Consider the following 72,089-nt stretch of genomic DNA (forward strand, 5'->3'; position numbering starts at 1 on the left):
GTCTCACTAAAATCCGTGGTGGAATTCTCCGCCATCCCTACTTCTTATACAGTTCAGAGAAAGGCAGTGACATAACAACTCAGACACTGCTCATAGGCACTGGAAATGGTGTGGGAGAAAGACTGGATTGGCTTTCCATCCTGTATAACAAAAGAGGGTGCTTGAGGATGATGCATGTACTTGCCAGAAACAAAAGTCCTACTTACTATCTCATATTCACTTAACAAAAATGACCTTGCATCTTAATGACTGCCTTAAAGAAAGGTGTCAAGGCTGGAGTTCAACAATAGGAGCGTATTGCAGGTGGTTAACTAGGTAACTTACCAGATATCACTCTTGCTCTCCAGAACATTCATGTTGTGCTGAATTTTTACCTTTGCCTTTGTGGAATGCATTTTTGGAAGTCCATTAGAAACTGAATTGCTTGATCTAGTCTTGCATGTTGCTCTCAACCCCATTCCTGTGCCTTTCTCCCACCTTTGCTGAGGCTGGGGATTAGACACCTGCTTTGTGGCTGTGTCTCAAAATGGAGTCAGTAGTGTTCACTCAAAAGAGAGCTACTTTGTAACACTTTAAAATGCAGTGGCAACTGCAAAAAAAAATCAGTGCCCCACTTCCAATTATTGCCAGTCTTTACACACAACTTGACAGGTTGGCTTGGGCTGAAATCCTAAGTATATTTACTAGGGAGCATTCTGTTTTATGGTTTTAAGTCTTGTCTTGTGAATTGCCCATGCTCCAGCAAGTGGGCAGTATAGAAATGTAATAAATAAATAAATAAATAGGAAGTGCCCATGGGGTGAGTCAGATTGGTATGTCATGTACGTGTACCATAGTGGTGGTGGGGTGATTCCTTTTAAGGTTATGATGTAAACACCATTAAATAAAGTATTTATTTGCAATGCATTATCACTAATAAAAACTTTCATATTAAGTATACATGATCTGACTCGTATGTTGAGCAAGGTCATGTCTTTTTAATTATATCAAATCATAATTAAAATTGCTTTGCAGGGGTAAGGGTGGTTTTCTTTTGGTGGAGAGGAGCTAATCTTTAAATGTGTCATTTGCAGAACAGGAAGCCAAGTTTGGGTTGATACCTTCATTAGAATAAATCCAGTGAACTTCTCAAATAAAAGAAAACAAAAATCAATTTTAACACCTCTCTGCAAACAATTTATTTCCTGTTGGAATCATTTTCATTTTCATTTTCATAATTATAAACAGAATGTATCAGTGTAGCAAGGCTCGGCTGCAGATTAGAAAGAGTATATGCATTTTATATATACACACACATACACACACACACATATTGAATAATTGAAAATTACAGTATTTGAATAATAATGGAGTTGAATAATTTATTATTTTATTAAGCAAGCAAATTATAAAGTGCTTGTCTCAGCAATAGCTTGTACCCAGTGGCTCTAAGAGCTGGATGTGGGAAAATCCTGATCCTCGAGTACATGCTCATACCTAGGAGTTTCTGTTACCTTTTTGGCATGGAGATAAAGAGAATTTCAATCAAAGAAATCACATCCAATCAAAATTCAGGAGTTGAGATTAGAGCTCTATACCAGCCACAAGATCCTGATTCAGACCCTGATTTGGCAATTCGGAAAACAGCCCAGTTCACCTTGGACTGATTCAGAGGCTGCATTTCCGAAGCACATCCCTAATTGAGATTTATGAATCTTCCAAGAATGTTAAATCTGGTCTTCCAATGAACTATATGGAACTGTAGGGTTGGATCCAGTGTTTGCTTCCATCAGTGTGAGTGCTCCCGGAGCAGAGTTCTGCTCAGGATGCCCCAGCCAGCAGGTGAGGGAGAGGTGATTTTTGTTGATATCTCCTCCCCTTGCAGCCCCAGCACCACTCCCAGGCTGTTCCAGAGTATCCCTCAACCCTCTGGAGCAGATTGGGGGTGGGATGGACGTAAGGGGCTGCAGGAGGGATTGGCAAAAATTACCTCCTCCCCATTCTGCTAGTAGAAATGCTCTGCTGGATCAAAACCTTTCCATGGATGGAAGGAGCCCTTCCTTTTGTGGAAGGCAATGTCTGGATCCAAGCCTAGAGCCCTGTCCAGAAAGCCCTTTGCCCAAGTGGAAGGCAGTTCCATTCACGTGAGGAGGACCTCTCCAATTCCCACTGATTTTTTCTTCCAGCTGCAGCTCTCTGTGCCAAATCCCATCTTCTTCCAAAGGGTTCCCTGACTTCAGTGCCTAATATTGGCTGGTTGGGGAACAAAGACTCCATCTACCCCAGAATCCTTTCCCTTCCTGGTTTGTGGCACCCTCACCTACCCAAGATATAATCCCACAATTTGAGAACCTGTGCACTAAACAAATACCTAATTTACTTTACGTTCCCCATTATTAATATGGTCTTTCCAAAACACGGGTAAGAAAAGTGATCCGACATAAAAGAATGAACAAATGAAGCTTCCTTATATGGTGTCAGAGCATTAGTCTAACTGGCCCAGTACTTTTCCATCACTTGCGACTTCATTGAAACTGGAGATGTTAGGGACTAATCTGGGATTATTCTGTGGTTCCTATCCCTGAACATTTTTAATTTGGAAATCTGTAGTGATTTCTTCTTAAAAAAACATAAACAAAACTACAGTGATTTCTTAAAACAACAGCAACAACCCTGGATCACAGTGATTTTTAAAAGCTTATAGCAGCCTTCCCCAACCTGTGCCCTCCTGACGTTTTGGACTACAACTCCCATCAGCCTCAGCCAGCATGACCAATGGTCAGGGATGATGGGAGTTGAAGAAGGCTGGTTTATAGCATGGTATAGGTGATCCAATAGTATAGCCATGTGATTCAAAAGAAAGAGAGGCACTAGAAATAAATAAAATAATGATAGATAAGTTATATGTTAAGCAAAGGTATTATGAGATTGTGAGAATAGTTCAAAATTGTTGGTGAACAGACTCCAGAAAAAGAGAACTAAGAACAGAGTTTTAGCTTTGAATGCAAAAGCAGGAATTAAAACATATGAATACAAAAGCAGGAATTAAAACAGATGATCAAAAGGAAATGGGAGAAATATTACACAGTTAAAGATCTTTATGAAGGGAAACAGATAGAAATAAAGCAGATTCAGGAATACCAAGACAAAACAAAAATGAAGAACACTAAAGAAGAACAGAAAGAGTTCTTAGAAGATGAGATATGAGAAGATGAGATTAAAGAAACTATAAAAGAATTTTTAAAAATAATAAATCACCTGACCGTGACAGATTTACAGGTGCATTTTACAGCGCATTTGTGGATGTGTTGGCACCACAAATGAGGAAACTATATCAGGAAGTACAAGACGGGGGCCAACTCCTGAAAACATGGACACAAAGTATAATAACATTGATACCTACATTAAACAAAGATAAATGTAATTTGGACTCCTACAGACCAGTATCTCTACTGAATGTGGAATATAAGATATTTACTAAAATATTAGGGATGTCAGAGAATTCCGCCACGGATCTCGGTGAGGCCAAATGCCAGTGCATTCGGCCCCCCGAAATCCGTGGCAGAACGAAGCCCTCCTGCCCCCCGCCCCCCGAAAGGCACGCAAAACGGGACACCTACCTGCTGCCGTTCGCCCTGCTTTGCGAATGGTGGCCACAGCCGCCATTCGCTTCTTCATTTTAGCCGTGATAGGCTACGTAAATACTTACATAGCCTATCACGGCTAATGCAGGGACACCACTTGCGTCCCTGCGGAAGCCGTGATAGGCTGCGTAAGTATTTACGTAGCCTATCACAGCAAAAAAAAGGGAACGCAAATGGCGGCAGCTATGGTGGCCGCCATTTGCGTTCCCTTTTTTTTGGCCATGATAGGCTACGTAAATATTTACATAGCCTATTACAGCAAAAGGGAAGGGCATAAATGGAGTAGTGGCCGCCATTTGTGCCCATCTCTTTTGCCGTAATAGGCTACGTAAATATTTACATAGCCTATCAAAGCAAAAAAAAAGGGAACGCAAATGGCGGCAGCTATGGTGGCTGCCATTTGCGTTCCCTTTTTTTTGGCCATGATAGGCTACGTAAATATTTACATAGCCTATTACAGCAAAAGGGAGGGGCGTAAATGGAGTAGTGGCCGCCATTTGTGCCCATCTCTTTTGCCGTAATAGGCTACGTAAATATTTACGTAGCCTATCAAAGCAAAAAAAAAAGGGAACGCAAATGGCGGCCGCCGTAGCCGCTGCCATTTGCGTTGGATGTTTGGGGGGGGGTTGCCGTGATAGGCTACATAAATATTTACGTAATGGCAGCCGCCATTTGCGTCCCTGTGCAGGCTGCCCAGCAGCCAGATGCCCGGCTGTGGGCAGCCCCGTCCGGCGGCTCCACAGAATCACCACAGAGTGGAGCCGGCTGGAGAGAATTTTGGGGGGAGGGACGGAGCACTTTCCCCCCACCGCGAATGTCACCCTTCGAAAAGTTAAGTGATTTTTGTACATCCCTATAAAATATGGGCAAAACGCCTGAAAGAAGTTATTAATGATTGTATAGGTTTGGATCAATATGGCTTTTTAAGAAATAGGTTTATAGCCAATCCAGTTAGGAAAGTTGATTAATATTTGTAAGATAAGAAAAATCCCGGTTGTAATAATGACACTTGATCTCTCCAAAGCATTCGATATGGTTAATCCAAAATTTATATTAAGTCTGCTAAATAAGTATAATCTGGGGAATAAGTTTAAACATATAATAGAGGCAATATATGTACAAACAACAGCAAAAATAAGATACAACAGATTACAGACAGAAGAAATAAGGCTTAATTCTGGAACAAGGCAGGGGTGTCCCCTTTCACCATTCTTGTTTACACTGGTAATTGAGTTTCTGGCTGACAGAATCAGAGGAAATAAGGATATCAAAGGGATACTTGTAGGCAAGAGAGAATTTAAATTGAACCTATATGCAGATGACATTTTATGTATATTAGAAAATTCAGAAAAGGGAATAAAGGAACTGATAAGAGAATTAACAGAATTCCAACAGGTGGCAGGACTAAAGTTAAATGTTAAGAAATCTGATTTGATGAGTCTGAATATAGGACCACAAGAACAAAAACAAATATCAAAAATGACAGGTATCCCTTTAGTCACAAAAGCATTTAGATATTAAAGAGTCCAAGTCACGGAAGGAGCAATCCTACTGGGATAGGTGGCTGCCTCCAAACTATCCAAAGCAGAGCAGGAAAAGCATGGAGGGGATTGTCCCCTCCATGCTTCAGCCCCCCTGCATTTGTGGCTAGGCAGCCAATTTCGTCTGTCTAGCTTCATGAAGTTGGAGCAGGGGAAGCGGCGGCCAGACAACATGCTGGATGTGTCCTGAGTGCCCTCTCTGGCACTGTGGAGCCCATTCTGCTCCCTGGTATACTGGGGAGCTGCGGTCAATGAAACAGGCTGGACGTTGGCTAGAGCGCAAATGGTGCAAGACTCGAAGTGAAGATGACCAAGCAAACTCTAGAGTGCATGTTCATGCCTACTGCGTGGCAATGCGGACAGCAAAGCAGGTTTATTTTGCTGCCTCAAGAACCCATCCAGCGGAGGTCTTCCAGGTGGTCCGGCGGTTGTTAACATCTTCCCCAGTAAATTGGGCCCTGGCCCCGTCAAGGACCCGCTGTGACCTTTTTGCATTGCACTTTGAGGACAAAATTGCTTATCTCGGCAGTGAACTTGATACTGTTGTTAGTGCAGTACCAGTTGAGGTGTCTGATACCACGATCTGCCCGATTTTGTGGGATCAGTTCCAGTTGTTACGGCTTGATGATGTGGACAAGATGCTTGCAATAATGCGACCAACCACATGAACTCTTGATCCCTGTCCCTCCTGGCTAATAAAAGCTAGCTGGGGGGGTATGACTGGGTGGGTCCAGGGAGTGATAAACACTTCCATACAGGAAGGGGTGGTCTCTGCTGTCCTTAAGGAGGCAGTAGTGCAGCCACTCCTGAAGAAGCCCACTCTGGACCCAATGGTATTAGACAACTACTGCCCAGTCACAAATACCTAGGGGTGTACGAACCCCACTCACCGTTCCGCCTGGGGATCCGCAGCGGGGGAGGCGATCTGTCCCTCCCCCTGGAATCCTCCCTGGCCAGCTCCACTCTGCGGCAAGTCCACAGAGCCACCAGCCAGGCCCATCTGCAGCCGGACTTCCATCCACTGCCGGTCTGCAGACAGAAATGGCGTCCGGCATAGCGGACGCCATTTGCGTCCCTGATCTGTTTGTGATAGGCTACATAAATATTTACGTAGCCTATCATGGCAAAGGGCAGGGATGCAAATGACATAGCGGACACCATTTGCATCCCTGCTCTTTGCCGTTATAGCTACGTAAATATTTATGTAGCCTATCACGAACAGAGCAGGGACGCAAATGGCGTCCACTACGCCAGATGCCATTTGTGTCCGCAGACCAGCAGCGGACATGGCTGCAGACTCAGCGGATGGACCCGGACCCGGCCAGCAGCAGGTAGGGTCCATCTGCATCAAACTTCGTGGGGTGGCGGAGGTAAGGGGTCTGTTCCACCACAGACTCCACGGGGCCGGATTCTAAAGAATTAGGCCTCATTGAAGTCCGTTTAGGAATTCTCTGCCATCCCTACAAATACCCCTTTTCTAGGGAAGGTACTTGAGAGGGTCGTGATGGACCAACTGCAGGCACTCTTGGAGGATATTGATTATCTAGACCCATTTCAATCTGGGTTTCGTCCTGGTTACAGGACTGAATCAGCCTTGGTCACCCTGATGGATGACCTTTATCAAGAGAGGGACAGGGGAAGTGCAACCCTGTTAATTCTGCTCATTCTCTCATCAGCTTTTGATACCATCAACCATGGTATCCTCCTGGATCAACTCGTGGAATGGGTATTGGAGGCACTGTGTTACAGTGGTTCCGGTCCTACCTACGGGGCTGATTTCAGAGAGTAACATTGGGTAACTATTCCTCGGCCCTTTGGCAATTGAGCTATGGAGTGCTGCAGGGTACCATCTTGTCCCCAATATTGTTTAACATCTATATGAAGCTGCTGGGAGCAGTCATTAGGGGATTTGGAGCTAAATGCCATCAGTATGCTGATGACACGCAGCTCTATCTCCCTGTGACATTTGAATCAGGAGAGGCTGTGCAAGTCCTGAATCAGTGCCTAGACTCAGTAATGGGCTGGATGAGGGCCAGTAAACTGAAGTGGAATCCTGGCAAGGCAGAAGCCCTGTGGGTGAGTGGTTCCCAGGTCTGGGAGATAGGCTCATTGCCTGTTCTGGATGGGGTTGCACTCCCTCTGAAAGATCAGGTCCGTAGTCTGGGGTACTCCTAGATCCATCATTGTTGCTGGAGGCCCAAAGTGGTTGCAGCAGCTTGGAGTGCTTTTTACCAGCTTTGGCTGGTTTGCCAGCTACGGCCTCCCCTGGACAGGGATAGCTTGACCACAGTGATACTGGCATTAGTAACCTCAAGACTGGACTACTGCAATGCGTTCTATGTGGGGCTGCCCTTAAGGCTGGTCCGGAAGCTGAAGCTAGTGCAGAATGCAGCAGCTCAGCTGTTGTCAGGAGCTGCCCCCTTTCAGCATATAACACCTCTGCTGAGGGAACTGCTGCCTATTCGCTACCAGGCCAGGTTTAAGGTATTAGTACCAGTGTACAGAGCCCTAAACAACTTGGGACCAGGATACCTGAAAGAGTGCCTCCTTCTTTACCAACTGCCCAGTCACTGGGGTCATCAGAGGGCATGTTCCTGGTGATTCCACATGGACCTATGGCCCAGCTGGAGTCCACTAGGAAAAGAGCCTTCAGTGTGGTGGCCCCCTTCCTGTGGAATTCCCTGCCTTTAGAGGTCAGGCAGGTGCCAACATTGTGTTCCTTCCAGCACCTCCTGAGGACATTGTTATTTCAAGAGGCCTTCCTTGCATGACCAGTTGTGGTTTGTTAAATTCCACTTTGTTGGGGTTTGTCTTTTTAAAAAATGTTTTAACTCTTTTAACCTGCTGTTTTATTCTTTTACCATGTTGTTCACCATTCTGAAATCTTCTGATGTGGAGCGGTATATAAATATTGTAAATAAATAAATAAAATAAATGTGTCATACCAGCATTTCCAAGTTCCCCGCCCCGTTACACCCCCAGGAACAGCCCATTTTCGCCACTCCGTGCTCCTCTTCCAACCGCCAAGCACAGGGCCAATCCACACTGCCTACGAGGCGGCGCAGGAGCGGGTGAAGGTCAGTTCTCAGGGAACTGACCTTGGAGTGCAGGCCCTGAGGTCAGTTCCCAGGAACCAACCTATCCTATGGCCATCTAGCCACTGACTGGTGGCCATAGGATTGAGCCCTAAAAGACAGAAGAATGTGCTGAAACTAAATTATGGGAAGTTATGGAAGGAAATAAAGAATGACATAGCCAGATGGGAAAAGATACATTTAACACTTTCTGATTGGAATATGACTATAAAAATGATGTTATTACCTTTTTAATGTGCTTCCACAAGAAACTCTATTTAAAAGGTTAAAAACATGGCAAAACAGCATAGAAAAAAATATTTTAAAGTCTAAAAGGCCACAAACAGCAAAGGCTTTCAGGTACAGATTTATGCAAGAAGGAGGATGGGGTGTACCACATTTAAAAACATATTATGATGCTACCAACTAAGACATATGTTAACAATAATAAAGGAAGGGGCAAGGGTAAATTGGATAGAAATAGAAAGGGAACTGATGGGGTTAAAGGAAGAGGAATTACAGAATATGTTTTATATTAAAAAGTATATAAAATAAATAAGAAACAATGGAAGTACAATAAAAGGATTATTAAAAGCATGGAACTTTAGGAAAGAGAAACTAATGCCAGGGGTTTCTCCATTAATACTGATTTGGGAGCACCTGGAGTTTGATATAAATGGGAAAGCAGTGGGAAAAAATAAGTTGAAAGAAATAAGATTGACCCAAATGAGAATTTTTTATGCACAGCAGAACCCTATAACACAAGAAGTATGGAATAATCGTGTACAAACTATGGGAATGTCAGGGTTAGTATGGATGCAAATCAGTAAATTTAAAAGAATTAGAAAGATAATAAGGTAAAATACAAGAGATTTAACAGAATGGGAAAACTTGTAGATAATCACCAATTAGGAGATAAGGGTATAATAACCCAAATATATAAAATTTTGATAAAGCAGGAGATAAGGGGGAATGTAACAATGAAGTAGATATGGGAAAGAAATGTTGAAGAGGAGACAGAGGAAGAAGATTGGAAACAACTTTTAGATAGGTTTCCCTTTCAAGCAATTACCACCAAAATAAAAGAAGGTGAACACTAAAGTTGGTTCAGAAGTGGTATTTGACACCAGTGAAGTTAGCAAAAATGAATAAGAATCTATCACCTTTGTGTTGGAGAGGATGTGGGATTAACGGTACTCAAATACATATGTGGTGGGAATGTAGGAGGGTTAGAAAATTCTGGGACAAGATATTTCAAGAGAAAGAAAGAACTATTGATCAATGTAAAACACCAGAATTAGCTTTATTGAATATGTTTGAAAAAGAAAATAGAGAGATTGGAGAAAAAAACATTAATTGGCTTCTAGTTGATAGCTGCGAGGCAATGAACTGGAAGTAATTGGAAGACAACCTGGATGCTGACAGTACCTTTGTGGAAAAAGAAAATCTGGACATAACAATAAATGAAAAGTTGACACAGACGTTTAGAGTGCACAGAGGAATAAAGAAAAGAGATACTTTCAAGAAGGACTGGTAAAAAATATATAGACTTTATGGAAAAAGATTTGAATAGAATAACCTTGGTAGAAACTTATAGAAATTTCTGGGACTCATGAAAAGAAGAAGGTAATAAAGGAATGAAACAGGATGAATTAATGTATTACCTTGGAATAGGAAAAGAAAATACAGGAAGGGAGAAGAACAATTCTGAAAGCTGGGGGAGGGATTGAGGAGGGACTCTGAATCAATATTAATGTGGTTTTGTAATTTCTTTTGAATAATAAAATAAAAAAGTAAACCCATGGGATTAAGTTGTCTGACTCCAGTGATGGCAAACGTATCCTTTGCTAAAGGGATAGGAGATCACAGGGAACCACTTTTCAGCATTCTTGATGAGATATTATGCATATTATCACTTGAAAGGTTAATAGTGGTGGTGCTTTGATATCATGTAAGATGGCACTTGTACCAGGGAGTGCCTGTTTGATTCTGTTCCTTCATACCCCTTTCTACCCTTGAAGGCTTACTCAGAAGGTCATTGTAAACTAATTTAATTTAAGCATTTTACAGCCCAAAACTTGCGTAAGCTGAGCAGGTTATTAAAATCCAGTTTTCAGCCCATAGATCAGGGGTAAACAACCTGGTGTCCTCCAGATATTTTGGACTACAACACCCACAATCCCTGACTATTGGTCATGCTGGCTGGGGCTTATGGTAGTTGTAATCCAAAACATCTGGAGGGCTCCAAGTTTCCCATTCCTTCCATAGACCCTGTCAAAACAGTAACAGACACTGCAATCCTGTACATGTCTACTCAGAAGTAAACCCCATTATGTGTAATGGGAACTATTGAACCTTGACACCATTATTGATACCACTCCTGCAGAGGTGTCCAGAGTGCTGTCTGGTCCAGTTTTATGGATCAGTTTCAATTGATGCAGCCTGAGGATGTTGTCCAACCGCCTTTGCCCATCTTCGCTAGGTGCATCAAGTATCCATTCTAGTAACTTCCAGGCAGGATTACTGTAATGCATTATACCTGTAAAATGGTACTTCAACTAGTACAGGGTTCAGCTACTAGATTTCAGACTGGCTTGCCTAAGTGGAAACTTAGTACATCGGTTTTGAAGGAGCTTCATTGTCTGCCTATTCAGTAAAAGCCCAATTCAAAGAGAAATCTGCAACAGAACCAAATGAGCTCAGTTTTTTTATGAATCCAGCCCATGGATTCCGCAACAGGCTGGCATTTCCCCTGTTGGGCGGATTCCAGTTTTCCAACTTTCCCAACTCACTAACCATTTTTCCAGCTTTCCCAAATTTTGCACAAATTTCATCTGTAGAAAAATCCGCAAAATGAAAAAACCCAGCCAAAAATGTGCATTTTCCCCATAAGCTAAAGTGTGAAAATGTGCACTTGGGGGGAATTTGAGCATTGGTGGGTTTGTGCATTTTTGCACATGCAAATTTGTGCAAATTTGGAAACAAAAAAATTGGATTCCGTGGATGGGCAGCTGGTGGAACAAAAGGCACTTGACAAACGGCCTAGGTTTTACACAATCCGTGCATCCCTAGCACCAACGGAAGCTTTTTTCCAAGGGCTAATAGCAGCATGGGAGGGTGAATTTCATCAGGATTGCGGTTGCAGAGGCAATGGTTAAACCTCCCCTCCTCGCAAACCGAGGTCCTGATAAAAATCTCCCCACCCTCGTGCCCCCTATTAAGTATTTTAAAAATAGACATCCATTCTAGTGACGCATTTGGTGTCATGTCCAGCTTTGCTAGGCTGGCCATGTGTCCTCATTTATGTAGGGCAGTCCTCTGTTTGAAGGGCTTGCAGAGGACTGTCCTCTCTTCATGAGCATCAGCTATTTCAAGGGCTGTCCTGTCTAGTTCTGGTTTAAAGATAAAGAACCAGAAAAACTGTTGCCCATCAACAGTTAGCCACTGGACAACAGACTGAAAGTGTCAGGCACACTGGTCACAGCCTTCCACACTATGATGTATTAGATTTCGATTTAAATTGCAATAATCATTTCTATATTTGCATCCATGTGTGTGAATTAGCATATGCAGATTTCATGTAAATTCCTGTCCTCTTTGGGGGTGATGCATTTCTCCCTTTTTGGCGATTCATGAGTGGCCACCCTAGATGGGGACAAGGAGGAACAAGGGCAAAGAGTGCAGCTCCTGCTGTCTGCTCACTCACTTGGCCTTTTTCATTAACAGCGGTGGGAACTCAGCCCAGAGGGGGAGTGCGTGGGTGAACATGAGGAGAAGCTGAGGGCACGCTGAAGTATCTTGGGTGAGGGCTTCTAAATCCTGAAGCCAGCACTGACTGTTGACAGTTTCATTCTCCAATCAGGCAGAAAGAGAAATGAGTGCATGACAGGAACCTGAAGGCCAAGGGAAGATGGAGGAGCCCTTTGCAGAAGGAGTGGGCTGTATGATGTGAGATCCTCAAATGGTTAAATCTCCAGGGATAGGTTTGAAGGTCACCTGGAAGTCTTACTAGGAGTACTTCCAGATGAGGCATTTATGATGCCATCACCCTGCCTCATTCATGGAATTTTACAGGGGGTCTAGGGGCTTTTCTTTAGCACTTTAGCACTTTGGGAAAGGAGTACGACAAGGCTGCGTATTGTCACCCTGCTTATTTAACTTATATGCAGAGTACATCATGAGAAATGCCGGGTTGGATGAATCAGAGGTCGGAATTAAGATTGCTGGGAGAATTATCAACAACCTCCGATATGCAGACGATACCACCCTAATGGCAGAAAGCGAAGAGGATCTAAAGAGCCTCTTGTTGAGGGTGAAAGAGGAGAGTGCAAAAGCTGGTTTGAAACTCAACATTAAAAAAACGAAGATCATGGCATCTGGCCCCATCACTTCCTGGCATATAGAAGGGGAAGAAATGGAAGCAGTGACAGATTTTACTTTCTTGGGCTCCAAGATCACCGCAGACGGTGACTGTAGCCATGAAATTAAAAGACGCTTGCTCCTGGGGAGGAAAGCTATGGCCAACCTAGAAAGCATAGTAAGAAGCAGAGACATCACCTTGCCGACAAAGGTCCGTCTAATCAAAGCTATGGTTTTCCCAGTAGTAATGTATGGCTGTGAGAGCTGGACTATAAGGAAGGCTGAACGCCGAAGAATTGATGCTTTCGAACTGTGGTGCTGGAGAAGACTCTTACGAGTCCCCTGGACTGCAAGGAGGTCAAATCAGTCCATCCTAAAGGAAATCAACCCTGACTGCTCATTGGAAGGACAGATAATGAAGCTGAAGCTCAAATATTTTGGCCACCTAATGCGAAGAGAGAACTCTCTGGAAAAGACCCTGATGCTGGGAAAGACTGAAGGCAAAAGGAGAAGGGGATGGCAGAGGATGAGATGGCTAGATAGCATCACGGATGCAATGAATATGAACTTGAGCACGCTCCGGGAGAGAGCGCAGGACAGGAAGGCCTGGCGTGCTATGGTCCATGGGGTCACGAAGAGTCGGACACGACTGAACGACTGAACAACAACAACAAGGGGCTTTTCTACATGAAGCATTTGTTGTGCACTCATCATTTCCTACTCACAGATGTTTATGGGTATTTTAAACAATGACGTGACCCTCCAGTTTTGCTTCTGTAGCTAACTAGCACTTTCGGCTAGTTTTTTTTTTACATCTGGGAAAATGCGGCATTTAATTTTGAAGGCAAAAGAAACTGCTTTTTTTGCTTCTGTATTTGCACTATTACACTGTGCCACCTAGAGGTTATGTAGCAGAAGAGCAGGAAAGGAAACGCTCTTCGTGTAGTGCTCAGATCTCAACTCTGTGATGAAACCAAAAGTAAATACAGTGGATTAACAGTCAATTAACAGCCTTGTGTAGAAAAACTCTTAATGACAACATCTTCCACTCATAACATTCCTCCCATGTTTTCCCACTACTTTCTCCCTCTTTTTTTCTTTTCACCAAAAAATCTGTTAAGGAGAGAAAAACGGAAAAGCTGCACAAGCTATTTTGATTGGGAGTGCTAAGAGCCCTCTGCTGGGAAGCACCCTACTGATGTCCTTCATATCTGTCTCCAGCTGGGTAAAGGAAGTGGGTCTGTAGGTCAACTTCAGGCACTTCAGTTCAATCTATGTCCTTTTATAGTGTCCACTTGTGTAAGATTTACCCCTTTCTTTAGTTTCTAAAGTCATAAGTACCCACTTACTGCTATTATACTGCTGGGGTGGGGGGATATGTGGATCATTTCTTCATACTGCCAATTCATCCTTCCTTCTCCTCTTTTTTATATCAAGAGGGGGGACTGTCTCAAAAGAGAACACTTTCTCCTGATAATCCTTAAACTCCTTGTGATGTACACGTTTTCCCAAGCCACTCTTTCTGTTTGCTGCCTTCTTAACAAGTGCAGGTAATTGGATTTGACCCACATTGAGGTCTTCAGTGCAATGATTGATGGGCTTCGGCTTGGACCTCATCATTCTCTCACAACCTGTGTAACCAACATTTATTTGACCTTATGTGTCCATTCTGTGACAAACTCCTACAGCCTAGGACTGTCCCAGTTTCTGCCGACCAAGGCATTTACTAAGACATGAATGGCTTCTTATGTCAGTGTAAAACTGGCGCCACCCTCAGTTTATGATGGAAAAAGCCAAAAGTTCCTACTTATACCAGTCGTTGGCTTACATCCTCCAAGATTCCTTACCTTTGGGCACAATAGAATTGAACCTCCCCCCAACCCCTCTCCTTCTCTCCCGTCTGACATCTATTACTGCATATATTTTGTTCCATGTCAAATAAACATTGTCATTCCTGCAGGTTATAATCCCTTACAACAGGAGCAGTTGCTCATCAGGTTCCTGGGGGCACAGGAATGTTCCTTGCATCACAAAGTGCTGCACAATACCAGCCATTCTAGGAGTGCCAGCACTGACGTTTTTCAGAAATCCCTGAGATGGTTCTAAGGGACTGCAGTGCTCAGCTAAGGGTGCCCTGAAGACTCAGAGTTTGCTATGGAACTTTCAGTGTGCTCAGTTTAACTGCAGATGAAATAGACCAGTTTTCATGAATGCTCCCTATCTGTCTCCATCTCTTATCGCATAAAGCAGGGGCCCTCTTTCAGCCCAAGGGCTCAATTCCATTTTGGAGAACCTCTCAGGGGCTGCATTCCAGTGGTGGGTGGGGGCAAAGCAAAAGGGGGCAGGGCCAAAAACCCAGCATGTTTTAGCTTAAAGCTCTTACTGCCAGCAAGCAAGTTTTAGGAGAGGCATTTCAACCTATTAGAACGGGGGGGGGGGGAGGGGACTCGTAAAGGCCTGGAAACCATCAAACGATTTGGGCCCCAGGCCTGAAGTTCAACAACCCTGGTGTACAGGAACAGCATTAACCAAGAAAATGGAATTAGGAAGGTGTTTCACCCTCCTTGTGTGACCCAGGGTGATTCCAAGTGATAGGTAGCAGTAATGGGCACTCCCTCAAATATTACCATTATCCCATTTGCCCCCCCAGCTTTCAGTCACAGCATATATAGGGGTGTACGAAATCCCACTTACCTGCGTCCGCAGGGAGTCCACCGGGGGGGAGGAAATCCTTCCCCCCCCCCCGGAATCCTCCCCGGCCGGCTCCGCTCCACTCCACGGCGAGTTCACGGAGCCACCGGCCAGGGCCTCCGGCAGCCGGACTTCCGTCCACTGCCAGGCTGAGGCTGCAAATGGCGTCCTGTGTAGGGCAAAGAGCAGGGACGCAAAGAGCAGGGTGTAGTGGATGCCATTTGCGTCCCCGCTTTAGCCATGATAGGCTACGTAAGTATTTATGTAGTCTATCATGGCTAAAGCGGGGACGCAAATGGTGTCCACTGCGCAGGACACTATTCACGGCTGCAGACCGGACAGCGGACAGCAGACAGCAGCAGCCAGATCCAAACCCGCCGGAGGCAGGTAGAAGCTGGTCCGCCAAGACTTCGCAGGTGGGGGGGGGGATTGCTCCGTTCCGCCACGGATTCCGGGGGGCCAAATTCACTTGAATTCGGCCTCACTGGAGTCCATGGCAGAATTCTCCGCCATTCCTAAGCATATATTAAGGTCCTATATAGCATGGATTAAATCCTTGCTTTCTAAAAACAGTCTTTGCCATCCCTTTGCTCCGGTGAAATTGCGTTTGCTGGGGCCACCCCTCTTATAAGATCTTAGTTCCTCTGACTTCTACAGGGCACTGCCACAAATAGGGAAGTCAGAAATCCTCAATGGAACCAATTGAGTTCAGATTTTTATGAATCCACCCCACAGATTTCGCAGTAGACTGGCTTTTCCTCTGTTGGGAGGATTCTGCAGACTTGCGGACCATTTTTCTAACCTTTGGGAATTTTGTGCAAATTGTAGCATAGAAAAATATGCCTTTTTTTAAGTCCAAAAATGTGCATTTTCTCCCATAGGTTAAAGTATGAAAATGAACATGGGGGGGGGGGGATTTGCACATTTCTGCATGTATGAATTTGCGCAAACTCAGAAACACCCCCCCTCCAATTCTGTCGATGGGCGGATGATGGAATGAACGGCACCTGACAACCTGCAAAACACAGATTCTACACAAGTAGTACATCCCTAGCCACAAATGGTTAACACAAACGGCCATGGTCACAGCCCTCATCTGACTCATTTTTGCATGAGAATTCTTAAACCAACAAACAAACAAACAATAACTTTTCTTCAGATCTGATTGGCTAGTGACCCTCAGAGGATCTTGACTACCCCTGCAACATGTTGCTTGTTTCACACTTCTTTTGAACTGTATAAAGCTTTTTTTGCCTGTTAACAGTGCACTTGCTCTCTGCTTGTGCACTACCTAAACAGCATAGCTTGGCCACAGGATCCAATAGGAAGCTCTTGGGTGCCTTCTACCCAAAGGCTGGGCATGGGAAGGGGGTAGAGCTAAATGGTGGAGCATGTGCTTTACATAGGTTCAATCCCTGGCATCTCTAGGTGGAGCTGGGAAATATCCCTATCCATAAGTGTGGAGAGCTGCTGCCAGTCCGTGTAGACAATACTGAGTGAGATCTGACTCTCTGTATTGTCTACATGGCTCTGACTCGGTATAAGGCAAATTACCATGGTCCTAGGCTAGACGGTGTCTCAGTCACCTCCAGCTCTATATCTCTGTTATTAAAACAACTTATTTGTTGTGTTATTTTCAGTCCTTTACAGATCCTGCTTGCAAGCAATTTTTGCAAATTGATATTCAAATTATGTAGGCAAGTGTGGGAGTATAGAGAGTTATTTCTCTAAGTGGTGCGCTAGAGTTTAACAGAAAGTTAGACTATGTGGGAAAATTGTTGGAATGGTGTATCTTTGAGTCGTGGTTTAAAACTCTTGAGATGATGGTGCGTGCAAGGAGGATTTGCTTGAGTGTGACCTTCCCAATTAAGATTACTCATATGGAATTCATGAGTAATGACTAAATCACTTACCATAAGAATATAAGAGCTGTGCTGTGCTGGATCAGACCAAGGGTCCATCTAGTCCAGCATTCTGTTCACACAGTGGCCAACCAGCTGTCATCCAGGAACCCACAAGCCAGACACGAGTTCAAAAGCACCCTCCCACCCATGTTCCCCAGCAACTGGTATACATAGGCCCACCGCCTCTGGTCCTGGAGGTACCGAAAGCCTTAGGCCACAACCCAAAGAGCTACTTTAGGCATACCTAGCGAAGGGGGGGAGGGGGCTTTAGTCTTTCTTTAGGCCAGCAGACTGACAACAGGCCAGGTCCCAGACTGCTTTCTAAACTCCCCCAAGTTTCAAATGTGGTCCACCAAACATGCATGTTGGGGGCTATGGTTTGAGAAGCAACACTTCAAAATTCCAGCATAGCATTAGTTCTGTGGTTCTTTGTATTGAGGATACAGGATGCTATCCTGAACACTGCTCTTCATTTAGATCTCACAGGAATCTTTCATTTAAATCTTTACAGGAAGGGAGATTTCGGCTGAACATCAGAGCAGTCAGACCATGGAACCAAGGGAGGTAGTGGGCTTGCCACTGCTGGAGGTATGCAAGCAGAGACTGACTGGACAGCCATCTGCCCGGGGTGCTTCATACTGGGTTCCTGGGCTGAACAGGGGGTGGGACTCGATGGCCTAAATGGCCCCTTCCAAATCTATGATTTTATGATTCTTTGTAATGTGTAACATTAGCAGCACTATATTGTGGCTTGGTCTTTCAGAGTTGGTCTGTATGTTATAATAAACTGAAATCTTAAATGGCTGTGCACATGAATCTTCTGTTTGGCTTGGCAGTGTAATGTTGGAGGATGGTCTGAGATCACCATTCAACATCTATGATTATAAACCTTGCATATTGTGATTTTCCTGTTCATAGAAGAGGGCTGTATGCCTGGTCAAGTCCCCTCATTCTACTGGTCATGTAAGTAGATGACCTCACATGAGAATGTATTTGCATGTTTAAATGTCTTTATTAAAAGCATTATACCCTGCCTTTCCATTGCATTCAACATTGACCAAAGCAGCTCACAATCAACAATTAAACATGCAATTTATAAAAATGATAAACTAGAACTGCAGCAGACAACAGTTTGAGAGATCACCTCCAAAAAGAACCTTTCAGCCAAGGTTGCAATCCTATACCCATTTACCTGGAAGCAAACCCCATTGAACTCAAGAGGACTTACTTATGAGTAGATATGCATAGGATTGCGCCATAAGCCTATAGGTATGTTGGAGGTAAAATGGCTTTCTGGCAGGGTGACAAGATGCCCTCAGGGAGGATGGCAGGTGAATCTCCTAAGGGAGAGAGTTCCAAAGGGTGCCACTACGAAGGCCCCCTTCTATGTGCCCAGAAACTAAATTTCCAACAGTAGCGGGATGCTTAAAAGACCATCCCCTGATAATCTAAGTAGGTGGAAGGTTCATGTGGGAGGAGCTGGGGCTTTAGATAGCCTAGACCTAAACTGTGTGTAGCCTTTCTGGCCCCGAGGACCGGATGTGATGCTCATTTGGGAGTTGGGGGCCACACACACACACACACGCACACACGCACACACATACAGCATCAATCAAATGCACATGACATTATGAGGATGCCCCCACTGAATAAGGTGAGGCAGGTAGCTACTAAGGAGAGGGCCTTTTTAGTGGTAGCACCCCATTTGTGGAATGCCATCCCTAGGGAGCTTGCCTGATTCCTACATTTTGCCAGGTGAAGATCTTTATACTGTCCCAAGCATTTTAATCCTTGTAGTGTTTTGTTTTGTTTTGTTTTTTTAATTGTTCATTTTTATATCTTTGCACTGCTGCTGGCTTTTATCTTGGATTTTACTTGGGTTTTTTTTTTCTGTTTTAGGGCATTTCTACATGAGGCTTTTATCCCACACCTTTACCAAGGCTTCTGCTTCCAGATTCTTTGCAGGATTAAGATCAGCTCCTTTACACGTGTTTTTTTTTCAGGGGGTTTCTTTCTCTGCCTTTCTATATGTTTCATTATACAACTACTAGATGCCACTGGGGTATAGCAGAATTGCACGATTACATAAGAGTCTCATTCTGCCATTTCTAAGTAATACCAGACTTGCCTCACTAAGGGGGAAAAACCTTGATTATGGTTGCAAAGCACAGGAGATGCCCTGGAGGAGGAGGATGTCGTGTAAAGGACCCACAAACTACCGTGAGTGAGCAGTCATAAGTGCACAATAAAAACCTCATGTAGAAAGGCTCTTAAACTTAAGGTTTTTATATTATAGATTACTGTGTTCTATTGTATGGTTTTAAGTTTTGCCTTGTGGAGTGCCCATAGAGCTTCAGCTGATGGGTAGTACAGAAATGGAAGGAAGGAAGGAAGGAAGGAAGGAAGGAAGGAAGGAAGGAAGGAAGGAAGGACACACACAATGCAACATACCTAGGCGTGCTCACACCAGCAACCCTGATACAGATTCCGCTTCCTTGCTGCTGGCAGTGGCAGCGAAAGAGTGATCTGTATGAGGCTTTCTGGGGGACTAAGTGGGAAGCACAGGCACGGTGGAATTTGGTGGCAAGGGTGGGGCCAGGGGGCCCCATGGGGGGCTGCAGTAAGGGCAGGTTGTGCCACAGGTTGTGCACTCCTGGTTTAGGGCTCTAAAGGTAATGACCAACTCTGTAACGTATGTTCCAGCTCTCAGGCCACTATCAGCTCTGCTTCAGGCTTGTAGCTCTTCAGAGGATCTCTTGATTTGACTCCAGTGTTCAGAGTCTAGCTTTCACGCATGTGCTGTCAAAGGCCAAATGCATTTCTGGTTGGTAATTCATAATAATTGCTGTAATAACAATTGCTGTCATAATTACTGCAAATTCTCTTCGTAACCCCCAAGTGCTGTTGCCAAGCTAAGCTGTTGCCTCGTACCCTGGGTCATACGGCTCATGCCCTATTTTGTTAAACAGGCACAAAGGCCTCTGTGCTGACAGTCTAGTTGGTGCCGTCTCTGTTACTGGTCATGGGGCGCCCATAATGAAAATAACTCTTGCAAGACTTATCCTCTTCCATGTGGAACAAGGTAAGACAACCCTGACAGTGATATATGCAGCCCCATTGCTAAACTGACATTTATACAATAGAGTTCCAGGCTGCAACAAGTGCCAATCCATTTTTATCGGTGTAAAGGGGAAGTCTGTTTGCAGTACAACACCTGTAGAAGAACACATTAGCAATCCTGCCATTCCAACCACTTGCTTGAATCCCATGCTTCCCATCTTTAGGTCTTTTTCCCCCCTCTTGAGCTGGGCAAGCAATGATGATCTGTTAACCAACATGACAGAAGTGCTAAATGGGCTCCCATGTTATCAAAATGTGAGCAAGCTTTCAAAGCTTTTGTGATGAAATTGGTGGTCTGAAAAAATAGAAGGAAAAAGTGCAAGGCATAATTGAGTGTGTAAAAAAATGGTTCACTGTGGCTGCCCAAATGATTGCATGCCAGAGACAAAGAGGTGGCACCATCCAGGAGTCATTTCCTACTATACGGTCCTTTTTTCTTTCTTTCCTTGTTTGCATGATCTTCTGTCAAATTAGTTCTGCAGGTTTTCATAGTGCTTCAAGGTGCAACCCAGAGAAGCTGAAACTAGGCCCCAGGCATCAGCACTGGCCAAGCATTAACCAGGCATCAGTAGGAAGGGCCAGCCCTACCATTAGGCAAAGTGAAGCCATCACCTCAGATAGCAGATGCTGAGAGGGAGCAGCAAGGTGCTGGAGGAGAGACTTCTGGGCCATGCAGCCTCCCCTGCTGCCTTCAGATACAGGGGAGGATGCTGTCAGTCTTGAAGATAGATTCATCTGCCAGTCCAGTCAGCCTTTGTACATGGAATGGGAGGGGGCGCCATCTTGTTCTTCACCTCAGGAAGCAAAGTGTCATGGGCTGGCCCTCTCAGCAGTTTTCAGCACTGGCCATGTTGTCAGCACTGGTCATGCCATCTGCATAACTAATGTTCCAACTGCAAACACTCACGCCTTTCACAAAGGGCTCTCCCCATATGCGTTCCTGCTTCCGGTTTAGCATTTTATGGTTGGGTTATTCCACTGACAGAAGCAGTGCTATCACTGGAACCAGGAAGGGGGCAATCCCCCACCCCTTGCAGTCCCCCACATGCCCTCAAAATCTGCTCTGGAGGGCTTAGAACCCTCTAGAGCAGGTTTTTGGGTGGCACAGAGGAGAGAGGAGAGAGGGAGAAAGTCCCATCACAGGACTTCTGCTACCATGATGTTGGATTTAACTCTTAGGTGTTTTTTTTTTATTTGTTTGTTTGTTTATTAAATTTCTTAATCGCCCATCTGGCCGGTCACCCGACCACTTTGGGCAATGTACAATAGTACAACAGTTTGAAACAATAAAATTCCACATTAAAACATCGTATTTCTAAAAATACCCTAAGCCACCACAAATGCCTGCCTGAACAACCACATTTTTAATGCATGGCAGAAGCTCATTAAAGAGGGGGCATGGTGGAGTTCCCTAGGGAGGGAGTTCCACAGAGAGGGGGCCACCACAGAGAAGGCCCTGTCCCTTGTCCTCACCAGCCTAGCTGTCCTGGCTGATGAGACAGAGAGAAGGCCATCTGAGCCTGATCTTGTTGAGCAGCCTGTCTGGTGTTGCTGGAGGCGCTTCTTGAGATAGGCTGGGAAAGCCATCAGAAAGCTGATTCTATCAGCTATCAGAAAGCTATCAGACAAATGTGCATATTTAGGTTGTTCTGGTGCAAAATTAACTCTGGCTAGGAGAATACGAAATGGAAAGATACATATTGTGTATTGGTTTTATCGGAAAAGTAGATATTGTCTTGTCTTAGGTTTGTTTCAAGACAGGGTTTTTCCACAAGAATCCCCTTTTTGATTGTGGTTAGGCAGTATCTGTACTGGGTTTTGTTGCCTGAGGTTTTGCAACCCACAATCCACATCTAGGGACGGATGAACTCACCGGGGTCCGGGTCGTGCGCCGCTCACCAGACCCCCGCCAGCCAGCCACCCGTGTGCTGTGCCATGTGCCCAGCCAGGTGGTGAGCGAGCGCCCGGTGAGTGGTGAGCGGCTGCCCGCTTCCTCACCGAGCCACTGCCCACTTCCTTGCTGAGCCATCTTGCAGAAAAATGATGGATTGTCCTTGATGTAAATGGTCCATCCAAAATGGTCCATTTATGCCTGTAATCTTCCATAAATGGCCCTTTTACAGCCACCATTTGTGCAGATGGACAAGCACAAGGACGAGCCATAATTTTTCCTCAAAATGGTGGCTCAGCAAGGAAGTGGGCGGCAACACACTTGCCTGGCTCAGCACACACCAAGCCAGACAAGCAGAGGGATTTGTGGACTGGCATCCAGGAGGCTGAGCTGGCAGTTTCTTGCCAGGCTTCAAGCCTCAGCTGGATGCCCGCAACATCCCTATCCACACCAACCCCTTTTTTCTCAGTGGGCATACTGAGATGTTGTACCCATGCAAAGGAGCAGCCCACAACAGTATGTATCCAAGTGTTCTATACCCCTTCCACAGTATCTTTTCTCCATTCTGGGCTTGCTCATTGTAACTTGCCTGCACACACCACTTTTCTAAAAAAAAAAAAACCCTTTTTATTTTACATGTTAAAGGACTGAGCAGATTCCTGCCCCCCTGTCGGCAGCACATCACAGCTATGTAAAAAGAAAGCCTTGCCATTGCCCCCGCACACACACATTCTATCACCACCGTCACAAAGCTGTCTCACACATTTTATTTTATTTTATTTATTTATTTAAACATTTGTATCCCTCCCTATATCATTAAGATGTCAGGGTGGCATACAGATAAAATCAATTTAAGCAGTATAATACAATAAATTATTTAAACAGCTAAAAACATATTAAACCATTAAACAAGCTAAAACCAGTTAAAATCTAAAACAATAAAACAGTTAAAACAATGTGCTAGGGAATGCATTTAGCTCTCAAAGGTTTTGGTAAAAAGCCATGTTTTTACTTGGCACCAAAACAAGACCAATATTTGCGCGAACCAGGCCTCCAAGGGAAGGGCATTCCACAACCGGGGTGCCACAGCAGAGAAGGCCCTCTCCCATGTCCCACCATAGTGTATGTCTTGTCTTGGTTGGATGCAGAGGACAGCCCCTCCAACAGATCTCAGTTCTCGGGCAGGCATATATTGGGAGAGGTGCTCCCACAAATATTGAGGTCCCAAGCCGCTTGGGGCTTTAAATGTCATCACCAAAACCTTGAATTCTGACCAGAAGCATATTGGCAGCCAGTGCAATTCCTTTAAAACTGGTGTTATATGTTTTTTATGAGGTGTTCCAGTCAGCAGTCTAGCTGCTGCATTTTGCACTAGCTGCAACTTCCTAGTTGTCTTTAAGGGCACCCCCACGTAAAGTGCATTGCAATAGTTTAATCGGGAAGTTGCCAGTGCATGTACTACTGTGGCTAGGTTATCCCTGTCCAGGAAAGACCGTAGCTGGCAGATCCAGCGAAGCTGGCCCCAAGTACTCTCGGCCATGGAGTCCACCTGGGGCTCCAGTGACAGGGACGGATCTAGGAGTACTCCCAAGCTACGCACTTGCTCCTTCAGGGGGAGTGCAACCCTGTCCAGGACGGGTCGCTTACCCAATTCCCGGACTTGGGAACCACCAAACCACAGAGCTTCCATCTTGTCAGGATTTAGCTTCAGTTTATTGGCCCTCATCCAGCCCATTATAGCCTCCAGGCACCGGTCCAGCACCTTCACCACCTCAGCCGGCTCCGACGACAAGGAGAAATAGAGCTGAATATCATCAGCGTACCGGTGACACCCCACCCCAAAACTCCTAATGACCTGTCCCAATGGCTTCATATAGATGTTGAACAGCATGGGGGATAGAATAGAACCCTGTGGCACCCCACAGCTTCATAGCCATGGGGTAGAACAGGAATCCCCCAATACCATTCACTGGAATCGGCCCTGCAGGTAGGAGCAGAACCACTGTAGCACAGTGCCCCCAACCCCCATCCTGCAGAGCCGCTCCAGTAAGACACCATGATCAATGGTGTCAAAAGCTGCTGAGAGATCCAGGAAGATCAACAGGGTAGCACTCCCCCTGTCGTTCACCCGGAGGAGGTTGTCAGTCAGAGCAGCCAAGGCCGTTTCAGTGCCATACCCTGGCCTGAAACCAGACTGAAACGGGTCCAGATAATCAGTTTCCTCCAAGAACGTCTGAAGCTGCCCCGCCACCACACGCTCAAGCCCCTTGCCCCAAAGGGGGATATTAGCAATTAGGGGATAGTTCTCATACACCTCTGGGTCCAGGGAGGGCCTCTTCAGGAAAGGGCACGCTACAGCCTCTTTCAAGGCAGCAGGAACCACCCCATGACAGAGCAAAGCATTTACCACTCCCTGGACCCACCCAGACAATCCACCCCACTAGATCGTATAAGCCAAGATGGGCAAGGGTCAAGCTTACATGTGGTGGGCCGGAGTGATTCAGGCGTCTTGTCCACATCATCAGGCTGCAACAACTGAAACTGATCCCAGGAAACACAGCCAGATGGGGCACTGGACACCTCCCCAGACTCTTCGATAACTGTGGCGACAAGTTCTGAGCAAATACGAGAGACTTTCTCCTTGAAGTGCCTAGCAAATTTATTACAGCAGATGACCGAGGGTTCCAATCCCAATTTCTTGAGACTAAGCCAGATCCCAACAGGCTCTTTACCACTCTCGGAACAATTCTGCTGGGTGACATTTTGAGGATGATAGACGTGAAATAAGATTTTTTTGCTATCCTCACTGCCGCATAATAGGCACAACGAAGAGTCTTTGCTAATCTTCGATCGTACTCACTCTGAGACCTGAATTTAAAACGTTCTAATTTTTATTTATAGTCCTCGCACAAGCCCATTCTTCCAGAACACCACTAACGTACATTTTTTAAAAAGCTCCAAACCAAGCCAGAAAGTTAAGCAGGCGATTTCAGTTCTGGTGCTAAACACAGTGCATTCCGTGAGTAAAGCAGCAAAAGTAACAATTAAGTACTGCTAATGCCTTATTATTATTATTATTATTATTATTATTATTATTATTATTATTAGGACATGGCTCTGCAGCAGGAAATACACAAGCAGTCAAGAAAGGAGGAGCATCTCCAATACATCATCCACCTTCCCTAGGGACAACTCTTCCCATCCTGCCTCCATTCCACATTTTACTGTCCACACATCAAAGAAAATGTGCAGCTGTTCTGCTCTTTCCCTTCTTAACAGATTTTCTGTTTGCTTACCACAGAAAGTCAGGAGAATCCTGGGAAAACATGGGCAGATTACAAAAGGACAATGTTGTTTGGATCACCGGTGAAATGTGAATAAACAAGCCACAGTGATTCTTCAATAAATTCTCATCTGGAAAAGCCCTTAACCAGCAAAAATACAGTCCTTAGCTGTGAGTGTGTTACAGCTTCAAGAATATAGAGCTTTTCTACACAAGGCATTTACTGTGTGCTTGGGATTCCTTACTCATGGTTATTTATGGGTTCTTTAGAACAACGTCATGATCCTCCAGTTTCACTTCTGTTTTGAAGAGCACTTTCCTGGGGGGTTGAGTGCAGAAAATGGGGTATAATTTCTGAAAACTAACTACTTGTATATTTGCACTATTCTGCTATAGCACAGCACCACCTAGAGGTTATGTAGCAGAAAACCAGGAAAGGAAATGTTCTTGTGTAGAGCTCTGATCTCAATTCTGCGACGAAGCTGAAAGTAGATACAGTGGATTAACAGCCTCGTGTAGAAAAGCTCAGTCCACTTCAGATCTCCATTAAGTTCTTTGAAAGAACTATAGAATTTCAGTAGGTTTCAGAAGCAATGCATCCTAGACTAAAAGTGATCCTTAGCATTATTGTTTTTAAACTAACTCATATCAATTAACCAGTCTTGTATATAACAAATTAGCTGCAGAGGTTGTTTCTGTTTTCTATGGATACAAATGAGCTGTTCATAGGTGAGGATAATTACTATGACTCTCCCAGAACAAACCTCTGAAAGAAAGACCTTGCCTGGGTAACTTGGTCAAATACAGATGTTTTGTTCCAGCCTGAATGCATGGGCAAAAGCATATTTCTGGTGGGAAAGGGATGTCCACACACATATGTAGGTACAGCTGTTGTGACTGAAAAGCAAGAGACTTCTGAAAATACACATGAGACTGATGAGATTGGTGGAGTGGAAGCCCTTGTGTGTTACTGGAGTTGGGTATACACTCCCAGGGAGTGATAGGATCCTGGGGCAGGTGGTGCCACAAGCCAAGACCTGGGTAGGATTGAATGCCCCCTCACAGCTGACCCTGATTAGATTGGGGGGGCAGACAGCTTCTTTACTGCCTGGTCTTGATCTTGTCCAAACCCTAAACTGTAGTTAATCTAAACTATGGTTTGCTGGAATAAGCCAGCATCATAGCCCATAACCTATGTTCTAGTAAAAACAAAGGTAGCTTTGTCAGCCATAAGCGCAATTCCAAAATCCATATTAGTGTAATACCTTTATTAGACCAACCAAAAGATTGCACAAAAAATGTGTAAGTGTTTAAGATCTCCAGATCTCTTCACTGGGCAAGAAGTTACAAAAACAGGTTGTTTGGAGCAAGGTGGGAGGGGCAGGCCAGGGTAAGGAAGGGAATGGAGGGAAGAAAAACTGACTTGATGCTGAAGTCATAGTCTCTGTATGATCACAATCTTGAGATGGAATAGGGGAGGAAGTGGATGTAGACATTCAAATAAGGCTCTAGCAGGTGATGGATTCAGGTTTCACCTGATGCTACACCTTGGGCTGCTGGGAAGAAGACAGATGTTTGATCTTCCAATTTTGAAAATATAAAGTCCTTCTGTTTACTCAGAAATGTCTCCATCTTGTTCTATGTTCTTCTGTGTCTATGGCTTCATTAGATGGCTGGAAGGCAATATGAAGGAAACCTAGACCTTTAAGAAACTAGAAAACCACTGTATGTATCCAGTTCTTCTTGGTTTTTAAAAAAACTGTTCTGGTGGTGAATACCCTGGTCCAACCTCCAGCCTGAACAGCTATGAACATTTGGGAGAACTGTACTCATCATGGGGTGCTGCTCAACTACAAATCTTCTAGATTCCATGCAAATTTTTGAAAATAATGAATTTTGGTGTAAACCTGAATGTATGGAAATCTCCAGAGGTAACGTACAAAAGTATTTGCCAACATTTAGTGGGAGGGGACAGTAAATTCAAATTCTGTATTCGTCTCTGAGATTTAATATAAAGATGATGATGCGGAGTTGTTTATCTCAAGACAGAATTTTTAATGGCCTTGGTAATGTCTTAATAGATGTCTTATTTTTAATTTCGCATCCATTCAGACATCTTGGCTCTTTCTTGAATAGCAGCAGCATAGACAGATGTTGATATTTTTTACTTCATCATTAAACTGAAATGAATTAAATTATTTTTGCTAATGTACCCTAATATAAATGGTGTCACTTCCCTAATCCAATAATACAGGCTGTTTGGAAAATATGTACCATCAATTAGAGACTTTTTTTTTTTTAATAACAGAAATGATAAAAAGAATCATTAATGACAACATTGTTTGCCTCCCTCTATACTGGCTTCAGTTAATCAGAGGGGCTTTGAAAATGAAATCATTAATTAACTTTGCTTGGTTTTGTACTGATCAAATGGTTGGAGAGTTTCTGAAAATCTGTGGAATTGAGTTATTCTAAAAGTGAAAACAACATCGAACAGACTTTGTTTTTCTAAATGATAAATTATATATTGCCCTATGGGTAGTCAAGGCAATGTGTTCTTGTACTCCTTTTTCCAGTCAACAGAAAGAAAGTTATGTATTTTGGAAAGTTTATATTAAGGGCAGTATCCAAGTTAACACAAGCACTAACGCCAATAGCATTAGCTGGTGCAGCGGGTTTTCCAAAACTATTTTCAGCTTGGATACTGCCCTAAGTATTTGTGTGGAGATATCCAAGTGAAGTGGCCAGGTGTCCTACATTGTTTGTGTTTGTTACATTTATCCTACCTTTTCCTTCAAGGAGCCCAAGACAACATACATGATCCTCCCCTTCTCCATTTTACCCTCACAACAAATCAGTGACTGGTCTGAAATCACCCAGTGAGCTTCATGGCCGAGTGAGGACTAGAATCTGTCTCTCCCAAGTCTCACACTGGCTCTTTACAGGGAACAGTTCTCTAACTGAAGGACAGTCTGGTCCAAGTCAAGTTTAAAGATAAAGAATCGTAAGAAGAGAGAGCTGAGCCTTGAAGTTGCCCATCAACAGTTAGCACCTGGACAGTAGACTGAGGGGACACCACACAGGGCAACTGGTCACAGTCTTCCCCACTGTAGTGTATTGTATTTCTATTTAAATTACAGCCATTGGTTCTAAATTTGCATCTATACATAGAAAATTAGTACATGCAAACTGTATTTCTTTAGAGTCAGGACTCTAAAGGAGCTATCCAAGGTGTTGAACCCATTTGGGGGATAGGGTTCAGCACTCTGGATAGCTCCTTTAGAGTTCTGACTGAATCCCAGAGTGGATTCACTGCCCCACTGAAATAGGAGCCACCAGCCTCCACTGCTATACATTTCTGCCTTACAGAAGATGGGAAATCATAGACATGTATCATATTGGGGAAGAGAGCTGATACTCCCCAGTCTGTTCTAATACTTGGCTCCCTATTCTTGAATCTACTCACATTTAGAGGAACCCAGCATGAGAAGAAAAAGCATACCAAGAAAATGAAACAAGTGTGTGGAATAGATCAGCTCTATTAGAAATGTGAAACCCTCTACTAAAAGAGAACGGTAATGGCTAAACACAAGTAAAATAATAAACCAGGCTAGAACATTAAATAAAACATCAAAGACAACAAAGAAACCAAGAAGAAATTGTTTAGACATATAGGAAATGCGTAATCTGCCATGTCTTGTGCTTCAGGCAATTAGAAGAATAGTAATATATATGTGACAGGTGCTTATACTGATGTTCCTAGGAGCTTTGTTCAAAACATGAAAGAAAGAAGCTGATGAATGCTTCTTAAAGATGCCAGTGGTGAGGGTGGGAAACTACCTGTCTGAAATAAAGAAGGGGATGGTATGCCAGAGTGAGATTAGTTTTTCAACTCTCTTAAAAAAGGGAGAGCTGTGCATCCATGCTTCCATGGCATCCATTAAAATGATTGTAAAAGTAGAGACACTTGTCTTTTAGTGTTGGGATAGGACCAAGGAATGGAACCAAGTGATACCAAAGGTGTTCTTTACACTATTTCATCTTAACAGTAGCTCCTGGCACTTCTTTGAAGGGAGTGGAAGACTTTTTTCCCCATTTCTAAAGCATAGAGAGAAAGGCAGCACTTTTGTTGCAAGCCCTGTGGATTCTGAGGTTAATAACTTTTATTATTCCCATTCATTTCCCTTTTTTAACCATAACTTGATTTCTGCAAAGGGAAAAACGGGGGGGGGGGAATGTTACTTGCACTACAGGGTGCTGCGGCTGAAGCGCAGTTCAATTTAGAGACAAGTTAATTCCAAAGAAGACCTCTCCAAAGAAGGATAATAAAAGTACACTTTCACTTCAAAGAACGGGTTTAGAGATGTGAGTTGTGCAATTTCCAGACAATCACAATCCTGTACTTCTTTTTTTCTTTTCTTTAACTTGCCCTTCTTATGAATTTTCTCTCTCTCTCTCAAGTGAAAACGTACTTCCATGTAGCAATACACGAATACTTCTAAGGGGGCCCAAAGAAATACATAGCTGGCAGGTAGCCCCTCCCTCCCTGGCGGTTGTATCTGTGCTCCTAACATCCCCGTGTGCCCTAAGCCTTGGGACCTAAGGGAAACCTTCTGTGTGAACTGTAGCCCTCCATGGCAGGCCCTCTCAGCTGTGTGAAGTGGAAAGGGATCAGCATGGGCTGAAGCACACCACCTCTGTGGCCTGCAAGAACCAGTTAAACCAGTGTTTTTCAGACTCTGTTTCTATACTGGAACCATATTAGAGATTCATTGATAAGAAGACAAGGTAAAGGGGGACAAGCTTCCCTGGACAAACAACTTGCCCACCACAGTCTACCTTGCCCTACAGCATAAATTTGGGCATGTTCTAGGACAGCCTTCCCCCACCTGGTGCCCTCCAGCTGTGCGAGGGTGGCTACTGATGAATCTCCAAGGAAGAAGACATGCATCACCCAGAGAGAGGACAAAACAGGACATTGCTGTGCATAAAATTTGCATATGCTCATGTATATGTGTAGATGCAAATTTAGGAAGAATTGTTATGATGTAGTAGCCATATTTAAGGCCAGACTGAGGGGTCTTATATTTCTGCAACGTTAGTATAGTTTAGCAACAGATCAGCAATGAAGAAACTGCCCTTTGTCAGCAAGCTTGATTGCACAACCTAGTCATGCCTGTAACATTTTGCTTACTGCAGGCTGTAACCATGTCTTAAGATAGAACATCCTGTGGCCCACTTCCTGTACTGTAAACAACTGTGCTAACTGCAAAACCACGAAAGAGGGGACGGGAGAAAGGGTCGCATGTATGTCATCATTACTATAAAAGAAATGTGTAACCATAGTTCAAGGCTTCTGGCTCTTTGGAAACGATTCCAGCCTTAAGCCCGCGCGTTAAATAAAGAAACTCTCATTTTCCTTCACTCCGTGGTCTCTCTGACTTTGATTCTGCTACATAAATGGTGCCGTGACTCGGATGTGGCAGCTCTAAGCCAGACAGGTGGCACTTGCCTGCTCTTCTTCGCCGCACCAGGAGGGAGACCTCGGCGCACATTTTCCCTTCTTGGCGCCACCGTCCTTTTTGTCGGGTGAACGGGAGACCGCTTGCGCTGGGATCTCCTGAACAGCTGTGAGCATCAAGGGAACCCCTGCGAGCGGAGAAAGGAATTTGAGCCCTGCCTGTATCGCAGCTGAAATTGCATTGAAACCCACATTGGAAGCCTTCAGGAAAAAGGCAAGTATTTGGGAAAAAGAGGGTCCCACCTTTAGGGAGAAAGGCCACTGGGCAGAAAAAAAGAGGGCCCCGCCTTATGAAAAAGGTCAGTGTTGGTGGTATACGTATACAAAAGAACCTACTCCTTGCGGGTAGAAGGGGGGCCTGATCACACCCCCGAGTGGGCGCCAGTACCTAGCACGCCAGTACTCAGTAGGAAGCTGAGGAAGCTGGGGAAGCCGTTTTCCGCTCTGGTAAAAAGTGGGAAAAGTGGGTGGCAGGGACATATGGATGTAGTGGAGAGAATGATGACTGTGTGAGTGGCTACTGCGGTTTCTGAAGCATACCGTTGACCGTCCGGGTGCCCAGGCCAGTAGCAAAGTGCGTGGTGTATAAAATCCTCTTGTGTCGGCCAGTGAGACCCCTTACTCACTGACCAATCCCTATTCCCTAATTGTGTCTGTTTTCAATTTAGGAGGGAGGATATGGGTGGAGGGGGAAGCAAACCTTGCACCCACTTGGGATGTATGTTAAAGAATTTTAAGAAGGGTTTCAGTGGAGATTATGGTGACCCCCCCATGACTCCACAACGGTTGCGAACCTTGTGTGAAGTAGAGTGGCCGTCTTTTGGTGTGGGATGGCCCACTGAAGGCTCCTTAGATCTTAGCTCAATTAGTCGTGTATATGCCATTGTGGTAGGGGAGCCTGGGCATCCAGACCAATTCCCCTACATTGACTCATGGGATTCTGTGGTCCGCACCTCTCCCCCCTGGCTTAAGAAATGCTTAGAAACCCAGGCCAAAATTTTAGTGCTTAGAAAGGAAAAGATAGCCAATAAAATGCAACCAGTGTTAGACGCCCCAAATGAAGACTTAACAGAGCTAACGGCGTTGCCACCCGCCTATGCCCCACTCCCACCGCGGGCCCATGTCACCGTGAGGCCGCCGCGTCAAAACACAGGAGTTCCTGAGCCTATGTCGTCTCCCCGGCCTCCCCGCAGAAACCGTACCATAGCCCCACGTTTCGATTTGGAACTGTCACCATCGGCTTCAAGCCTAGCAGGCAATAATTCGCCGCTTTCAACTACTGCCCCCAACTCCCCCATGATGCCTGCAGAGACGTCTATTTCTGTAGGGTCTGAAGGTTCTCTTTTATCGCCTCAAACAGCGTTAAGTAAGGAAACTGAAGAACTGGAAAGTTTAAGGAATTGGGCTGCAGATTTAGTAAAATCAGCAAATGCCCTTAAAAAAAGATGTTTGTTCCAACAAAGTGACGAAGAGAGCTCACCTACTGTTCGTCAGTCGGAAAACGAAGCTCAACTTTTATTTCCCCTGAGGCAAGTAACCCAGATGGTGCATAACCCGGACCCAGAGGCAGAGGCGCATTATATTCCAGTTCAAGCTTATACCTATGCGCCTTTTACAACCTCAGACTTATTAAATTGGAAAACCCATTATGCCTCCTATACTACAAAACCTCATGAGTTAGTAGAGCTATGCTCTAGTATTATGGCCTCGCATATGCCCAATTGGCAAGATTGCCAACAGCTTCTATTGACATTATTCACCACAGAAGAAAGGCGACGAATCCATCAACAGGTAGAGCGTATCGCCTTAGAAAGGGCTCCTGAAAACCATGTAAACCCCCAAGGATGGATGAGAGAAAGAGTGCCCTTAGAGAATCCCCATTGGGATCCAAATACCCCTGCGGGATTAGAGCGTCTTACCCAGTATCAAACCCTGCTGTTGCAGGCTATGAGGGCGGGTATGAAGAAGTCTATAAATATGACCAAAGTCTCCGAAGTGCTGCAAGGCGCAACCGAAGCCCCTGGAGAGTATTTAGAACGCCTCTTAGATGCATATCGCCAGTATACCCCCCTCGACCCCGAAGCCCCAGATAACCTGAAGGTAGTCAACATGGCTTTCGTAGCCCAAAGTTACAAGGACATCCGGAAAAAGCTTCAAAAGTTGACTGGGTTTGCAGGAAAAAATTTGACAGAACTCTTAGAAGTTGCTCAGAAAGTGTATGTGAATGGAGACCAAGAAGAAAAGAAAGAGAAAGAGAAGAGAATGGTTAAAAAGGCAGAACTACTAGCTGCAGCACTAGTAGGGCCACAAACTGGAGAAAGAGGCAGGGGAAGAGGCAGAGGGCAAAGAGGACGTGGAAGAGGAAGAAGAGAACTTTTGAGGAGAAATCAGTGTGCACAGTGTGGAAAAGATGGACATTGGTGGCGTGAGTGTCAAGGTGGACCATCAATGTACCAAGAAGGGAATCAAGGAGAATACCAAGGGCGAGCAGGGGGGCAGCCAAGCTGGCAGCCTTATAATTGGCAGAGGCAAGGAGAGGCCACAGAGAGATATGAGATGAATCCTTTCACGGGGATGGCCGTGACAGAAAGTCTCGAATAGGACAGACCGGGCCCCCTTCATCTTGGCCCCGGGGAGCCCTTGGTCACCGCCACTGTTGGGGGCCGAAATATTAATTTTATGATAGACACCGGAGCGGCCTCCTCTGTAATAACCTACCCAGTGGCACCCCTCACCCATCAAAAGGTACGAGTAGTAGGGGCGACTGGAGTAGTAGAGGAAAAGCATTTGTTACAACAAAGGACTTGTCAGCTTGGGAGCCATATAGTAAAGCATCAGTTTTTATATCTGCCCGAGTGTCCACTGCCATTATTAGGACGAGATTTGTTATCAAAATTAAGGGCCCAAATATCCTTTGAAGAAGACGGAACAGCGACTGTAGCCTTTCGGCAGCCTCAGAAGGGCAAGCTTTTGACACTCACTTATCCGCAAGAGGAAGAGTGGAGACTACATTGGACCATGCCAGTTCTTGATGAAGAGCCATGGCGAGCCTTTCAGGTGCCTGGAGTATGGGCGGAAGATAACCCTCCAGGAATGGCCAGATGTGTGCCTCCAGTTGTAGTTGAGTTAAAACCAGGAGCAATACCAGTACATGTGCGACAGTATCCACTGCCACGCCAGGCGATACTAGGAATACAGAAGCACCTAAATCGTCTACTAAAATATGGGATACTCCGAGAATGTCAGTCACCGTGGAATACACCCCTTCTGCCAGTGAAGAAGCCCGGCACTGAAGAATACCGTCCAGTGCAAGACCTGAGGATGGTCAACCAAGCAACCGTGACAATACATCCAGTCGTCCCAAATCCCTATGTCTTGCTAGGATTAATTCCATCCGAAGCTACTCATTTTACTATTTTAGACCTGAAAGATGCTTTCTTCTGCATCCGACTGGCCCCCACAAGTCAAGCTATCTTTGCATTTCAGTGGGAAGATCAACTGACAGGGAGAAAAACCCAATTAACTTGGTGTCGTTTACCACAAGGTTTTAAAAACTCCCCTACGTTGTTTGGGACTGCCCTAAGTCAAGACCTTCAAAATTTCCATTCGGAACCGGGAAAAAGAGTTCTGTTGCAGTACGTAGATGATTTGCTTCTTGCAGCATCATCGGAACTTGAGTGTTGGCAAGGGACACGAGAATTGTTACACCTTTTGTGGGAACGGGGATACAAAGTGTCCCGGAAAAAGGCGCAGCTATGTAAAACCCAGGTGCGATATCTAGGGTTTATAGTGTCTCAACATCAGCGAGAATTGGGCCCCGAACGAAAAGAGACTGTGTGTGCCTTGCCTGAGCCGGCCACTAGAAAACAAGTGCGAGAGTTTCTGGGGGCCGCTGGATTCTGTAGAATTTGGATTCCTAACTTCGCTGTCATGTGCAAGCCCTTGTATGAAGCTACTAAAGGCCCCGAGACGGCACCGTTTCAGTGGGAAGAGTCCCAGAAAAGAGCTTTCAAAAATATTAAAACAGCACTACTCCAAGCGCCAGCTCTAGGACTGCCTGATGTGACTAAGCCTTTTTTACTGTATGTGCACGAGCGAGACAATGTAGCTGTAGGAGTACTAACACAGCAGCTAGGCTCCTGGCAGCGACCTGTTGCATATTTATCTAAGCAATTAGACCCGGTCGCAAAAGGCTGGCCAGCATGTTTAAAGGCCATTGCAGCAACAGCCCTCTTAGTCCAAGAAGCAGATAAATTATCAATGGGACAAGAATTAACTGTTCGAGTTCCACATGCAGTACTCACTCTGATGGAATACAAGGGGAATTATTGGTTCACCAATGAGCGCATGACCAAATACCAAGCCATGCTCTGTGAGAACCCGCGTATCAAGTTAGAAGTGTCATCCAACTTAAATCCAGCTACGTTACTACCAATAGCGCCAAGAAGTCAGCCCGAACACGACTGCATCAAAACTATGGATGAAGTTTACTCCAGCCGTCCAGACTTGCGTGATAGTCCTTGGCCACACCCAAATGTTACTTATTTTACCGATGGAAGCAGTTTTGTCCAAAATGGAAAAAGGTATGCCGGCTATGCAATAGTAACAAACGACAAAGTCATTGAGGCCAATCCCTTGCCTGTAGGAACCTCAGCCCAAAGAGCAGAATTAATTGCTCTTATTCGAGCTCTCACATTAGCCGCTAGACTTACCGTCAATATTTACACGGACTCCAAGTATGCCTTCACTACCCTCCACGCCCATGGAGCATTGTATCGTGAAAAAGGATTAATAAATTCAGTTGGCCAAGGTCTCAAAAACGTTGCAGAAATATCTGCTTTATTAGATGCTGTATGGCACCCTAAACAAGTAGCGGTAATGCATTGCCGCGGACATCAAAAAGGGACCAGCGATGTAGCAAAAGGAAATAGATGGGCAGATCAAGTAGCGAAACAGGCTGCCCTCCAAAAGGGACAAAATATAGAAAGAGAAGAAGTAACAGTCATAGCAACTCCGCTGTTCCAAGTCAACTTGGCGGATATGTGTCCAGCATATACTCCAGAAGAAGATCAGATGGCTGTTAATTCCCTCCAAGCTAAAAAAACAGCCAAAAAGTGGTGGGAGTTGCCAGATGGACGAATCTATGTACCTCATCGGCTCGCTTGGAGTATTGTACAAATGGCACACAAAGCTACTCATCTAGGAAAAACTGCCCTGGCAGCCTTGCTACAGAAGCAAGTTTACATCAATGGCATGCACGGCCTTGCCAATTCAGCGTCTGCGCGATGTGTAGAATGTTCCAAAAATAATCCAAGACAAGGAAAAGGGCCTCCACCAGGAATTCAGCAATATGGTTCTCTCCCTTTTGAAGCCCTAGTGGTCGATTTCACCGACATGCCCAAAGCAGGACATTATCGCCACTTATTAGTTTTTGTATGTACTTATACCAAATGGGTAGAAGCCTATCCCACCCGGACTGAAAAAGCTAGAGAAGTTATAAGGGCCTTAATGAGGGACATTATCCCTAGACATGGCCTACCTCTATTCATTGGATCTGATAATGGTCCTGCTTTTATTGACAAAATATTACAAGAAATTAACTCGTTACTTGGCATTCAATGGAAACTCCATTGTGCTTACCGTCCGCAAAGTTCTGGACAAGTAGAGAGGATGAATCGAACCCTTAAGACCCACTTAGCCAAGTTATGTCAAGAAACTAAGAGAAAATGGACAGAAATGTTGCCCTTAGCTCTGTTTAGAATTCGCTGTACCCCTCACAAAATTACTGGTTTGTCCCCTTTTGAGTTAATGTACGGCAGGCCTCCTCAAATATTAGTTGGGTTAAGAGGAGACCTACAAGAACTAGCGAATGTCAGTCTAAGGCAAGAAATTCAAGCACTGGGCAAAGTTCTCCAAGATCAACGCCGGTTTGTCTTGGAGAACCGACCCCCAATTCCCATTACAGAAATTCATCCCTTCCAACCAGGGGACGAGGTGTGGATCAAAGAATGGAGAAATGACCCTCTGATTCCCAAATGGAAAGGACCAAATACTGTTATACTTTCCACCCCTACAGCTGTAAAAGTAGCTGGAATTAAGCCCTGGATACACTGGACGCGAGTCAAGAGGGCAAGGGAGGGGGAATGGACTATAAACAGGAATCCTGAAAATCCTTTAAAGATCACTTTGAAAAAACAGTAAGAAGATTCAGACTAGACCCTACTGTAGACACACCGGGAGACTGTCCACCCAGCGTACGGTCAGATCTGCAACTGGAGAATTGAAAAAGGGGACTAGGCCTTACTGCAGCTAACCAGGGAATTAGCTGTCCAGCGTACGGTCAGATCCCAAGAAGATCAAGTATGGGTGCTGCTAAGCTAGTAATATTAATAGTAATAAATTATGTTTCTCTAACAGCATGTAAAAAAGGGGGACCTGGTGTAGATAAAAGAGAGGTTCTAGAAAGTGATGTCCCAAATTTCTTGCCTGATATAAAAGAGAAAAAGAAATTCCCACAAGGCGGTGTCTTTAAAGAAGAAGGTCTGCCCCAAAAATTAGCTGAAAACTATTGGCTACACTTAGCTAACATCACTGGAATCACCCACTTCTGCCTCCCAAAGAACCTACCCACCAGTAAGCTCATTAGCACATGTCTAATACCTGTCTGTAGACAACCTGATAAAATAGAAATTAGGGGTTATACTACAGATTTGTCTTATTCTCATAATCCTTCATGGGGTACTGTCTCAAAAACTCTACCCCCTGCGGAGTTCTATTTAAACACCCCTATTGTCGCCGCTACAAATGCTACGTGTGCACGAATGATTAATTATAAAAAAAGATGTAAAATTGTCCCTGGTCCATCCATAAATTGCAAAACAGTTCAGGATATTCCCTTTAATTTTGCACATGTACTTTTACCTGATAGATGGTTTTGGACCTGTGGTTCCCGTACGTGGTCATTTATTCCAGCCAACTTGTCCGACAGCCAACCATGTTGCCTCAGTCGCCTAGCCCCTTTTCTTCCCCCGTGGCCGATAAAGAAAGCCCATCACCGACAACGTCGAGCTTTAAAGCTGACTGAAGATTGTAATAGCCATTTGCGACTTTACTCCGATTCAGAAAAGCTGGCATTAGCAGTATCATTAGTTAGAATTGGGGGGCTAGCCTTAGAAAATGGTCTAGAGGTTAACCGGTTGGCCTGTGCCATGGCAAAAAGTATAAACGCCACCTCACAAGCTCTGTCCTTGCTCAATAAAGAATTCCATGACCTAAGAGGTGCCGTGCTAGAAAACAGAGCTGGTATAGATTACCTCTACCTCCTTCATCATTTAGGTTGTAAAACCCATCAGAACCTCTGTTGTTTCAATTTATCTGACAATAGCAATGCTATAGATAAACAAATCAACAGACTGCACCAAATTGTGGCCGATATCACAATAGGGAAAAATGATTGGCTTGATTGGCTGACCTCTTGGATTCCAAATCTTAATTGGCTCAAGGCGGCATTTGTTCTAATTCTGCCTGTAGTGTTAATGGGAATACTGTTATGTCTCTGTACCCCCTGGTTTATACGTTGCCTAAAAAAATATGCTGAATGCCTTAACCTCAAAAACTGCTGCCCGCTATACGCTGTTAGCACTGCAAGATATAAAATAACCTAGGTTGCTGAGAAATGCTATAATTGTAAGGAAAATTATGCATTTAAGGGGGGAATGTAGTAGCCATATTTAAGGCCAGACTGAGGGGTCTTATATTTCTGCAACGTTAGTATAGTTTAGCAACAGATCAGCAATGAAGAAACTGCCCTTTGTCAGCAAGCTTGATTGCACAACCTAGTCATGCCTGTAACATTTTGCTTACTGCAGGCTGTAACCATGTCTTAAGATAGAACATCCTGTGGCCCACTTCCTGTACTGTAAACAACTGTGCTAACTGCAAAACCACGAAAGAGGGGACGGGAGAAAGGGTCGCATGTATGTCATCATTACTATAAAAGAAATGTGTAACCATAGTTCAAGGCTTCTGGCTCTTTGGAAACGATTCCAGCCTTAAGCCCGCGCGTTAAATAAAGAAACTCTCATTTTCCTTCACTCCGTGGTCTCTCTGACTTTGATTCTGCTACAATGACTGAAATAGAAATACAGTACATGTCTCTCTCCATAGTGCGGAAAACTGTGGCCAGGGGACCTGCGTGCCTTGCTCAGTCTGCTTCCCAGGTGCTGTTGATGGGCAAGTTCAAGGCTCAGCTGTTCCTTCTGGAGTTCAAATACAGGATGCCTTCATAGAGGACAGTCCTCTGGCAGCCCTTCAAGCAGAGGACTGCCCTCTTTAAAAGAGGATACATGGCCACCCTATAATACCTTGAGCTGCATGGTCCCTCATCCTCAGCTATCATGGACATTGACATGCTGGGCAGGGATGTTGACAGTTGTAGTCCAAGTTGTAGTCCAAAGCATCTGGAGGGTGCCAGACTGGAAAAGGCTGTTCTACAAAATGGTTTACAAAGTACAATGGTCCAACCAAGCAGGCCTGCCTGATCTCAATGGAAACTGAGTACCCTAGAATATGGCCCTTACTATCCACAAGGGTTCAGTGGTTCCTCAGCAAACAAAACAGTATAGAAATGTCCCATGTACAAAGAAATTTTGGAAACCATCAGCTTTGATGACTCAACCAATTTAATGGCTTTAAGGTCAGTGCAACAGAAGGTCAATCTACACACTTCGCCTGCCCCATGGAAACATTTTGAAATCTCTCCCGGTGATAGCTGTCATTGCAAGGTAAGCTGTCCATGTGATGTGGCTGACGAAGCAATTCAGATGATTTCTCCATGCAGGCGTGACGTCCAAAACAGAACAGTTTGTGCTGCCATGAAGAAAATGGATCCCAGCTATGTGGTGAGCCATTCCACATTAATGGCTGACCACGTGAAAACATTAATACGCATGCTGATGCATAACCAATTGTTCTGGTCTCTGCTACACTGTAGATCGGTGTGCCTCAATGCGTAAGTGAAATGGGATAGGGAGTCGGGATTGCACCGTCTACAAGGTGTCTGGGGCAGGGTTGGCACATGATCCTTTTCTGTAACTTCATTCCTGTGTTCAGAAGTGCAATGTTCCTTACAAACCATTATGTGCCCATTCTGACACCCTTGGATGAATAATTCTGTTTTCTTTGTAATCTCTGTGTGGTACCATTAATGGGAGTATTGTTGCACAGATCATGGGAGATACCTGATGGAAAGCTCTAGAACTAAGAAGCTACTTGCCCACACCTCTCATCCATGAACTGCTGGCATCCTGGAATGAGGAAAGAAGCGAGATCATCACCTTCCTGGTTAGAGAAGTACCAGCAGGAAGGGTCTTTCGTTGCTGTTTTTTCTTGGCTGTAAAATTCTATGAAATGATTCCATACGTTCTTCTTAGCTTTAATCCAGTTAATTAGCTTCACATCAGTCTCAGTTAGCAGCTAAGGCTTAAGCCTAGGACTGTGCCAAACCGTCTCAAGATAATTTTTTCGATATATTTGTAGGAGATGGTGGAGGCAAAAAGGGGAGTGGAGAACATCTGATGATGTTGGAGGTATTTTTGTGGCCAGGGGACTTACATTTTTTTTTTTTTTTAGCAGTCAGAGGCTTCTTATTTTAAAACCTTCCCCATTTTCTTGCTTGCTTTAAACAGTTTTTGTTGCCACTTTCCCACAGTGGCAGCTATTCTCCTCTGTCAGGGGCCATCTCGCCCCACAGTGCAAGGAAGGACACTACATGTACTGAAGTGTCTCTTGATTCAGTTACTTTGTAATGTCAATGTAATGCCTATATTGGCCCAACTACTTATTTGCATGACAAAATGCTTGTCCTCCCCATTCTCTTCTACAGTATCAGTGATCATAATAAACAAAATAAAAGAGGCTCTAGTGCAATTTAAGCCTAGGAAAGGAAAGGTTCCTCCTGTGCAAGCACTGAGTCATTGCTGACTCCTAGAGGGACGCCGCTTCCGCTGGCATTTTCATGGCAGACTGTAGCAGGGTGGTTTGCCATTGCCTTCCCCAGTCGTGACTGCCTTTCCCTCAGCAAGCTGGGTACTCATTTTACCAACCTCGGAAGGATGAAGGGCTGAGTCGACCTGAGCCAGCTACCTGGGACCCGGCTTCCGCTGGGATCGAACTCAGGTCATGGGGAGAGTTTCGGTTGCAATACTGCTGCCTACCACTCTGCGCCACATGAGGCTCTAATTTAAGCCTAACATGCAGAAATATTCTGAGGTTTCAGCAGTAGCCAATTAGGTTTCTTGGCCATGTCATAAGAATATGGCAGAAAGGATAGGGATGGGTGAAAACTTAATTTGGTTCTCATTTCAATGCAAACTTGTCAAATATGCATTTCCAATCCTAAATCCAAATTTGCATGTGATTTTCCACTGAAACCTGTACGTTTCCAAAGTGGGTGATACAGTTCACAAACAAAAAGTATACAAAAATATGTACATTTCAAAAGATGTTCACAAAAATGTGTATATTTTTAACAAATGTGCACAAAAATGTGTACATTTGAAAAAAAAATGCTTTCTTCAATGGGAAACAAATTATTTCCCATTTGCGGAAGTGCACACAGAAAGTGCATACATCTGGGGAAAACGCATATAAAAATGCAGAATTTATAAGAAAGCAGGCTAAAAATAATAATAATCGCAATCCAATGTGGAATTGGGACAGAACACACTTAACATTGGAAAATGAGATTCTGAATAAAACTGAGCTTGAAAGATTTGCCCAACCCTAAGAAAGGGTGATTTAAAAAAAAAAAATGTATCCCAGCTCAACTGTTGACATGGAGACGTCAAAAAATGGTTTGTCACTTCTAATGGGGAAACTCCCTGGTCAGTCTGAGAGCATCTGTACACCAGCCTAAAGTCACACATTTAGAGGGGGGCTTTCTGCTTCCATATTAAATACAGGATCACAACGGACTTCCTTTACACACACTTCCTCCCCCTTCCCCCTCTTTTTCCCCTTATTTGAGGCTGCCATATGTGTCACTATACAGCTGCTAGATGGCGCTGTGGTCCAGCTCCTCTTATTGCAGCTTGAGCTTTTCTTTTTCATGAGAGAACTGAAGTGCAGTAATTTGATAGCTCATTATGTCCAATCTTTTTAAAAATGGAATAAAGGTCATTTAGTGTGGGAGACGCCCTGGAGATTAATGATGTCCTCTAAAGGGCCTGCAAACTTGCATGAGTAACCAATCTCAATAGCAGAATAAAAGCTCTGTATGAAGAAGACCTACGACATGTCTGCTGTCACTGATCTTTGAGAGAGGGCCATAATCTTTTCATGCCAAAGCCTTACCAAGAAGGCACTGGAATTCAGAACCCAGACTCCCAAAGTTATTATGTTGAAATGGACTTTAGCTATTCCTTCCCAGAGGTTGAGTACATTATAAGAATAGCGGGATGCTCTGAACTAGTTATTAATGGTACCACAACCACTCTTACTTTGTTGCTTAATCAGACATCTTGAACTCTTACTGGCATTGCTTCCTCCCTAGGCTGGCTTCAAGATGGCCAAATATAGACCCTGGCCATGCCCTTTTAAGCAGAACACTGTTTAATGGCACTGTAGTAACTAGTGCATGAGTGAGGTCATTTTTTAAAAAAACCTAAGAACACTTCCTGTATCCAGTGAATAAAAAATGAATTGACAAACTAAATTTGAAAAATGAACTGGCAAACTATTCTAGCTCAGTGAGCATTTGAAAACTAATAGTGTCAGACACATCACCTGATACAATCGTCTGTATTCGTTGTATCCACTACACATGGTCACACACTGGGATTTGCTGAGATTTTATTACAAAGATAGCATCTTAAGCTTATCAGCACTGGCCCTTTGGCGCAAGGAAGTCCATGTCGTGTTCCAGAAAATAAGGTTTCATTGTTGGTGATTAGCTTTCTGCCTATAGTAGATCATATTAATCTCAAAATGTTTACACTTTGAATTTTGTGTTTTCTCCATCTTAGAGCATCATCTGTTCATCTGGAATATGATTAAGTTCAACAGTGGACATGGGAAGTGTGAAATAAAGTGCCATAAGCAGAGCGAGAACATAGCAATACAGTTTTGAGCCATCTAGGGTGGCACTTATCTCCCTAATCCAGGTTTTCAATCAGAAGTTTATGAATTTCAAATGGCTACAGAACTCAACAAGGTAAAAACAGACAACTGACTTACCAACATTTATATGTGCAGAACGGTGTCATACAAGAGAACTCCATGCCTGGAGACTTGTGATCCACGCTTTGACTCTGCTGAATGGCATAAATCATGCAAAGGGGTGACAGGATACAATAAAATATTTCTCAGTACAAATCCAGCAGTACTTGGAAGTGCATCTTAAGAGAAATGCCAGATATCAACAAGCAGGAACTGACTGAGTTTTCTCCGTACTGCAACAATCATAAAACCATTTCAATTTCTGCTATGAAGTACCTTGGCAATATCTTTGGGGCCAAAGAGCCTTAACTCCACTGTGGCATTTAAAACTGGAATGTGTGTGTGTGTGTGTGTATATATATATATATATATATATATATATATATGAATGAATATGACTAGTGGTGCATTTTGTGCAAAGTCTCTAAAATGTATCAGCAAGTGCATTGCGATTGTTTTGTTTGCTTCTAGGTAAATGGCACATTTATTGAGTAAGGCTACTGGGGAAAATGTGAAGAGAGTAAGCACCTGCTTAAAGATACATCATTCACAAAACTAGGGGCTCTTTTCCTATGAAGAATTTGTAGTCTCCTCTAGTCCAGGCAACCATACCATAACCCAAGAAGGACAATATTTTGGTTTCTCCGGAAGCCAGAGGTTTCACAGGCAACACTTACGCAGAAAAAATGTACCTCTTTAACAATGCCATGTTTTGAGGCTCTTAAAGCAGGGGCGAGCAACATGTGTCCCTCCAGATATTTTGGCCTGCAACTACCATGATCCCTCACCCTTGGCTATGCTGACTAGGGCTGATGGGAGTTGCAGGCCAAAACACCTGGAGCCACAAGTTGCCCTCACCTGCCTTAAAGGGTCACAGAAACTAGGGCTGTGCATGGACCCCTCGCTTCACCATGGATGCCAGTTTAGACCTTCCGAATCAGCCCTGCTTCGCTTTGGACCAATTCGGAATTAATCCACTTTGCTTCAGACTCAAAGCAAGATACAGATAGCTGAATTATTCAGATTTGATGTTTTCCCATTGACTTGCATTGGAAAACAGAAAGGGCCATAATGTTTTCAGTTTTCATGATAAATACATGAAATTTGGGAAACTGACAGGGGATCCCACCTGTCAAATTTCAGACAGTTTGGCCCAGTTGTTTTTGTGCTAGGCACAGGTAACACTTGATTTTTTTCAACAAAAACTCTCAAAGCAACGAGCTATGACTTTTCACTGGTTGCACAGAAGTGCATGAAATCTGGGCAACTGGCAGCCTCCATGCCAAGACCCCAAAGATGCCTCATATTGGGCTTTCTTTGTCACACAGTGTACTATTAAATTTAAATAATATATGTTAATGTGTGCAGTGCTTTGCCCACTATATTTTGAAATGTGGACTTGTGTGTGTAGTGTTTTGCCACACACTGTTTGCTTGACCACAACACAAGCGCACACACACACACACGAGCAAAAGAAAAGCAAATACAGAATTACATACAAGCAAAGGGGGGAGGAGTACAGGAAGGAAGGAAGGAAGGAAGGAAGGAAGGAAGGAAGACAGGAAGGAAGACAGGAAGGAAGACAGGAAGGAAGAAAGGGAAAACTAGTAAAAATGGTTGAATTGAGAAGGGGGGGAGCCAAAGAACAAGGAAAGGCTAGGAGGAAACTAAAGTACTTTTTAAATGTTTTTGGTTTTTAAAATAAAGAATCTAGAAAAGAAAGGGAATAGCTGAACTGAGAACGGCTGGGTGGGAAGGATGAAGAATGACAAAGCTGCAGTACAGTACACACACCACACAGATCTAGCCAACTCTCTCTCCAACCAACTCTAGCCATCTCTCTCACATAATGAAATGAGCGCAGGCTGATCTCCAATATATACAGTATTCAACCACCACCCTCCTCCACCACTGTCACCAACTGGAGACCGCTGGGTTAAGTTCAGCCCTAATTTGGCAACTAGAGTTGCCATTCGCCAAGTTCACCATTTCCCCCCTCCCTCCTCCTCCTCACCCCCTCCCTGATCTTTCACAAGTTGATAGATTTAGAGACAGGCTGTCTGGGCTTCAGAATAGCTCCAAATCTCTGAGGTGGACTGAGGTCCTTCGGCAGCGACTCGCTTCACTTCGGAGCAACTCGGTGCTGTTTTGATCCGCTTTGGATCTCAGCAAGGAACCTCCGAATCAGCCCAATTCACTTCGGGATTCGGATTCTGCACCAAAGCGATGCACAGCCTTAACAGGAACCCTCTCCCTCTGCAGCCACACTATTTCTAGTCGTAAGTCAGAAAGTGTGAAAAAATCTAGGATTCCCTGGACCTTGAGGATCTAAATAGTTAAAATTCACACTCCTATCCAAGCCTGTTTGGATGGTAGAAGAGGGAAAGCATGTCAAGGACTAAATCCAGTCCCCTGCCTCATAGGGTAGCATAGTCCGGAAACTTCAGCTACTCCAAAATAGGGCAGTGAGATTGTTAACAGAGACTGGCAAATGAGATCACATTACATCAATACATTTCCAGCTGCACTGGCTGCCAGTCCATTTCCGGGCCTCATTCAAAGTGCTGGTATTAACATTCAAAACCCAAAATGGCTTGGGGCCAGGTTATCTGAAGGATTGCCTTCTCCCATATGTGCCTGCCCAGACCCTAAGTTCATCTTCTGGGGTCCTTCTCCATGAATCCTTGCCAAAGGAAGTGAGGTAGGTGGCTACCAGGAAGAGGGTCTTTTCTGCCGTGGCACCCCGGCTGTGGAATGAGCTCCCTAGAGAGGTTAATCTGATGCCTGTGTTGTACCCCCTTCATGGATCACTGCCTTGTTGTGGCGAAGGGGCTTGCGTAACTCAGTGAAGCCATAAGCTATGCCGTGCAGGGCCACCCAAGACGGACAGGTCATGGCAGAGAGTTCTGACAAAATGTGGTCCACAGGAGAAGGAAATGGCAACCCACTCCAGTATTCTTGCCAAGAAAACCCCATGGAACGTATCACAAGGCTAAAAGAGATGACGCCGGAAGATGAGCCCCTCAGGTCGGAAGGTGTCCAATATGCTACTGGGGAAGAGCAGAGGGTATTTCCAAGTAGCGCCAGAAAGAGTGAAGCGGCTGGGCCAAAGCCGAAAGGACACTCAGCTGTGGATGTGTCTGGTGGTGAATAGAAAATCCGATGCTGTAAAGAACAATATTGTTTAGGAACCTGGAATGTCAGATCAATGAATCAAGGTAAGCTGGAGGAGGTCAAACATGAGATGGCAAGATTGAACATCGACATCTTGGGAATCAGCGAACTCAAATGGACAGGCATGGGCGAATTTAATTCAGGTGACCATCATATCTACTATTGTGGGCAAGAATCCCTTAGAAGAAATGGAGTAGCACTCATAGTCAACAAAAGGGTGGGAAAAGCAGTACTGGGGTACAATCTTAAAAATGATAGAATGATCTCAGTACGAATCCAAGGCAAACCATTCAACATCACAGTAATTCAAGTCTATGCCCCAACCACTGAGGCCGAAGAAGCTGAGGTTGATCGGTTCTATGAAGACCTACAACACCTTCTAGAACTAACACCAAAAAAAGATGTCCTCTTCATTATAGGGGATTGGAATGCTAAAGCAGGAAGTCAAGAAATCACCGGGATAACAGGCAGGCATGGCCTTGGTGTACAAAATGAAGCAGGACAAAAGCTAATAGAGTTTTGCCAAGAGAACGTGCTGATCATAGCAAACACTCTTTTCCAACAGCACAAGAGGCGACTCTACACATGGACGTCACCAGATGGTCAATATCGAAATCAGATTGATTATGTCCTTTGCAGCCAAAGATGGAGAAGCTCCATACAGTCAGTAAAAACAAGACCTGGAGCTGACTGTGGCTCAGATCATGAGCTGCTTCTTGCAAAATTCCGGCTTAAATTGAAGAACGTCGGGAAAACCACTAAACCGTTCAGGTATGACCTAAATCATATCCCTGATGAATATACAGTGGAGGTGAGGAATAGATTTAAGGGATTAGACCTGATGGACAGAGTGCCTGAGGAACTATGGACGGAGGTCCGTAACATTGTTCAGGAAGCAGCAACGAAATCCATCCCAAAGAAAAAGAAATGCAAGAAAGCCAAGTGGCTGTCTGATGAGGCTTTACAAGTAGCTCACGAAAGAAGGGAAGCGAAAAGCAAGGGAGAAAGGGGAAGATATACCCAACTGAATGCAGAGTTCCAGAGAATAGCAAGGAGAGACAAGAAGGCCTTCTTAAATGAACAATGCAAAGAAATTGAGGAAAACAACAGAATGGAAAAGACTAGAGATCTCTTCAAGAAAATTGGAGATCTCAAGGGAACGTTTTGTGCAAAGACGGGCATGATCAAGGACAAAGAAGGCAGGGACCTAACAGAAGCAGATGAGATTAAGAAGAGGTGGCAAGAATACACAGAAGAACTATACAGGAAAGATCTGAATGTCCCTGATAGCCATAATAGTGCGGTCACTGAACTTGAGCCGGACATCCTCGAGAGTGAAGTCAAGTGGGCCTTAGGAAGCATTAGTAACAACAAAGCTAGCGGAGATGACAGTATTCCAGCCGAGCTATTTAAAATCCTAAAAGATGATGCTGTTAAAGTGCTGCATTCAATATGCCAACAAATCTGGAACACTCAACAGTGGCCACAAGACTGGAAAAGGTCAGTTTACATTCCAATTCCAAAGAAGGGCAACGCCAAAGAGTGTTCAAACTACCGCACAATTGCGCTCATTTCACATGCCAGCAAGGTGATGCTCAAAATCCTACAAGCTAGGCTTCAGCAGTATGCGAACCGAGAACTACCGGAAGTACAAGCTGGGTTTCGAAGAGGCAGAGGAACTAGAGATCAAATCGCCAACATTCGCTGCATCATGGAGAAAGCAAGAGAATTCCAGAAAAACGTCTATTTCTGCTTCATTGACTACGCTAAAGCCTTTGATTGTGTGGATCACAACAAACTGTGGCAAATTCTTAAAGTGATGGGAGTACCAGACCACCTTACCTGTCTCCTGAGAAACCTGTACGAGGATCAAGAAGCAACAGTAAGAACCAGACATGGAACAACCGATTGGTTCAAAATTGGGAAAGGAGTACGACAAGGCTGCATATTGTCACCCTGCTTATTTAACTTATATGCAGAGTACATCATGAGAAATGCCGGGTTGGATGAATCAGAGGTCGGAATTAAGATTGCTGGGAGAATTATCAACAACCTCCGATATGCAGACGATACCACCCTAATGGCAGAAAGCGAAGAGGATCTCAAGAGCCTCTTGTTGAGGGTGAAAGAGGAGAGTGCAAAAGCTGGTTTGAAACTCAACATTAAAAAAACGAAGATCATGGCATCTGGCCCCATCACTTCCTGGCATATAGAAGGGGAAGAAATGGAAGCAGTGACAGATTTTACTTTCTTGGGCTCCAAGATCACCGCAGACGGTGACTGTAGCCATGAAATTAAAAGACGCTTGCTCCTTGGGAGGAAAGCTATGGCCAACCTAGACAGCATAGTAAGAAGCAGAGACATCACCTTGCCGACAAAGGTCCGTCTAATCAAAGCTATGGTTTTCCCAGTAGTAATGTATGGCTGTGAGAGCTGGACTATAAGGAAGGCTGAGCGCCGAAGAATTGATGCTTTCGAACTGTGGTGCTGGAGAAGACTCTTACGAGTCCCCTGGACTGCAAGGAGGTCAAATCAGTCCATCCTAAAGGAAATCAACCCTGAGTGCTCATTGGAAGGACAGATAATGAAGCTGAAGCTCCAATATTTTGGCCACCTAATGCGAAGAGAAAACTCCCTGGAAAAGACCCTGATGCTGGGAAAGACTGAAGGCAAAAGGAGAAGGGGATGGCAGAGGATGAGATGGCTAGATAGCATCACGGATGCAATGAATATGAACTTGAGCACGCTCCGGGAGAGAGCGCAGGACAGGAAGGCCTGGCGTGCTATGGTCCATGGGGTCACGAAGAGTCGGACACGACTGAACGACTGAACAACAACAACAACTGTGTTGTACTCCTTTCGGTGCCAGGTGAAGACTTTTTTATTGTCCCAGTATTATAGCATTTTAGCTTCTAGCCTTTTAGATCTAGTGTTTTAGATCTGTTTTTTAAATCTCTGCATTGCTACTAGATTTTATTGTGGTTGTGCTGTTACATTGTGGTTTTAAGTTTTCATATTTTATATTATTTTATACTGTACCTTGTGGTTTTAATTGTTGTGAACCACCCAGAGAGCTTCAGCTGTTGGGCGGTATAGCAATAGAATGAATGAATGAATGTATCTGACTTTACAGAGGACAGTCCTCTATTTGAAGTGTCCTCATTTTGAAGGATTGTCTAGTCCAAGTTCATGTTAAAGATAAAGAGCTATAAGAAGGGAAGGCCAGGGGCCTTGAAGTTGCCCATGAACAGTTCGCACCTGTCCTGGACAGCACACTGAGTAGGCACACAGCTCACCTGGTCACAGTGTTTCCCACTATGCTGAGATGTATTTCTATTTAAATTACAGCAATTATGTCTAAATTTCCATCTATGCATATACATTAACATGTGTACCTTTTATGCAAATCTTTGTCTTCTTTTATCCTCTTTTTTGATGAAACATTTCCTCTTCTTGGCAATGTGCAAGTGACCACTTTTCTGCCCCCACCCCCCAATTCCTTATCCTGAACAATGATTGGCACTATGAATACACACACACACACACACACACACACACATATATATATATATATATATATGCTTTTATATTTTATATTGTTTTTATGCTGTACTTGTGGTTTTAATTTTTGTGAACCACCCAGAGAGCGTTGGCGATTGGGCGGTATAGAAATGGAATGGAATGGATGGATGGATGGATGGATGGATGAATGAATGAATGAATAAATAAATAAATAAATAAATATTTAATGTTTCTGACTGGGCCTATGGTGTGGAAGCCCAACTGGTGGATTATTTGGGGGAATTGCTCATAGCAGGTTTTTGCCTGCAATTCACCACCCATCTAGGGATACTTACAAGACGGACAGCTGGCTCCTTGCTGGATTGGTTGAATGTATAGACCTCATTCCTAATGATGGCAGGACGGATCCGAACACACCCACTGGAGCTGGGTGCCTGTTTTTTGTAGTCTGTCATCAGAGCCCAACATTGAAAATGGGCCTTAAAGGTATCAAGGCCCACATCACATTCCTGTATTGGAGCCCAAATGCCTGGAGCTTGCCACACCTCTCCTGACATGGGCCAAGCTTTCCCCACAGTTCCCTGGGATGATTTTGTGGGAATAGTATGGGTAGTGCGGAGGTCTCAAGTCATACTGGGACAGTAGTAGTGAATTTAAGGCAACCAGCTGCACATGTCCATAAAAGAGGCCAAAAGAGGGCCTCAATTTGCATAACATTTTCGTATGCTAATTGACATTTGTAGATGTAGATTGAAAAAGAATTACTACAGCTTTAAGAGAAATACTATATATCTTACCATGATGGTATAGACAGTGACCTGTGTGCCTGCCTACTCAGTCTGTTGCTGATAGTCAGTTTCAAGGCCTCTGCTCTCCTGGCTTCTTATGGTTCTTTGGCACCATTCAGACAACACACTAACCCACACTTAGTGGTTGAGTGTGGGTTGTTTATTGAACTGTGGGTTGTTTGTTGAACCATGGGTTAGCATGTTGTCTGAGCATCAACACAGCAGCTTGTTAACCACGCAGCATGGCTTATTTTCTCAAACAAACCACCTTAAACATAAGGACATAAGAAGAGCCATGCTGGATCAGACCAAGGGTCCATCTAGTCCAGCGTTCTGTTCACACAGTGGCCAACCAGCTGTCAACCAGAAACCCACAAGCAGGATATGAGTAAAAGAGCTCCCTCCTGCCCATGTTCCTGAGCAACTGATGTACATAAGCTTACTGCCTCTGGTACTGAAGGCAGAGATCTCATGGTTTGTTGTTGGGTTGTTCAGGATGGTTAACAAGCCATGCTGCATGGTTAACAAGCCACCTTGCAGATATTAAGATAACATGATGTCAAGGTACCTGTAGCCCTTGAGCAACTCCTTAAGGATCTCTTGCCTCCTTAAGAGTCCTACTTTCCTTCTTTTACCTTCCCTTTCCAGTAACATGGGGTTTAGGCTGTAGACATGGGGTGATTGTCACTCTAGACACAGGGTTTAACCACAACAGTTTACTGGTAAATTAAAGCAAGCAAATCACACCTAAAGGTATTTATGCAATAGAGCTGAGTGATACAAAAGGAACTGAGAGAAAATAAAAGTTGCACAACACAAGTTCCTTTACCCAAGCTGTACTTAGACTTCTCCAGGCTGCTTCTTCCTGCTCCCTCTTCAGGCTCTGGTCTCCCCGACTCTGACTCTTACTAGCTCTCTCACCCTCTTTTTATACCCTCCTCCCTCAAAACCAAAAATACTGTTTCAAACCTGAAGAAATGAAACTTAACTGGGCTAGTGGGCGGTAAATAAATAAATAAATAAATGAAATGAAATTACTCCTCTGAGGGATACCCCCTCCCAACAAAAACTCCAGGCCTCTAAGACCGTTTTCCCCTTTGCCTCTGTAGGCCTCAAACCTTCACACATGCTACCCCATGGTTCAACAACCCACGGTTCAACAACAACCCACATTCAACCACTGAGTGGGTTAGTTGCCTGAATGGCCCCATTATTTTTATACTGGACTTTGACTTCAAACAGAGGATGCTTGGAAAAGAGGACTGTCCTCTGACAGTCTTTCAAATAAAGGACTGTCCTCTGTAAAGTAGGACACATGGCCACCCAAGAGCTCTGAGATTTCCAGGCCCCATTACAGGGTTTTAGAGACCTCCCCACAGTTTGAAACTCCAAAACTGAGCAGGACTTTCTCGTCAACCCCGCCCCCCCCATCCCTTATTACTTATCAGAGTCAAGGGGCAGCAAAGAGTCTCACATTCTGGTTAGGACGGGGCTACGGTAGGCCTGTGTTTGCTTTTGCAGAGGTCAATCCTCTATTTAAGGGCTTCCGAGAACTGTCCTCTTTTGAAGGCATCCTCTATTTGAAGTCCAGTTTAAAGATAAAGACCCATCAAAAGGAAAAGCTGGGCCTTGAAGCTGCTCAACAGCAGCACCTGGACAGACGAATGAGCAAGGCACACAGGAGGTCACCGGTCAGTTTTCCACGCTATGATGAGCTATATTGTATTTCCATTTAAATTATAATAATTATTTCTAAATATGAATCCATACATATAAATTAGCATATTGAAATTTAATGAAAATAGATGTCCTCTTTTGTCCACTTTTTTGGCTGATGCATGACCTCTTTCTTTTGGTAATTCACAAGTGGCCACCCTAGGAGGGGCACAGGCTACGTCAAAGCCTTGGGTACCTTTGCGTCTGAAACAGATGCTAAACACTCCAATGCAGCTTCCATGTTTTTCAAATGGTTTGGATGAGCTGCTTATATACAGGAGCATCCAAGGCCTTCTTGCACCCTGCACTCATCCTGACCAAACTGGGATCCTGTACATTCCAACCCTGAGTAAGAAAGGCAAAAAAGATGGTAGCCTGTTCATGTCAGAAGGAGTACAGGTCACAGGGAGGCAGAGACAGTCTAGGACACATTGGTATCTGAGGCATAACACCTAAATATCATTCCCCCATGTTGCAGAGAAACTGAAGGAGGGAAGCCATCAATAACAGGGAAAAGTGGCCAGGGGGCCACTCTCAAGAGTGTTACAAGCAAAGGTTTCGTTGGCCCAACATGTTTTGGAGTACACTTCTTCAGGGCCGCTTTAAAAATACCACTGTGCTCTCTAGTGCACTTTGAAACCTAATCTTAGGGCTGGTCCTGTGGGAAGGCCTTTAGGGCCTGTTGCATTCCTGATGATGTCATCGGGTGCATAGTGAGACCTAGAGGCTTTGCCAGTTCAGAAACAATCCATTAAAACAATGGTTTAATTTGGTGCATTCTTCAGTCATCCTTGTAATTCATCTTGATTGTATCCAGTGGTGGCTTCACACCAGTGGATTTTTACAGATCCCTTCTGCCTCCTACATTCCTCCAAACCATCTCCCACACTGTTTTTGGAGGCTGCAAGTGGAGGGGGTGGGGTAGGAGGGGCTGCAATGAGTAAAGGGAACTGGTGGAAATCGAATGTCCCACCTTGGAGAATTCAGGCTTACTGGTATTGCTCTTGCTAGCAGGTTTGGGAGTGTACATTCTATTGCATGCCAGCATTAACCTTAGATAAGTTTGCTCTGGTTTATAATTGATACCATGACGCTGCTTCATTTGATTGTTTTCTATTGTTGTTTTAATGGCCGTAATTGTTTGTTATTTATTAATTTGTTTTGTTGTAATTGTTTATGGACTGAGTATCTTAATGGTGCTTTTTAATATTTTAGCATGTAACCCACTTAGAGATTTTGTTATATCAAGTGGTACACACATATTATTAATAAAATAAATAAATAAAGATAAGTAACTCAAGAAATTTGAGTTACTTATCTAAATTTAGATAAGTTAAATCTTTGTTAAATCTCCAGTGAACACTTTCAGCAGATGCCCAGTCTAATGCACTAAATTATAATGCTGTTATACTGTTTGACTTATCAAGGTTGCATTCCTACATCTTTTCACAAACCTTTGGTTATTGCAGAGGTGCAAAATGTGTGACCTGTGGGCTGTAGCTGACCCCCCCACACACGTGGAAAAAAACCACAGTGGCAGTGTGGTACACTGGTGGGGTCATCGCTTTACTGCTAATAGCAGAAATAAGCCATGATCGGGGTGGTGTCTCTCTGTTCCCACCCCCATTGACACTGAAGCTGCCCAGATCTCTGTTTTACCACCACCAAGAGAAGCAAATACAATCAGAAGGCTTCACGAGAGGCTCTCCGCATTAATAAATAAATATAGCTTTCCAAAGTCCTTAGGTTTGCTTATTTTATACCTCTGAAAAATTCTGAATGTTTTATTGATCCACCACTCATTAGGACATGTAGTACAAACACAACTCAATATTTCAATCCCGTAGAGCAAACCAAAAATGTGGCATGGAATCTTATGTTGCCGTTTAAAGACCGCAAAACAAAAAAGACGAAGTCCCTGTGACAGCTCAAAGCAAACACACAAAGTGCAAGAGACCTAAGAGGACTGCACTAGACCAAGGAGATAATTGCATAAAATATTTATAAACCTATATGATAAACAGAGCACTTGATGGTACACATCAAAGTGTAAAGAGGGTGAATATTTCCAATGCCTGTATACCATTTATAACCATCAATTAAAGATCTACATCTAGTTTTGATGCATTGTTTTTATTATATGTGTGATTTCCTTATCCTCACCATCTCTGCTTTGTAAATATATCTTTTTTGCTATTTTTCCTGTTAACTCCAATACATTTTTAATTAACATTTTAATAACCTGCAGAATTTATGTCACATCCCACCTGAATCTCTATCAAAGGCTTTCTGGTATATTTTAATATATTGATTTATATGGATGGTTGTTAAGACAGGGGTGAGAGTTATAATCATTATTGCATTTTGTATTTTAAATTCCAAAATAATAGATTAAAGTAGCTCTCCAGTCTGGTTGTGCTTTTTTTCATTCGTTCTCTTCAAATTCCCTAAGACACATCGTGCTACCCAATAAACTTGCTAAAATAATCCCCTTCCTATTTTTTTAAAGCAGCCCTTCTCTCTCTGAGACATCAAAACAAGGTAGGATTAAAATCTGTTCCATATAACGTTCAAAATTTGGCATTTAAAATCAACTTCATGCAAAATAATTGCATCAATGCCACCTTAGAACAGAAGCCTTCATGGGAGAAAGAGCAAATCACAGGCTGCATTTGTTCAAAGGATTCATCTTGCACACAATTTCCCTTTGGTCTAGCAATCTGTATAACTTCACAGCCTCAACCGTAAAGCTTTCCTCCCACCCCCGCCCTCCACTGAAGAATTGTCTGTCTGTAACCCAGTAATGAAGTACCCTTTCTCAAGTGAATTGTATAGATTCTTGTAACAAACATCACAGGCTCCATAATCCTCCCCCCACCCTGCCACCACCCCAGTCCTTTATATAAATGTTTTCTGCCTCAGAATATGGAAATGTGGTATGTCTGTGTGTGAAGCATTTGTGTTTCTTCTTATGCTCTCTTCACTTTCAGGCCTTAGGCTTTCACATGGTTCTTTCTCCCTCTTCCTGCTAACCTACTTGTCTCTTCCGAAATGTTTCCCCTAAACCACTGACAGCTATGACAGAAAGATACGTTTCCCTGAATCTATTGGAGCACCTAAAATAAATTAGCAATCAGGTGCTGTCATTTGTATTTTACCTTATCCTAAATGCAATAGCTTTCACACCAGCCATAGTGGCCGGACATGCGAAGTTATTCAGATAATCTTGGTTAGCAGCAAACACAAATTTGGGTCCTGAGGTTTGTTTTGGGTTTTTTCCTCCACCCTCAGAGTAGTGAGAGAGGGGGAAGAGAGGGAGAGAGAAAAATATAAGCAGTTGCAGGGCAAAGGAACATCAGTGCTAGCAGTTATATTTTCTAGATGATTTTTAAAAACAGACACATACATTTGGAGAGAAAAGTATTGTTTGTTACATTTATATACTGCCTTTTCCTCCAAATAGCCCAAGGCATGATCCTCCCCCTCTTCATTTTGTCCTCACAACAACCCTGTGAGGTTGCTCACCCTATGAGGTTGCTCACTCAGGTCTCCCCATGTGTACCAAAGTGGCTGGAATAGGGATGAATGAAAAATTAGTTTCAGTTTGGTTTTGAGCAGGATTTACCCAATTTGCACCTTATTTACCCAATTTGCACCTTATGGACTGAATATGGGCACAGCCGTAATCTGCAGTCGACGTCCATACATTTCTGAGCTTGCAGTGTGATTTGCGAACCAAAAAAATTGTGTTCTACAGCATGTGTGCATTTGAAAATGCACATATGTACTTTTGAAAAATATGCATAAATACACTTTAATCAAGGATAGAAGAATGTGCAAATTTCAAAGATGCACACAATTGATGTGTACATTTGCAGAAGTATGCACAAAATATGGACAGATGTTCATGTGAAAAGAAAAAGACAAAGCTCGCAATCTGATACAGACTTGAGTTGGTACAAGCTTGAAGATGGAATGTGGAGAACTTCAGTGAGCTCGAGTTTTGCTGATTCACACATTTGTAGGCTGGAATGGAGTAAGGATGGGTGGGCAGCCTAATTCTGGTCTGTGTCACATTTGCATGTGTACATTCTTAAATCCATTCTGTCCGGTTCAATATTAATCTGCAATTTTTAAAAAAAATCTGCACGAAAAATCATATTTAAATATGTATTTTTAATGTAACATGCCACAAAATATGCATTTTAAATGTATTTTATCCCAAAGTATGCATTTCTAAATGTATCTTATTGTAAAATCTTAGGGGTGTACGAAACCCCTCTTACCTGGCTCCGCTGGGTTCCGCAGGTGCGGGGAGGCAATCCGTTCCTTCCTCCTGAAATCCTTTCTGGCTGGCTCCGCTCTGCGGCTAGGCCGTGGAGCCGCCAGCTGGGCCAACCCACAGCGGGGCCTCCAGCCGCTGCCGGGCTGGTGCGGACGCAAATGGCATCCTGTGTAGGGAACGCCATTTGCATCCCTACGCCGGCCCATGATAGACTATGTAAATATTTACGTAGCCTATCCCGGCTAAAGCAGGGACACAAATGGCGTCCCCTACGCCATTTGCATTCCCACTTTAGCTGTGATAGGCTACGAAAATATTTACGTAGCCTATCACAGTGAAAAAGGGAATGCAAATGGCGGCCGCCGTAGCTGCCGCCATTTGCATTCCCTTTTTTTGCCGTGATAGGCTATGTAAATATTTATGGAATGAAGCCCCCCGCCCCCCACCCTGCGAAATGGGCCCGGAACGGAGCCTACCTTGGTCAGCCGTTCCGGTGCTCCTCGAATGGCGGCCGCATCTGCAGCCGCTATTCATGTCTTTCCAATGGCTGTGATAGGCTATGTAAATACTTACATAGCCTATCACGGCTAACGCAGGGACGCCATTTGCGTCCCTGCGGAGGCTGTGATAGGCTACGTAAATATTTACGTAGCCTATCACAGAGTGAAAAAGGGAACGCAAATGGTGGCCGCCATAGCCGCCGCCATTTGCGTTCCCTTTTTTTGCCGTGATAGGCTACGTAAATATTTACGTAGCCTATCACAGCCTCCGCAGGGACGCAAATGGCGTCCCTGCGTTAGCCGTGATAGGCTAAGTAAGTATTTACGTAGCCTATCACGGCCATTCGAAAGACGTGAATGGTGGCTGCACATGCAGCCACCATTCGAGGAGCACCGGAATGGCTGACCAAGGTAGGCTCCGTTCCGGGCCCATTTCGCAGGGTGGGGGGGCGGGGGGCTTCGTTCCGCCACGGATTTCGGGGGGCTGAATGCACTGGCATTCGGTCTCACTGAGATCCGTGGTGGAATTCTCCGACATGCCTATAAAATCTGCATTTTCAAGTTCTTGAGCCACAAACTGCATCACAACATTTGGGGAAGTGCGAAAGCCACACATTAGCCCACATGGCGCAGGTCAAGTCAGTTGATATTGGGACTTGCATCAGCCTGATTTCTTAAGTGCCCCTAGAGAGGAGGAGGAAGCCATTGGGCAGTAGCCAACGGGGCCGCTCCTCCTCCACTGGTTCCGTTGTGCTCGCAGAACCCTCCACTGCTGCAACGGGGGCTTTGGCACTTCTAAAAATAACCTGAGAAATGAGTGGAAATGCTTGTCTCCAGATCGGGACAGGCCAGTGGAGCTCCCTTCTGGGAACTCCACTGACCTGCCTTGTTCCAAAAGTGAGTGTCCCTTGAGCACATGGGCACAACAGGAGGCCACCGGTAGAACAGTGGGGGCTGGTGGCTCTGATGTCAGTGGGGCTGTGAATTTGCTCTGGGTTTCAGTCAAAACCAGTCAGAACTCTAAAAGAGCTCTCCGAGGTGCTGAACTCACAGCTCCTTTACAGTTCTGACTTGTTTTGACTGAAACCCAGAGCAGATCCACAGCCCCACTGACATCGGAGCCACCAGCCTCTGCTGCCTTAGACTTCTACTTTCTGATCCTATTAAGCCAGACTCATATGACATAGATAAATAAATAACACGACAGCATTGTGTCACTCTGTTTATTTGAGAGTAGTTTCTTTCCTATCCCGTACTCAGTCTGAGTTGCGATGAGAAGACACGTGATGCAAGGGTTGTTTTTGTCTTTCTTCCCTATCTTAGATCTCCTTGGCTGAGACAATGGGTGAAATCAGCGCTCAGTGACATCACAGTGATCTCCAGCTCAGCAGAGAAGGTTATGAATAAGCCAACTGCTTTGTTTTCCTGTTCAGCATGAGGAAAACAAGGAGTCAAGAGACTGGGAGCAAGGATTTTGTTTCTTAATAGCTACCTTCATGTATTTGCTTTCAGCCTAGCCAGGGTCTGACTGGCCAACAACCATCTAGATAAGACAAGGAAGGGGAGAAAATGTGAATGGTTTTTCAGGGCTCTCAAGTCGTCTGTGGTTACAATTGTGTACAATGTGGCTCTTTCAGAATGCGTGGAGGTTGGGTGCACCCAGCCCCACTCCCAGCCCCTCTTCGCCTTCATATAACACGTAAAGAGGGCAATTCACTACCTGGGGGACGGAAGGCAAGCTTTGTGCCCATGTGCTTGGTCTCATGATGCAAGCCTCACACATACTCTGAAGGATTTTGACTGCAATCTTACACACTTTCTTAAGAGTAAGGGCCAGACTAAATGTTCTGGTAATCACACATAGTTTAGCTATGTGTGTTATATTTCCTTATGCTGGTGTAAGTACCGGCAGCCCCGATTCAGATCAGGACCACAGCAATCTGGAAAGTGGAGGGGGGGAGTAAACCTTTCCCCCCACCTGTTTTTTCCTGAAATACCACTCCACACACACATGGGGGGGTGTCAGGGGTGCCTTTGAGCATAGGCAGTGGCAGAGTAGCTCAGAGTCCAAAGAGGAACTGCAAAATGTGCGGGAGGAACTTTCCCAGACTCTTCCAGTCAGGGAGAGACAGACTCCTCAGGTTTCAATAGTCCAGCTGGATGGAGAGAGCCTCTCTTCACACACACCCATGAGAGATAGTGAACAGGGAGAGGTAGAGCTTGGACAGCCTGAATTCTTAGACGCCAGGCGCAGACGCAGAGCCAAGAGAGAAATGGCAGGGGCGGAGCTGAGGCAATCTGCCCTATTGGCCCGGCTGGAACAGCTATGCGTAGATACCTCACAAGACAGAGGGAGATCGCTCCCATCCCTTAAGTTAGGGAAGCGTGCCCGCCTTTTCTCAAACGGTAGGCAACTTTCAGTCTTCCTGGTTTCCCTTTGAACTCCCTGAAGGGATTTCCTTGGTAGACTGTGAGTTACTGACAATTAGCATCTGTAGGACCCATTGAAGTAAAAGGATTAAAGAGTCGTGGATAGAAGCCTCTTGTCTAAAGAGTTTTGATTTAGCTATTGGAGTTCAGCAAGGACAAAACTGATACCTGACCGGGGGGGGGGGGAATGGGGGAAAAGGTTTAAACATTGTGGTGTAGTGGCAAGAGTGTTGCACTGGGGAGACCCGGGTTCTAGTTCCCACTCAGCCATGAAGCTCACTGGGTGACTTTGGATCAGTCACTGACTCTCAGCCCAACCTACCTCACAGGGTTGTTGTTGTGAGGATAAAGTGGAGAGGAGGAGGATAATGTACACCACCTTGGGTTACTTGGAGGAAAAAAGGTGGGATATAAATGCAATCAATCAATAAACCGATCAATATAAATAAATCAATAAATACACCGCCCAGATCATTGCACTCTCAATCCAAGCCAGTGTAAGGAAAGTCACATTGAACTGAACCTTCCTGCCAGTGTTGCAACTAGGTAACTTTAACCTTGGACTTCTTGGTCTGGGCAGAGGGCGGGGGAGTGTGCTTTAAATGGCTGTGTGTATTACTTCAGTTGTGAAACACACAACTAATGTTTCTCTTGCCCTGCCTCCCATCCACCATGTCATGCTTTACAACTGCTTCTGTATTCATTATCTGTTAGATTCTAGTGCTGTACCGAAAAGTCTCCCACTTTTTTTTTTTTACCATTCTCATTCAATTTGATAGGAAAGAATTTGCTTTCAAAAAGCAATTCAAAGGAGAAAAGAATTTCAGAGATATTCTCATGGGTTGGGGTTGGGGTTGGGTTTCTCATACTTAATTTACTTAGGAGGTTGTTGAGGAGTGTGTGGGAGAGTCCTGTCTTTCATTGTACAATCACTAGGGATGGTGGAGAATTCCACCACAGACTCCAATAAGGCCGGATTCTAAAGAATCCGGCCCCCCAGAGTCCATGGCAGAATAGAACACTTAACTCCACCTCCCCACAGAATCCTCTTCAGCCAGATCCTCCGGCTCTGGATTGTCAGCGATACGGACGCCATGCCATATCGCTGGCTGAAGGGGACTGACCACGGACGCAAGTGGCGTCCCAGATGCCATTTGCGGCTGTAAAGGTCTTAGTTTAAGGTAAATGCAGCTGTAAATGGCTGCATTTAGCTTAAACTAAGACCTTTATGGCCGCAAATGGTGTCCACAGTCAGTCAAGTCCCCTTCAGCCAGCGATATGGCATGGTGGCCATATTGCTGGTGCTTCAGACCCGGCTGGCGGCCCCACGGAATCACTGCGGAGTGAAGCTGGCCAAAGAGGATTCCGGGGGAGGAACGGACTGCCTCCCTTCTGCGGGTGGATTCCCCATGAACCGGGAGGTAGGGAATACGCCCATCCCTAACAATCACCTCTCCAGCAGCCGGTAGCCTGATGTCAGGGTGGAAACTGAGCCCAGAGAGCATCAGAACAGTTCTGATTCTGAGGAGGAACAGCCATCTGTGGGAGTGGAGCCAGCTCAACCCTCACAGGCTTAGCACCTGGCAGAGTTTCCTCCTGCCAGCATTCCGGAGATAGTTAGTGACCCGGGTAGTGAGGGAGGGGGGCTTCTTAGACGCTCGATGCAGACACAAAGAACGACGAGCGATGGAGGGTGTGGAAAGGAGGCGTAGTGCCCATTTGGCACACAAGCAACAGCCGCCTCCCATGGACTCAAGGGAAAGAGGGAGGATCTCTCCCTAGCCCATAAGTTCTGGGTCTTCAAGTGACTCTCTTTCAAATGGGGATCAACTGCCTGCCTGAAGCTTAGTCCACACTGCTGTTCTTTGCTTTAGCCACTGGTGATTAGCATCTGAGTCATTAAGCTGTAATGGGATTAAAGCTTTGAAAAGAATTCCCTTTCGTCTTGAGTTGTCTTGAGTTGGCTATTGGAATCTACTGAGAGAGGCCGCCAAGGCGTTCCTGACACCTACTTGGTTTCCCATACTTCAGTTAAAGCCCAGGGGAAGACATCATGAAGCGATTTCTCGCACAGGGCTTTTCCAGTTCAGGAAGCGTAGGCAACCTGGGAAGCTGCAGAGCAATGGGGAGATGAGTATTAAAAAGAAAACAAACACACACCACCCTTGGCCACCTTGCAGTAATGAGGTAAGCTGAAAAACACCACAAAATAAATGAAAAAACACCCTGAGAATGAGGTAGAACAATGGAAACCTCTTTCATGGGAGAAGAAAACTTTCAGAACATTGAAGGAAAGATTTTGGCACAGCAATACCTCCAAATCTTCCTTGGAGCTGGACACAAGACTGTCCTGTTCACACCGGCATTGTGCTGGATGCAAAATTAGGGCAGCTGGCCAACACAGTTGATGCTGTTACCACCTGCAGTGGCAGCGCGCACACACACAAACCCAAACCCTTAGGGAAAAAGAAAGAAGCTGTGCTACAACCCTTGCCAATGGTGAGTCCTACCTATGAGAAACCATTGAGAATTTCTCCTTTCCCTGGAGAATGTTGGTGAAATTCTCCCCCACAAACACACATACAGTCAGGGCCAGAAATATTGGAACAAGGGTAACTGTTTGGGCAGTTGGCCTCTGTACACCACCACATTGAAGTTGAAAGGAAACACACCCAGATGGGAGCGAAGTTGGGACTTTCAGCTGCAATTCAAGGGGTTTGACAAAAGTGGGGCACTAACCATTCAGGAAGTACAGCTGGTGGCATACACACACACCCATCCTTGGTGGCTCATAAGTAATGGAACAAACCAACATAATTTCAAACTTAAGGATCGCCTTTAATACCTGGATAAAAATCCTTTGCAGTCAATGACTGCCTGAAGTCTGGAACCCATGGACATGACCAAATGCTGAGTTTCCTCCCTCGAGATGCTTTGCCAGGCCTTTACTGCAGCTGCCTTCAGCTGCTGCTTGTTTGTGGGTCTTTCTGCCTTCAGTCTTGTCTTCAGTAAGTGAGAAGAATGCTCTATTGGGTTGAGATCAGGTGACTGACTTGGCCATTGAAGAACATCCCACTTCTTTGTCTTGAGAAACTCTTGCGTAGCTTTTGCTGTATGTTTTGGGTCATTATCCATCTGCAATACAAAGTGGCGTCCTATCAGTTTGGCAGCATTCGGCTAAATCTGAGCAGAAAGTATAGCCCTATGCACTTCAGAATTCGTCCTGCTGCTTTCATCAGCAGTCAGGTCATCAATAAACACCAGTGACCCGGTTCCATTGGCAGCCATACATGCCCATGCCATAACACTGCCTCCAACATGTTTGACAGATGATGTGGTATGCTTTGGATCATGAGCTGTTCCTTTCCTTCTCCATACTTTTCTCTTCCCATCAATCTGGTACAAGTTAATCTTGGTTTCATCAGTCCAAAGACTCTTATTCTAGAACTGGGCAGGCTTTTTTGGGTGTTTGCTAGCAAAGGCTAATCTGGCCTGTCTGTTCTTGAGCATTGCCAGTGGTTTGCATCTTGTTGTGAAGCCTCTGTATTTACTTTCATAAAGCCGTCTCTTGACTGTAGATGTTGACAATGACATGCCTACCTCCACAAGAGCGTTCTTGACCTGGCTAGATGTTGTGAAGGGGTTCCTCTTTACCATGAGCAGAATTCTGTGGTCATCCACTTTAGTTGTCTTCTGTGGTCTGCCAGGCCTTCTGCTGTTGCTGAGCTTGCAAGTTAATTCCTTCTTTTTCAGGATGTTCCAAACTGTTGTGTTGGCCACTCCCACTGTTTTTGCTCTCTCTCTGATGGGTTTATTTTGTTTCCTCAGCCTAATGATGGCCTCCTTTACCCACATGGACACCTCTTTGGACCTCATGTTGGGAGTTCGAGTGAACAGCTACCAAATGCAAATGTAACACTCAGAACCACCTCCAGGCCTTTTATCTGCTTGAATGATCATGGGGTACCTAGGAAACATGCCACACCTGGCCATGCAGCTGCTTGTCAGCCATTCTTTCCATTACTTATGAGCTACCAATGATGGTGGGGTTTATGCCACTGGCTGTCCTTCCTGAATGGTTAGTGCCCCACTTTTGTCAAACCCCTTGAATTACAGCTGGAAGTCCTGACTTGGCTCCCATCTGGGTGTGTTTCCTTTCAACTTCAATGTGGTGGTGTACGGAGGCCAACTGCCAAAACAGTTATCCTTGTTCCAATATTTCTGGCTCTGACTGTATTTCTCTGCCCACAAGTAGGGTGAAGAATTTCAAGAGGCCATTTGTGCACAGCTCTATTAGATTCTAACAGTTAGAACAACAACAACAAGACCCTTTACCCTGATATAGATAAATAGATGATAGATAGATAGATAGATAGATAGATAGATAGATGATACAGTGAGCATGTACAGTTCACCATTTTAATCTTATTTAAGTCATAAGCACCATCATGACTACAGGACTAAAATGGACTTTGCTTCTGCTGCCCTGATCACCTGCTGTTCTCTGGGCAGTCTTCTGCAGGGCCCAGGACCTTGGTCCCAAGGTAGCAGTCCTACAGTAGCTGTGCCACTGCTTTCTGCATGCACACACATCTTCACCTAACTCACGTGGACAGGGCATGAGAATTTGGAAATGGAAAAGCTCTTCCTTCAAAGATTCACTAGGAACGTTTCATGAACCCAACATGCATTTCATGATGGAGATTTTGAATGCCATGGTGCACAAGTTGCAAAACTATTAGAAGTCATTAGCAGAGTACAGCTGTTTTATGTAGTTTTAAACTGTCATCTAAATTGATCGTGCCTCTTGGTCTATAAACCAGCTGGCCATCTTTTATTAAGGCATCTGCCAGTTCTTCATTGAAAAAGATAGTAAAATTGGTACAGAGCTGATTTCACAAACACGAACATGCACGCACGAAAAGGCAATACTCGGATGAGACATTAAAAAAGAAAACTAAAACCTGATGACTCTGGCAGAGACTGATTCCATGTAACCGCTTCAGCTGCTTCAACAACAGGCATCCAAACAGTGGCATCCATGACTTGGCAGGTTGAGTTGAGATTAGGAATGAGAAATGGACATCCAGATATCCCTGGTTTTTGTTCAGGAGGAAAATTGTTCCCACTGGGCAGGAAGGCTTGAAGCAGTTGTTGATACTTTCCAACAGCATACAGTTAAGCCAAATCTCTGGGCTTAGAATTGGTGTAAACTGAATGATCAGTACTATGAAGCGGGGGCGGGGGGGGGGTTGATCTGTGTGCATTTTGCCAGCAGCCGCTGCCAGATTTGAGCAGGCCCTGGGACACATACGCTCTGGGGGACCCCTCTGCATTCTCTTCCCCCTCCTCCCCATTTATTAGGCAGTGAGAAGGGAATGAATGGGTCCCCTTTATCAGAGTATCAGAGGCACCATGCCTAGGTACTGTGCACTAGTTGCTGGGGAACATAAGCAGGGGGGTGCTGTTGCGCTCATGTCCTGCTTGTGGGTTCCCAGTTGACGGCTGGTTGGGTGCTCTGTGAACAGAATGCTGGACTAGATGGACCTTTGGTCTGATCCAGCACAGCTCTTCTTATGTGCTTATGTTCCTTTCCTTCCCCACTTCCCAAACAAAAGAAAGAAAAAGGCAACCATTTGTTACCTTCTCACCGCCAAATGCCTGGTAGCTTGCTCTCCCCCATTTCTTTCATTTGTTTCTAAAGTTTTTACACAGGTTGCCAGGTGTGCTGGAGCTTTACTGCCTGGTGCACTCAACAACCTGGAGAGGGGAGAAATTGATTAGCTTCGCATTTTTAAGCAAACTTACCGAATTCACATTTCCCAAACCAATATGAAAACCAAAAGGTTCAATATTTGTGCTTTTCCTAATGTTGCAATGCAGGTCTCCTATCAAAAAATGCACGCGTAAAGCAATGTGTATATTAGGGGAAAATACACAGAAAAATGTGTACATTCATGAAAATAGCATACAAAAAGGTTTCTATTAGGAAAGATTGCTTGAAAAAATGCATATATTAGGAAAAAGTGCATACAAAAATGCAAATATTAGAAGTCATGCTGCAGACTTCAGAACTTAAAAAAATAATTCACAAACTCATGTGGAGTTTGCTGTGCTGCTCCACCTGCCCCTCCCTGGAGGGGCTACATAAGCTAGCTGGCTGAGGTGGCCTGGGAGAGCCAGGGCCTGCAGGAGAGGCCGCCACCACCACCGGGGAAGAGGCGTGCCTGCTGCTGCCAGGCCTGCTGCTGCCGCCACCACCACCAGGCCTTCCCTGTGGACTCCGCCTAGGGTTGGCGGAGAATTTCTCCCCGAAACTTCGGGGGGCTGAGCGCCAACATGTTCGGCCCCCCGAACAAGTTTCAGGGAGAAATCCTCCGAACCCCCCCCGCACCCCGCACCCCCCCCCGGGATGGGACTTACCTTCACCGAATGTCCCTCCCGGTGGCTGGTCCGGCCGGCGGTTCGGCGGGTGTTCGAGCGAGGCGGGAGCAGCAGCCGGTCTTTCGACCGGCTGCCGCCACCGCCATTGCAATGAAAGAAAAAAAAAAACGCCCCCTGATAGGCTACGTGACGATTCACGTAGCCTATCACGGCTAGATTTGCAAAGTCAGCCATGATAGGCTACGTCAATCGTCACGTAGCCTATCACGGGTGACTTAAAAAAAAAAAAAAAAGTGTGTACGGATAATGGCGGCCCCCATAGGGAGCCGCCATTCCCGTTCCTTATTTGGTCGCTGTAGTCTACGTAAAGATTTATGTAGACTACAGAGACTAAATAAGGAACGTGAATGGCGGCTCCCTATGGGGGCCGCCATTAGCGTACGCGCTTTTTTTTTTTAAGTCACCCGTGATAGGCTATGTGATGATTGACGTAGCCTATCACGGCTGACTTTGCAGATCTAGCCGTGATAGGCTACGTGAATCGTCACGTAGCCTATCAGGGGGCGTTTGTTTTTGTTTTTTTAACTTTCACGTTCGCGGCCGGGCGAGGCGGGAAGCCTCCCCCCCGGCCTGAATTTCGGTCGGGGCGAGGCGGGAAGCCTCCCCCCCCGGCCTGAACTTCGCGGGGAGACCAGCGAAGCGCCTCCCCCCCACCGCGAACGTCCTTCGAGGACAGGTAAGTGACTTTCGTCCACCCCTAACTCCGGCCTGGCATTATTTTTAAGGGGATTTTTAATTGTTTTTTGTTTGTTTGTTTTTCTGGGGGATTTTGTTGCGTTTTTAGGCGTGGGTAGCCTGCCTGATAGGCGGGAGCGAGGGGGCATGTGTCCACCTGATGGAGGCAGTGGGGGGAGTGTTGGGGGCCAGAACATACCAAGGCTGGGAGGCAGGCGCTGGCGGAGCGCTAGGGGCAGGCCATGCCAGGTAAGGGGAACAAGGGAGAGATGTGTAGTATCTGTCCCCTGCTCCGGGCCTGTCCAGAGCCAAAGGATGGCTGGGGGAGGCGTGACCCCATCTTCTGGCCTTCGTTTGCTGCTCTGCAATGCCAGGTCTGTTGCCCAGAAAACCTCCCTCATCCATGACATGATTCTGGATGAGCGTGCAGACCTGGCATGTATTACGGAGACCTGGCTGGCCGAGGCTGCTGCTCCAACCCTTGCAGCCATGTGTCCAGCTGGATTTTCATATGCACAGCAGCTGAGGGCTGGGGATCAGGGAGGGGGAGTGGCTGTTATCTACTGAGAGTCCTTGGTCTTCACCAGGCCCCCTCTCCGGGGGACCAAGGTTGCTGAGTGCATGTACTGGAGGTTGGGCCCGAAGGGCAGTCTGGGGATTCTGCTCGTGTACCGTCCACCCTGCTGCATGACTGACTCCCTGGCCGAGGTGCTGGAGGTGGTCTCTGATGTGCGTGTACAGTCCCCTAACTTATTGGTGTTGGGGGACTTCAACGTACATTCGGAGGCCATCCTCACAGGAGCACCTCGGGACTTCATGGAGACCATGGCCTCCTGGGAGCTGCACCATATTCTAACTGGGCCCACCCATGTAGCCGGTCATGCACTAGACCTTGTGTTTGTTTCTGGAGAAGCGGGGAGTGATCTGGAAGTCGGGGGTATATCCACACACACCCCTTGTCGTGGTCAGATCACTATCTGGTGACGTTGGACTTCTCGGTTCCACAACCCCTCCGCAGGGGTGGAGGACCCATTAAAATGGTCCGCCCCAGGCGTCTTATGGATCCAAATGGATTCCTGAATGCGCTTGCGGATTCTCTGGGGGACGCCAACAGCCACTCGGTCGAGACCCTGGTGGGTGGCTGGAATGCCGCAATCACTGGGGCATTAGATCAGGTGGCTCCGAAACGCCCTCTCCCCCTGAACAGGGCTCGGACTGCACCATGGTTCAATCTGCGGTTACGAGCTCTGAAACAGGAGGTGAGATGGCTAGAGCGCCAGTGGCGGACGTCTCGCTCCAAAGATGATCAGACATGGGCTAGAGCTGTATCTTCAGCCTATCACATGGCGGTGAAGGCAGCAAAAAAGGAATATTATGCTGCCTCCATCGCGTCTGCAGAGTGCTGTCCCAGGAAGCTGTTCCAAGTGGTCCGGAGCCTGGTCGGTCCTGTGGCTCCGGAACCACTGGAGCATTCTAAGGCCTCCTGTGAGGCCTTGGCAAAGCACTTTCAGATAAAATTGATCAGATTAGGTGTGTTACTCTGCACGCTGTGGAGACAGTTAGTGAGCAAGAGGCGGCCTGTGGCAAACCAGTTTTGTGGGATCGGTTCCAGCTTCTTCCTCCTGATGAAGTGGACAAGGTGCTTTCATCTGTAAGGCCGACCACCTGCTTACTTGATCCTTGCCCATCGTGGCTCATTATGGGCTGCAGAGAGAGACTGGGTGAGGGGATCAGGGCAGTGGTGAACGCCTCCCTTGAGGAGGGAGTGATGCCATCAGCCCTCAAGGAGGCAGTGATAAGACCGCTCTTAAAGAAGCCCTCCTTGGATCCTCAAGTTCTGAACAACTTTCGCCCAGTCTCAAATCTGCCATTTTGGGGCAAGGTGATTGAGCGGGTGGTGGCGGTGCAGTTGAAGGCACACTTGGAAGAAACTTATTATCTAGACCCATTTCAGTCGGGCTTCAGGCTTGGGCATGGGACAGAAATGGCCTTGGTTGCCTTGGTAGATGATATGAGGAGGGTTCTGGATAGGGGTGAATGCTCCTTCCTTGTTCTCCTCGACCTCTCAGCGGCTTTTGATACCGTTGACCACGGTATCCTCCTGGACCGCCTGGAGGGGTTGGGCATTGGAGACACCGTATTGCGGTGGTTCCGGTCCTTCCTCTCTGGCAGGTACCAGAGGGTAGCACTGGGAGAGGAGGTTTCGGACCCGTGGCCACTCACTTGTGGGGTGCCACAGGGTTCCATCCTCTCCCCGATGCGATTTAACATCTATGTGAAGCCGCTGGGGGCTATCATCAGGAGGTTTGGGGTGCAGTGTCATCAATATGCGGATGACACGCAGCTCTACCTCTCATTCAAATCTTCACCAAGGTTGGCCGTAGAATCCCTGTCCAAATGTCTGGAGACGGCGAGTGGCTGGATGGGGAGGAATAGGCTAAAGCTGAACCCTGACAAGACGGAGGTACTTTTGGTGGGAGACAAGAGGAGGCTGGGGGATGTTGACCTGGTGTTGAATGGGGTACGGCTACCCTTGAAAGACCAGGTCCGCAGCCTGGGGGTCATTTTGGACTCCCAGCTGTCCATGGAGGCTCAGGTGTCAGCTGTGAGCTGGACAGCGCTGTATCAACTCCATCTGATACGGCGGCTGCGCCCCTTCCTTCCCGACCATCTGCTCCCATTGGTAGTACATGCCCTGGTCTCCTCTTGTTTAGACTACTGTAATGCGCTCTACGTGGGGTTACCCTTGAAGACGGTTCAGAAACTGCAGCTGGTACAGAACGCGGCAGCTCGCCTGATTAAAGGCAGCCGCCGGCGAGATCACATCACTCTAGTGCTGAAGAAGTTGTACTGGTTACCAGTTGTTTTCCGGGCCAAATTCAAGGTGTTGGTTTTGACCTTTAAAACCCTATATGGTCCCGGCCCAGCCTATCTTAAGGAGCGCCTCCAGCAGCACCAGACAGGCCGCTTAACAAGATCAGCCTCGGATGGCCTTCTCTCTGTCCCATCAGCCAGGACAGCTAGACTGGTGGGGACGAGGGAGAGGGCCTTTTCTGTAGTGGCCCCCACTCTGTGGAACTCCCTCCCTAGGGAACTCCGTCATGCCCCCTCTTTAATGAGCTTCCGTCGTGCATTAAAAACGTGGCTGTTCAGGCAGGCATTTGGGGTGGGTTAGGGTATTTTAGAAAATGTTTTTATTGTAGAATTTTATTGTTTTATTGTATGTTGTACATCGCCCAGAGTGGCTGGGTGACCAGCCAGATGGGCGATTAATAAATTAAATAATACATAAATAAATAAAAATAGAAATAAGACAAAATACGGTTGGAAAAATGAGAAATTGAGAGAAACTGAAATTGACAGATCTATCCATCCCTGCTCTGGAAAAAGTTTAGAAATATGTAATAAAGGGGGATTTGTTTGTTCTCTTCCCAATATTGCAACCTGGTCACTTGCTTTTCCCCAATCCCGCCTGCAACTTGCCAGGGCCAGATCTACACCTTGTGTCATACCGTTACCATCATGGTAACGCTATATTCCTCTTGCGCATTTATACTTCAAAGGACACAAATATACTGATTTGTTGCAGTATATTGGGCAATGTGGAATGAAAAGCAGAAATAACACCACAAAAGCGGTATATCAAATGTGTAATGTGCTCCGACAGTTAACAGTGCACTTCACTACCTCTATAAAGCAGTAGTGTGTGGATGATGGCAGGAAGGGAATCAATTGGTCCATTTTGCTCTCTTCTTTCCAGATGTTTTACCCTGGGAAACCTTTCCAGTAGTTGCTATGCAAACTGTTGCCCTGAGGCAGGTTTTAGCACTGGCGTAAAGGGGTAGGCTCTTCCCTGATGTTGGTGGTGGGGCCCCTATGACCACTCCTGTGAAGTGAACCACTATCTTAGTGCAGCTATTCATAAGACTGGGCAGTAGAAGGGAAAGCACCAATGCATGGTTCATTTATTTGGTATAAACTGTGCCAGACTGTGGTGAGACAGATTAGCTGAACCCTACTGATGATGTATTCCTGCAATAGGAATCCTGTTCAGTAAGAGAGGAATCGCAGGTTCAGACATTTGGTGTATAAACTAGGCTAGAACACAGATAGGGAACCTTGTTAGAAATTGAAGCCTTGCAGCGTAATCCTACACAGGTCGACTGAGAAGTAAGTCCCATTCAGTTCAATGGTTCAGTCTTGATGTATGTGTGTTGTTGTTCAGTCGTTCAGTCATGTCCGACTCTTCGTGACCCCCTGGACCATAGCACGCCAGGCCTTCCTGTCCTGTGCTCTCTCCCGGAGCGTGCTCAAGTCCATATTCATTGCATCAGTGATGCTATCTAGCCATCTCATCCTCTGCCATCCCCTTCTCCTTTTGCCTTCAGTCTTTCCCAGCATCAAGGTCTTTTCCAGAGAGTTTTCTCTTCGCATTAGGTGGCCAAAATATTTGAGCTTCAGCTTCAGTATCTGTCCTTCCAATGAGCAGTCAGGGGTGATTTCCTTTAGGATGGACTGTTTTGACCTCCTTGCAGTCCAGGGGACTCGTAAGAGTCTTCTCCAGCACCACAGTTCGAAAGCATCAATTCTTCGGCGCTCAGCCTTCCTTATAGTCCAGCTCTCACAGTCATACGTTACTACTGGGAAATGATGTATGTGTACAAATATATAATTTCCGACGTCACCCAAATGAAACATATCTGATGTAGGTTTCTGCATGTAGACTTGTGGACCGCTTGTCCCCTTAACATCACAATGTTTGTATCTGTTTTCTTTAGTGTTGTATTGTTGGTTTAATTGTATGATAGTGTTTTTTATTGTAAGTCACCTTGAGGCCATTTGGCAAAAGACAAGCTGCAAATGCAATTGATTCATTAATGTCTGTGGTACAATGACAGTTATCTCTTGATGGGGGTCTGCCTTCATCCATGTGCAAATAATGGAAGCACATGAAAAGTGCTCACTGTGACTGCTCACAAGTTTTGAAATTCTCAAGCCTAATAAGTTCATGTGCAGTGCAATCCTTTGCAGGTCTACTCAGAAGTAAGACCCACTGAGATCAATGGGACTTACTCCCAGGGGCATATGGATGGGATTTCAGCCTTTCGCTCAGGCCTGTTAATCTTCCAGAAGCCAAATATGGCCTTCAAAAATCATTTCAGCAAATATCTGATGAGAAAGGCTAAGTCTAGGGTGACTTTTTAACTTTGGATTGAGAGATTTAATATTTTATCTTTTCTCCAGATGATGATAAATGTTGTATTCACAGAAGTAAAGTCAATACTATCCGGCAATCTGATGCACAGATTGCCTCTGACATCATAAAAATAAA

At 45.1% G+C, this 72,089-nt stretch overlaps 1 protein-coding gene across 1 annotated transcript; it reads left to right on the plus strand.

Moving 5' to 3' along the window:
- Window positions 1-18,477: 18,477 nt before the first annotated feature.
- Window positions 18,478-38,091, plus strand: LOC146359221 (uncharacterized). The gene is made up of 6 exons (XM_084812452.1): window positions 18,478-18,605; window positions 20,162-20,274; window positions 22,170-22,286; window positions 31,900-33,305; window positions 33,645-36,440; window positions 37,936-38,091. The coding sequence occupies exons 1-6, from the start codon at window positions 18,478-18,480 to the stop codon at window positions 38,089-38,091; spliced, it is 4,716 nt and encodes a 1,571-aa protein (XP_084668578.1).
- The last annotated feature ends 33,998 nt before the right edge of the window (window positions 38,092-72,089 follow it).

This window comes from Heloderma suspectum, chromosome 1 (assembly GCF_057233095.1).
Source record: "Heloderma suspectum isolate Gila_16-S chromosome 1, 16-S_ref, whole genome shotgun sequence".
NCBI classification, from domain to species: Eukaryota; Metazoa; Chordata; class Lepidosauria; order Squamata; family Helodermatidae; genus Heloderma; species Heloderma suspectum.

Bases quoted from the DNA above. Each gene is read 5' to 3' on its own strand.
- LOC146359221 (XM_084812452.1), top strand. From the start codon at position 18,478: ATGGCTTTCTGGCAGGGTGACAAGATGCCCTCAGGGAGGATGGCAGGT. The intron at 22,287-31,899 runs GTGAGCGGCTGC...CCATTGTGGTAG, and splicing joins GAGCGAGCGCCCGGTGAGTG to GGGAGCCTGGGCATCCAGAC. The intron at 33,306-33,644 runs GTAGGGCCACAA...GGCCCCGGGGAG, and splicing joins AACTACTAGCTGCAGCACTA to CCCTTGGTCACCGCCACTGT.